This window comes from Dama dama, chromosome 1, assembly GCF_033118175.1.
Source record: "Dama dama isolate Ldn47 chromosome 1, ASM3311817v1, whole genome shotgun sequence".
Lineage (NCBI taxonomy): Eukaryota > Metazoa > Chordata > Mammalia > Artiodactyla > Cervidae > Dama > Dama dama.
This window is the reverse complement of record NC_083681.1, coordinates 79,286,691-79,358,779: the sequence shown is the minus strand read 5'-3', so window position 1 is coordinate 79,358,779 and position 72,089 is coordinate 79,286,691. Positions and strand designations below refer to the sequence as shown.

The 72,089-nt window shown below is 40.0% G+C and overlaps 2 protein-coding genes and 3 pseudogenes across 2 annotated transcripts; 3 read left to right on the top strand and 2 right to left on the bottom strand.

The window, feature by feature from the left end:
• Nucleotides 1-8,972: 8,972 nt before the first annotated feature.
• LOC133056314 (olfactory receptor 4C12-like) lies at nt 8,973-9,901 on the bottom strand (annotated as a pseudogene).
• Nucleotides 9,902-22,740: 12,839 nt separating this feature from the next.
• Nucleotides 22,741-23,734, top strand: LOC133070164 (olfactory receptor 4C5-like; annotated as a pseudogene).
• An 8,759-nt stretch (nt 23,735-32,493) lies between these two features.
• Nucleotides 32,494-33,411, top strand: LOC133056312 (olfactory receptor 4C45-like; annotated as a pseudogene).
• A 6,118-nt stretch (nt 33,412-39,529) lies between these two features.
• On the top strand, nt 39,530-40,390 carry LOC133056303 (olfactory receptor 4C3-like). Its single transcript, XM_061141467.1, has one exon. It carries the CDS (start codon nt 39,530-39,532, stop codon nt 40,388-40,390), a length of 861 nt encoding a protein of 286 aa, XP_060997450.1.
• Nucleotides 40,391-44,854: 4,464 nt separating this feature from the next.
• Nucleotides 44,855-64,699, bottom strand: LOC133070113 (fatty acid desaturase 2-like protein FADS2B). The gene is made up of 10 exons (XM_061161882.1): nt 64,487-64,699; nt 62,670-62,771; nt 59,177-59,302; nt 55,242-55,302; nt 52,466-52,542; nt 52,207-52,304; nt 50,404-50,500; nt 48,079-48,158; nt 46,522-46,647; nt 44,855-45,137 (listed from the first exon to the last, which is right to left on the bottom strand). The coding sequence occupies exons 1-10, from the start codon at nt 64,697-64,699 to the stop codon at nt 45,077-45,079; spliced, it is 1,041 nt and encodes a 346-aa protein (XP_061017865.1). The 3' UTR covers nt 44,855-45,076.
• Between the last annotated feature and the right edge of the window lie 7,390 nt (nt 64,700-72,089).

The window sequence follows — 72,089 nt, the reverse complement described above, 5'->3', positions numbered from 1 at the left end:
TATACTAACGAATGACATTATCTTATGTAGAAAAAAATCTAAATAATCCACACACACAAGAAAACTTAGAATCAATGCAAAACTAGCTATATTTTAATATACTAGGAATTAACAATTAAAAAAAAAATTTAAATAGTTATGTAGGCAGAACTATCAGAAAGAATAAAATGCTTATGAAGAAATTTTACCAAAGTGGTGGATAAACTGTACACTAAAAACTGAAAACATCACTAAAAGAAGTTAAAGAAGACCTAGGTAAATAGAAGGGCTTTCCGCATGGCTCAGTGGTAAAGAATCTGAGTGGGTTCCATCCTTGGGTTGGGAAGATTCCCCAGGAGGAGGGCATGGCAACCCACTCCAGTATTCTTGCCTGGGAAATCCCATGGACAGAGGAGACTGGAGGGCTGCAGTCCACGGGGTCACAGAAGAGTCAGACGGGAATTAGGGAGGAAACAACCACGCAACAGCATATTACTGAGCCATGAAAACTCAGAGTTAAAAATTTAAATAACAAAGAGGCTTAAATCCGTTCTATTATACCACCTCCAAGTGATTGTTCATCTCTGCCTGTGTTCTTCAGTGAAGAGCATGAGGTACCAGAGCATAACCAATAGTGAAATTATATGAAATTATAAAAATGTAGTTATACACAATCTTCCAACAAATTAGATGCTTGCTTATTTTTAAGTTTTACAATAACAAAAATTATTACCAACAAAAAATGGAAGTCTTACTTAAAGCTGTATAATAAGCAAAAAGTATGTAGGATAAAGAGTCATATCCCAGTATATATCTCAGTTCTGACTTTAACTTAAGGCTTGGTCATATTACACCATATATTTGAGCGTCAATGTATAGAAAATGGGTTCAAAGAATTAAGGATAAAATTCTTATGCCAGTTATCAATTAATTGACTCTGAGCTACACATAAACCCATTATTGCCCACTCCATATTAATGAAAATGGATCCTGTAAGCATTTCTTGCTGGCCTTGACCTGACATGATGTTAAGCTTGATCAGGAGAAGTGTTCAAAGAGACATCTCTTTCTGGATTAAGTATGTTTCTTTTTCATCTTGTTCTGGCTCTGTAGCTTTCAACACTGTGTGTGTTATAATCGTGGGAGGCAGGAGGGATGGCACCCACTGGTGCTTCCTCCCGCTTTTACTGACACTTCCACGGACACTTTCCCATTGGGTCACAGTGGCCCGTCTACAAGGAGATTCCAATAAATTGCACAGGCAACCCAGTAATCAATCTTCCAACTCAGTCTAGATGTACCGTGTGTGTGTGTGTTAGTCACTCAGTCGTGTCCAACTCTTTGTGACCTCCTGGACTGTAGCCCGCCAGGCTCCTCTGTCCATACAATTCTCCAGGCAAGAATACTGGAGTGGGTTACTATTTCCTTCTCCAGGGGATCTTCCCCACCCAGGGATCAAACCTGGGTCTCCTGCATTGTAGACAGATTCTTTACCATCTGTGCTATCAGAGGGGTGTTTTCTACCAGCCTTTCTCCACCTGCACCCAAAATGGGTTTTTCCTGCTTGCCCCTCAAGGCCTGAATTCCTTGTTCATGACCTTCGGTCAACCACCGCTGCAGTGGAAGGCTCCTGTCTTGCCAGTTCCAGAGACATTTCATGCCTGCCAACCTCTTCAGCGATCAAGAAATAGTTCTGGACCAAGGCAACCCAGTCAAACTTTTCCACCATTCAATGGACAGCAGCTACACCTTCTCCATGAGACTGGAATCACAAGTTTGGGGAGGATGCTCACATTCTAAATGTGTTCCTTCTTTGGATGCTCATCTCTCAGTGGAAGTCCTTCTTTGTAGAACTCATTACCTCCCTCCCTTTAAAAATAGATTTATTTAATTATTTTGGCTGTGCTGGGCCTCTGGTGCTGCACATGGGCTTTCTCCACTTGCAGCCAGCTGGGGCTGCTCTCTGCTGCGGTACATGGGCTTCTCATTGCAGTGGCTTCTCTTGTTGTGGAGCACGGGCTCTAGGGCACACAGGCTTCAGTAGCTGCAGTGGGCTCAGTAGTTGTGATTGCCAGGTTCAAGAGCACAGGCTCAGTAGGTGTGGCACGTGGGCTGAGGTGCTCCATGGCATGTGGGATCTTCCTGCACCAGGGATCAATCAATGTCCCCTGCATCACATGGCAGATTTTTAACCATTAAACCACCAGAGAAGACCTTATTACCCTTTTACAGATAATACCCTGCTATAATTAATCATTGCATGTGAACTTTTTCTGCCCAAATTGCACTGTGGACTGTCTCCAGGCTGGACCCTGACTGATACAATATGGAAAATACCAAAAAGAGTGCCAGCCATGAGAAACAATATTTCTTTTCACTGTACAACCAAGATGCAATAATCAGGAAAATTCCATAAAAGAATCTATATTGAGTCCAAAATAAATAAATATTAAACATGCTATTTTCAATAATAAGCAGTAACCAAGATCTCAGTGTTACATAATAAGACAATTTAATAGCAATTTTATATTCTAGATTCTTACCTTTTTGCTTCTGATGACATTTGAGATAAACAGATTATGCAGTTACAGTTCGATCACTCAGTCATGTCCGACTCTTTGTGACCCCATGGACTGCAGCAGGCCAGGCTTCCCTGTCCATCACCAGCTCCCAGAGTTTACTCAAGCTCGTGTCCATCGAGTCGGTGATGCTATCCAACAATCTCATCCTCTGTTGTCCCCTTCTCCTCCCACCTTCAATCTTTCCCAGCATTATGGTCTTTTCAAATGAGTCAACTCTATGCATCAGGTGGCCAAAGTATTGGAGTTTCAGCTTCAACATCAGTCCTTCCAATGAACACCCAGGACTGATCTCCTTTAGGATGGACTGGTTGGATCTCCTTGCAGTCCAAGGGACTCTCAAGAGTCTTCTCCAACACCACAGTTCAAAAGCATCAATTCTTCGGCACTCAGCTTTCTTCACAGTCCAACTCTCACACCCACACATGACCACTGGAAAAACCATAGCCTTGACTAGATGGACCTTTGTTGGCAAAGTAATGTCTATGCTTCTTAATATGCTGTCTAGGTTGGTCATAACTTTTCTTCCAAGGAGTAAACATCTTTCAACTTCATGGCTGCAATCACCATCTGTAGTGATGTATTTTTCTGGAGCCCAGAAAAAATTTCTGGAGCCCACTATTTCCACTGTTTCCCCATCTATTTGCCATGAAGTGATGGGACCGGATGCCATGATCTTCGTTTTCTGAATGTTGAGCTTTAAGCCAACTTTTTCACTCTCCTCTTTCACATTCATCAAGAGGCTTTTTAGTTCTTCTTCACTTTCTGCCATAAGGGTGGTGTCATCTTCCTATCTGAGGTTATTGATATTTCTCCCAGCAATCTTGATTCCAGCTTGTGCTTCCTCCAACCCAGCATTTCTCAAGATGTACTCTGCATATAAGTTAAATAAGCAGAGCGACAATACACAGCCTTGACGTACTCCTTTTCCTATTTGGAACCAGTCTGTTGTTTCATGTCCAGTTCTAACTGTTGCTTCCTGACCTGCATACAGATTTCTCAGGAAACTGGTCAGGTGGTCTGGTGTTCCTATCTTTTTAAGAATTTTCCACAGTTTGTTGTGATTCACACAGTCAAAGGCTTTGGCATAGTTGACAAAGCAGAAGTAGATGTTTTTCTGGAACTCTCGTGTTTTTTCAATGATCCAACAGATGTTGGCATTTTCATCTCTGGTTTCTGTGCCTTTTCTAAATCCAGCTTTAACATCTGGAAGTTCAATGTTCATGTACAGTTGAAGCCTGGCTTGGAGAATTTTGAGCATTACTTTGCTAGCATATGAGATGAGTGCAACTATACGGTAGTCTGAGCATTCTTTGACATTGTCTTTCTTTGGGATTGCCATGAAAACTGACCTTTTCCAGTCCTGGACATATCTGGAAGGTTTGACCCATAACTAAGACTCATACTTAATGGTGAAAAGCTGAAAGCTTACCTCATAAAATCAGAACATTCTCCCTTTCATCACTTCTATTTAATATTTTCCTAAAGATTAGTGTCAGAAAAATTAGACTAGAAATAGAAATAAAAGGCATACAAATTGGAAAGGAAGAAGTAAAACTATACTAACAAATGACATGATCTAATGTAGAAAAAAAAATCTGAGGGATCCTCACACACACGAAGAAACTATTAGCTTTAATACAAAATAAGCTATATTTTGATATACTAGGAATTAATAGTCTAAAAACAAAATTAAGAAAATAAGTATGTTGACAGTACCATCAGAAACAATAAAAGTCTTAGGAATAAATTTGCCAAAGTGGGGGAAGAATTGTACACTAAAAACTAAAAAAATCACTAAAAGAAATTAAAGAAGACATAGGGTGACTCAGTGGGTAAAGAATCTGCCTGCAATGCAGGAGACGCAGGAGACACAGGTTTGATCCCTGGGTCAGGAAAATTCCTTGGAGGAGGAAATGGCCACCCAATCCAGTATTCTTGTCTGGAGAATCCCTTGGACAAAGGAGCCTGGTGGGCTACAGTCTACGGGGCTGCATAGAGTCAGACAAGAATGAAGTGACTAAGCACAGGTAAATATAAACGTACCCTGTACTCATAGCCTTGTAGACTTAATATAATTAAGGTAACAATATCCCCTAGAGTGCATATTTAATGCAATCTTTATCAAAAGCCATTTTATGCAAAAATGGAAATGCAAATACTAAAATTTGTGTGAAATTGTAGAGAAGTTTCATATGGAATTGCAAGAAATCCCAAATAATCAAAAAAAAAATTTGAAAAGTGAAGAATAAAGTTGGAGGATTCATACTTTCAATCTCAAAACTTAATGCAAAGGCATAGTTCTTGTGAGAACTATAAGGATTTGTAGAAACATGTGCCTCCAAGTTAGGTTAATGAAAAAATAAATATTATACATGTACCTTCACATACAAAAATTTATTTTCATTTTAAAATGTTAGAAGAAAATTATGATTAAATTGTTATATAATATAATGTCTATACTTAGAATACCAGTGTTTGTGACTTTTATCTTCATAAATCCAAACCGTTCATAAAAATCATGAACATGAATGACATTATCTCTGACTGTTGATGGCAATGATTAGCAATATGACAAAGTACAAAAAACATGCAGAAATGAGTTGATGATGGAAACAGGATGGCCTGAGGAACATGGATGCTTAGATGCAAAGGGAGATGAGATGTATCTGATAAAGTAACAGCTTTCTATATTTTTCATGAGAATTAAAATTTCCCTGTGAAATAAGAAATGGAATTACGAAGAAAAGACGTTCAACATAGGCAATGAAGTGTTTTAAACAGAAGCAACGAAGCGCAGCGTGGCTGTCGTTACCGTTGCTCAGCCGCTAAGCTGGGTCCAGCTCTTCGCATCCCATGGACGCAGCACACCGGTCTCCTCCGCCCTCCACCGCCTCCCGGAGTCTGCTCACACTCGCGTGCATTGACACCGTTTATTAAGGCTGCTTAACTAACCCCCGGGCCCATGTGATCATGCTCAGTGGGGATCTACATGAAGGTTTATAACCAGTAACACCAGTTTCACTGACCTTGTCCCTGTACCAACTGGGATTATTATTAATTTCCTTACAATTATAGAATGAGTAGGAAAACACCACAGAGTTCTGCCCCATAAAATTCTCCAAGTTCTAGTTTTTTCCCACTGCTGTGAAGTATCTTGTGTGGCTTGGTGTCTGGTGTCTATCTTGTTGACTTATGTATGATTTTGCCTTTCTGCCATGTTGAAATTTCATTCACTTTGGATATCATTTCCGGTTTTGTCCCTGGATACTATCTACTTCAAATCTTTCCAAAGCTTCGCCTTCTCTACATATCCTTGCCCCTATCCTGGTGCCAAACTCTGACTCTATAAGCTTTTTGACGATGAAGACTAGACCCTTCATTTATATTTTGAAGAGTGTTACACTTCTTCCCAGGTGGCATTACTGGTAAAGAATCCACCCACAACGCAGGAGATGTAAGAGACATGGGTTTGATCCCTGGGTCAGGAAAATCCCCTGGAGAAGGAAATGGCAACTCACTTCAGCATTCTTGCCTGGACAATTTGATGGACAGAAGAGCCTCGTGGGCTACCGCCCATAGGGTAGCAAAGAGTCATACACGACTGAAACAACTTAGCACGCACACATACTTACTGATCCATGACAATTCAGAGTTAAAAGATTTCTGTGCCTGTATCAATTTTCATTTTATGTATACATTAAAGCAATGTATAAAAGTTCAGTTAATTCACATCCTCAACAACATTTGGTAGAGTTAGTCTTTATCTTTTTTTAATTATGAAAGTGTGATAGCACATTTACAAGAGACTTAGAAAATACAGAGCAAAATTACATATAGTTCCACTATATATTACAATTATTTTTAAACAGATAAATTTAGATTTTTATTTGGAGTTTCAACATCAAACTCTCAAAGAATAATAAAATTAATAGGCAGAAAAGTAGGACAAAGTAGACCTGAAAGCACTATTAACCAATTCAATATAATAAAGATTTATACAATTTTCACACAACAGTGAAATACAAATTCTATTCAAGTTCCCATAGACTATAAACCAGAAGACACTGGAACGTATCCAGGGGCATAAAACAAGGAGCAAGAATTTCATGGTATAAAAGAATTGAAATCATACTGAGTCTGTTCTCTTATCAGTGTTGAATTATGCTAGAAATCAATATTAAAAGATATTTGACAATAACCCACATAACTGCAAGTGCAATGTGACATTCACCAAGAGATCTTTGACTTAACCATTGAAAGCCTCAGGAAACTTAAAAGACTGGGAAAGCACAGGGAGTGATTGCAGAGAAGAAAGCATTTACACGAGAAATTAATATCAAAGTTTCTTTTAAAACCCCATGTTTCTGGAAATTGAATGTTCACCTTTAAATGACGGGGGGATCTAAGGAGTTGTTGTTGTTGTTGTTGTATAGTCTGTAAGTCGTATCCGAGTCTTTTGTGACTCCATGGACTATACCCCACCAGGCTTCTCTGTTCATGGGATTTCCTAGGCAAGAATGCTGAAATGAGTTGCCATTTACTTCTCCAGGACATCTTCCTGACCCAGGGATCGAACCTGGGTCTCCTGCATTGCAGGTGGATAATTTACTGATGAGCCATCTAGGAAGCCCATCTAAGAATCCATAAGAAGGAAAATTAGAAAATATTTCTAACAGAATAATTCACTAAAAGATTAAAAAAAAATTAATGAAGCTTGAAACTATGGATCCAATTCTGAGAAATACTATGCTGTAAAAAAAAAAAAAAAAACAGGAAATTAACATGTGATACAGTATTATTAATTAAAGTACAGATTTTGTTCAAATTCCCAAAATTTTATGCTAGTTCCCATTAGTTGTTTTCATACCTTTAATACTTTCACATTCTATTTAGTTGCATTGAGCAGCTTCAGCTGCATGCAACAGATTCTGATAAATTCTCTTTTCATTTTTTTTTTTATTCTGTAACAGAGCTAAAAGTTTAAATAACAAAGATGCTTAAATCTGTTCTAAAATAACCGCCTGCAAGTGATTGCTCATCTCTGTCTGTGCATCTTTACTGAAAGGATTAATGAGATCAGTGATCACTCGGCTAGTTGGTCAGTTTTATCTGACTTTTCTGCAATCCCGTGGGCTGTAGCCCACAAACTCCTATGTCCATGGAATTATCCAGGCAAGAATACTGGAGTGGGTTGTGTTTTCTGCCAACCTGGCTCCACCTACACCCAAAATGGGTTTTTCTGCTCGCCACTCAAGGTCATAGTTCCTTGTTCATGAGCCCCAGCCAACCAGCACTGCAGTGAAAAGCTCCATCTCGCCAGCCCCAGAAACATTTCATGCCTGCCAGCCTCTCTTCAGCCATCGTGAATTATTTCTTGCCCAAGGCAATCCAGTTAAATTTTTCCACCCTTCAATGGGCAACAACTACACCTTCTCCATAAGACTAGAATCCCAACATTCTAAATATGTTACTTCCTTGCAAATTCATCTCTCAGCCCCAGGTCCTTCTTTAGAGAGCTCATTACACCCTGTTATAATTAATAGCTGTTTTCATTTAGTCACTAAGTCGTATCTGACTCTATTGCAACTCCATGGATTGTAGTCCACCAGGCCACTCTGTCAATGGGATTTCCAAGCAAGTGTACTGGAGCGGGTTTTCATTTCCTTCTCCCGGGGATCTTCCCAACCCAGGGGTAGAATCCATGTCTCCTGCACTGGGAAGAGAATTTTTACCACCCAGCCACCGAGGAAGCCCCTTGTAGTTAATACCCTGATACAATCATTTATTGTATGTGAAGTCTTTCTATTCAAACTGCACTGTGGTCTGTCTCCTGGCTGGACTTCAACTGATACCATATGTAAAATAACAAACACAATGCCAGCCTTATAAGCATTTAAGAAATACTATTTCTTTTTGCTGCACAACAAAGATTCAATGAACAAGAAAATTCCACAAAATAATTTATATTGAGTTCAAAACAAAGGAATATTTTTAACATTTTATTTTCAATAATTGGTGGTAACCAACATCTCCGTGTTACGTAATAAGACAATTTGAATACCAATCCAATATTCTGGGTTCTTAGCTTGTAACTTCTGAAGACATTTGAGATAATCAGATAAAAGATAAATATTGATTAAAAAGCATTAAGTTGTGATGAGGAGAGTCTGGGATGGGAGAAAGTAAACCTGGATTCCAGCCTAAACAAGGTCTGTGCTTAAGTTGTTGTTCAGTCCCTAAGTCCAATACTTTGCAACCTCATGGACTGCAGCATGCCAGGCTATTCCGTCATTCAGGTCTATCTGCAGTTATTATTCAGTCCCTTTCAGAGTCAATGTATTCATCTATAGATCAAGAGGATTGGATGAGATTATCTGTTTTACTTCTATCTATAAAGCTCAGTGAATCTCTTTAATCACTATTTGCAGTCACTTTCTTTCTTCAGAGTTTCTTCATAGCACGTTTAACCTCAGCATTTCTGAGGGTATAGATTAAAGGATTTAACATAGGGGCCACCATAGTGTAAAAGACAGCAACAGCTTTATCAATGGGCAGAGTGGTGACTGGGCGAAGATACACAAACACGCAGGGCACAAAAGACAAAACAACCACCGTGATGTGAGAGACACATGTAGAAAGGGCTCTGCGTCTCCCCTCCAAACTGTGAGCCCTTAGGGAGCGCAAGATGACCACATAGGAGACCAACAGGAGGAGGAGGTTTAACAGGCAGATGAACCCACTGTTGGCAGCAACAAAGAGACCAAGGATGTGGGTGTCCACGCAGACAAGTGTCAACAAAGGGTACAAGTCACACATGAAGTGATCTATGACATTGGGGCCACAGAAGGGCAGCTGGACTGTAAAGAGGATCCGAACGCCTCGTGGAGAAATCCTCCGGGCCAGGCCACCCCCGGCAGGAGGAGGCACAGCCTGCGGCTCACGATGGCCGTGTGGTGCAGAGGTCTGCAGATGGCCACGTAGCGCTCATAGGCCGTCTCTGTCAGCAGGATGATCTCAGCAGCACCAAAAATGTGTTCTGCATAGACTTGAGCCATACACCCATTAACGGAGATTGTCTTGATCTCATGAAGGGAGTCCACAATCAATTTAGGAGCCGAAGAAGAAGAGTAAATTGTGTCTATCAAGGAGAGGTGGGTCAGGAAGAAGTACATGGGGGAGTTCAGAGCCTGGCTCGTGGTGATGGTGACCACAATGAGCAGGTTGCCTCAGAGGGTTACCATGTACAAGACCAAAAACACCACAAACACTACTTTTTGCATTTGGGGGTCCTGTGTAAGACCTACTAGAAAGAACACAGTCACATTCCTTTCATTCTCCATCTATGTGGTGTGGGTAATAAAAATTTGGGGAAAGAATGCTTTGCCTTAAAAAGAAAAGAACAAAGAACCATGAAAAAAGTGAAATACACCGAAACTCTGCCTTTTAATAGTACTCTGATGATGTCACAGATGAGTCTTGCTTTTCCCAAAAGGCTATAGGAATAGTATCTTAAAAGTTATTTTAGTTGACCTAGTCCTTTTTCATTCTGATCTCAAATTATTTCTATAAGACATAGAGTAACTGGAAGAAAGAAATTCAATTTCCTTGGCCATAGTGTCTGAAATACTTTAATGGAACATCAATTTATTGGAATAATTTGGACATTAGTAGTAACAATTTTGGGGGATAATCTAAAAGTTTATGCACAAAATAACATGAATTTAAAAATCGCAAAATAGTCTATTTTTACAAATTATGTAAAAATAGAAAATTTGGTGAATATATTTATTGAATTAGCATTTAAAGATTATAGATTGTATATGCACCTTTTAAAAATAAAGTTCAAATTCAAAAATTTCACTTAGAAAATATTATAAACTTTTCTAATCTATGTTAAAACATATGTATAGAAGATTGGTAAGAAAAATAATTTAATACATTGAGGACATTTGCTCCTGAATGTGAGATTATGGTTTATATTTTATTTCCCATGTTTTTCAGTATTTTCCAAATTTCTACAGCTTACATAACTAATTATATGATTAGAAATTAAATATAACCTTCATGTTTTGTCTTAGAGTTATAAAGTTGAAACTATGTGGTTTTAAATTGACTGGAATATGCATGAGAAAACAGACACAGGAAATTGTATTTTAACATATCATGGGACCCCAAGAAATATCTGAATATAATTAAAGTAACTGCTCTAATATACTCAAAATTGTTATCAATTCACCAGCTAGACATAGAGTAGAGGCAGGACTGGGTGTTCACTGCTTTGAGAAAATTACTGTGAGGGGTGAGGCTGCCCTGACTGCCCCATGGGTCTCATAAGTACCCTAAATTCCATCTTTATTCTACCATGCAAAGATTATTGTCCTCTGCATTTAACTTATACCATTTATACTTGTAGCCAGTAAGTCCTCTGAATAACCAAACCGATCAGTTTACTACAAAGTCTATTTCAGCTTACTTGATGAGAAATACACATATTATTCAATTAAACTTTAAGGTAGCATATAAAACTAAGTTTTATAGGACATCAATAATGACATTATTAATGTTCACTTTTTCCTGTATCTCAGACTCCATTATTCTCTTTATATATTCTTAAAGCAAAAAAAAGCAGTGAAGAGTAAAATGAGTTCTCCCACTTACACATGGTCAAGTTGAATATTGAGGTATGTGGAAAGGAAACCTCTTACAAATGATCCCATCAACTCTTCATTGAGAAGCTAGCTTTAGAGTTCCAAGCCCCAGGATAGGGGTCTCCCTTCTGGATAGGTCAGGGCATCAGAGAATCCTTCCATGGAAAAGAACACCTGAGGAACAAGTTGCATGTACTTCTAATTGCCAGTTCTTCCCTGGAGAAGGCGGCCCTTGGGAGAACCAAGAACCTAATAATACATTTTTATAATTTCCTGAAGGCCTGTACCAAAGATTGGATTTCATGATCAAAATCACATAGAAAATCTCAAATGTAACTCTTTCATTTTTATTATTTCACTTATTGTTTCAGCTTCTTGCAAACCTTCAAGTAATCAGGACATAAGTTGAAAATAGTTCTATCTTATCAATGTCTTCGATATCCTCTGTTAACAGACAGATTTAAACACATGATCATTTTCTTCCTCTGTACCTTAGCTGTGTACCTGTAGTTCTGTACCTTAGCTGTGCCTATCAACATTCAAATCCTCTATAATACATATTTTTGGAGAAATGAGAAATAAAGTGTTCATCTCACAGAATAATTCTTTTCTCTCATAAGGGCATTCATACTGCAGTTGATAGGCAAGAACTTAGACAAACTTCCTTCCAAGAGGAGAAACCTTTATTACTTGTTTAAATTCCATATACTCACACATTATGAAATACAAACTCTTACTATAAATCTGCTGTTTTCTCATTCTTAATAGAATGCAGAGATTAATTTTCACCATATGATTCTTATAATAATCATTAAATGTTGTTGGGTTTTTGCTGTGTTCACACTATACTAAGTTTTACATTCACTATTCCATTTACAACACCTTCACAACAATCCTATGAGATTGGTAAACTATTATCTACTTTAAAGATAAGGAAATGTGGTTAGAAGGTAAACAACTTGCCCGAGTCATGATACAAAAATAAAATAGAGCAGTCTGTATTAAAAAATCAGGATGTCTGCCTCTAGCTCTTTGGAATTTAGGTCTTCAGTATAGGTCTAGTTTACTTCTTGGAATCAGCAATGTCAGAGTTTGGACAAAACCACTACCTATGACCACGTGTAATCTATGGCAGTTATTTTGGCAAACTGTGTGATGTATAGCCAGATGTTAACGAGTTCAGGATCTATTTAACAAGTTCAGAAATTTTGTGCCCTAAAATTCTTCCAGTACCAAAGGATAGTTAGAGCGTTTGGGGTGGACGTGTACACACTGCTGGATTTAAAATGGATCAATACATGGAAGTGTATAGCACATGGAACTCTGCTCAATGTTACGTGGCACCCGGGAGGGGAGGGGAGTTGGGGGAGAATGGACATGTGTATATGTACGGCTGGGTCACCTGAAGCTATCACAGCATTGTTAATTGGCTATACTCCAATACAAATAAAAAGTTTAAAAGAAAATTCTTCCAGGTCCTTGCATTTCATCAACTCGTATGCTCTTTTAAAATAAGGAAGCTGAGGCCCAGAGAGGAAACATGGCTGATTAGTGGTAAATAAGAATCCAAGTCTTTTAATGCCCAACACAGTGATTATTTTTATCCCACCACACCTTACCTCCCATAAGATGACTTAAGTCTAGTGTATACAAAGGGAAAAGAAAAATCACCTTAAGCTGACCAAGAAAATTAACTTTCATCTCTTATCTTCAGCAATATGTGCCTTGACTCTCTAAGAGAAAGGTCTAAGTCTTAGGTCAGGGATGCAAAAGTTCAGTTATATTGCAGGGACCATATCCACTTCAGCAGAAATAAGATCTTGCTTAGTTAGAAGATCCAAGAAAGTTTGAAAATAATTAGAATAAAAAGTGCCTCAGAACTTGGGGTTTAATGTGTATTCCCAACCACAGCAAAGGGTATGTTTTCCCTTGTAAATGCTATAAATTTATACATTCTCAATTTGGAATTCAATATGAGCTGACAAATTCCTTCAACAAACATGATGTAAATGCTGACCTCCCCCTCAGTCCCATGCAGACTTAAAAATTGCCTTCAGAATCCACAGATTGTAATCCTATTCTGGATAAATCATAGATAAATCCATATACAGGAAGGAGAACAAATATTTCTGCTAAAGATCCCAGGATATCTAAAAGTAACCCCCCATAAAATATCAGAGAATAAATCTTTAATGATTTTCACTGTAAACATCCCTTGGAAAAAAACAGAACTATTAAAAACTCAATAAAAAAACAGCAATTCTAGTTCACTTACCGTGGCTTCCCTGTAATTAAGAAGAATGACCAAGGTATTTAGAAATATGAAATAACCATTACTTGTAATATCAAATCATGTATGTTTCTCAAGTCCCCACTGCCTGGACAATTATACAGGAAGCATTTCTGTCAAGATGACACAAATTTATTTAAATGGATTCAGCATGCTCCAATGCCTTGGAAAATCAAGTCAAAAGAAAAGAAAATGCTATGTTGAATTTGAAACCCAAAGTCTTAGGTACTAAGAGGAATCTTCTGATCTTCAGAACCTAGTCTATGGATATAGAAGAAGAGACACAAATATTTCTGTTACCTAATAAGCCCTTCTTAGTCTTCTCTTAAAATGAGGAAACATCTTCTCCATGAATCTTAGTGTTTAGAGAGGATACTGAGAACATCAAAGAACCAACCTTTCTATCTAAGGTGTTATCCTCCCAGGAATTAATTATCTTTTTTTTTTTTTTTTTAAGGTTTTCCCTAGAAGCAGGTATCTGGGAGAATTCATCCATGAACAACACATGTTCACCTGATTGGTTCTTTCTCTGCACTTTAACAGCCCGCATTCTTGGTCTGGAAAACTATGTGATAAAGTACTCTTCATGCAAGCCCTTAGGTATCAAGAGCTGAGGCATGAAGGACTCTAAATGATGGAACCATGGGGTTTCATCCAGCTGGAATATCCCTAAGAAAATTTACTCACTGACTGAGATCACCAGAGGAGGTTGAGATACATATAGGTTCATGATTATTATATCTTGAGTAACTGACTATTCAATCATTATGAAATGTCTTTCTTGGTCTATAGCAACAATTTATGGCCTAAAGTTTATTTTGTCCTATATTTGCATTGTCTGTTCTTTCACCTCTCTTTTTGTTACTATTTCCATAATATATATTTCTTGCCATTTTCACTTTCTACTTATCTGTGTCTTGGAATTATAAACCCTGTAGATAGACTATATATGAATCATGATTTTGTCCATTCTGCCAATCTCTGCCTATTAACTGGAGTGCCAAACCATTTCTATTTTATAAAATTACTTGTAATTCAGGGCTCCCTCAACAATGAGATGACTCCCATGTCTGTGCCAGATGGACTTTTTTGGCAAAATAATGTCTCTGCTTTTTAATATGCTATCTAGGTTGGTCATAACTTTCAATTACAAGCCAGCAAATCATCTATCAGTGTGTTCTTTTTAGTGTTTCAGGTAACTGCTCAGTCCAAAATCCCACTGATTATGGACAAGTGGCAATTCTGGCATTCCCTTGTGAAAAAACATTTTTCAGAAAAGAAAATAAATTGCTTCCATGACTCTTATTAGGAACAGAGAAGCATCACTCTGAAGTGCACCCACATGCGGAGAAAAGGGAACCCTCCTACAAAGTTGGTGGGAATGCATATTGGTGCAGCCACTATGGAAAACAGGATGGAGGTTCCTCCAAGAAACAAAACTAGCGTTGCCACGTGACACACCAATTGCACGTCTGAGCATTTACTCAGAAAACTAATGCAAAACGATACAGGCACTCCTGCGTTCACAGCAACACTGCTTACAACAGCCAATACAAGGAAACAGCCTAAATGTCCATAACAGAGGAACGGATAAAGAAAGACGTGGTACATATATGTGGCGGAATATTATCCAACCCTCAAAAAGAATGAAACAATGCCATCTGCATCAACGTGGGTGTACCTAGAGATTATAATACTAAGAAAAGAAAGTCAGGAAGAGAAATATAAACACCATATGACATCACTTATATGGGGAATCTAAAATATGACACCAAAAAATGAGTGGGTGTATATACATGTATAATTGCTTCACTTTGCTATACACCTGAAACTAACACAACATTGCAAATCAACCATACTCCAATAAAAATTTTAATAAATAAACAAAATATGACATAAATGAACATATCTACAAAACAGAAACAGATTCACAGACAGAGAGAAAAGAGTTGTGGTTGCCAAGGGGGAAGGTGGATAGGGGAGGGAAGGAGTGGAATGGGAGTTTAGGATTAGCAGAAGCAAAGTGTTATATACAGGATGGATAAACAAGGTCTTACTATTTAGCACGAGGAACCATATTCAATATCTTGTGACAAATCATAATGGAAAAGAATACAGACTTATATATATACATACATACATATATATACACACATACATACATACATATATATATATATATATGTATATATATATATTCTGAGTCACTTTGCTGTACAGAAGAAATTAACACAGTATTGTGAATCAACTGTATTTCAATAAAATGTTTTTGAAAAGAACACCCAAAGTTTTTTCCTTAGTGAGAATTGTGTCGCATGCCTATCCCTAAGTTTATCACTAGAAAGGAGAAAAACATAGTCATAGCTACTTAAACTAATTCAGATTCACACTATGGACTGGGGATGGACCAGTTTCTCCCAAACACATGGCACCTGGTGCCAGAACAAATGGAGATTTGGTTGAGAGAAAGAAGCTGAGAACTAGCTCCTCTGTGGACAACTAACACTATCTGCCGTACCTGACAAGCCTCTACTGACTGCTGCCTCCTCACTCCTATAGCTTTACCTCCCCTTCCCTGTCCCCTCCCATCTCCCTTCCCCTACGTCTTCCTCTTCCCTTCCTCTCTCCCAATTTCTCACCCTCCCTCAACTCCTCTTTTAGCTCTTCCCATCGGTATTTAGACATGACCAACGTTCTCCCATTTTGAAAAACAATCATCTTCAATCCCATATCCCAAGACAGTACCTAAATACCTAATTTGATTCTGTAAGGTACTATTATTATCTTTCTTATAAGATAAAGGAAACTGAGGCTCATAGAAGTTGAATAACTTACCCAAGATTGCACAGCTTAGCCAGGATTCAATAAATAATGATCAATAGTATTATAGTAGTGAAGAAATGCAAAATTTTCTCTCAACTTATTTCAGGAAAGATTATTTATGCATAAAGCACTAATGGATAATTTTATGTGCTATTTTTTGGTGTTACTCCTAATAACCCCTATTTATTTAAGCTGTACTTAAGCTGTTTTTACAGGTTCTGGTAAGTTCAGTAATAGGCATAAAATCTTACAGTAAATGGAATTGATCATCAATACCCAGGTTTGTGTCTTTGGTATATTATTTCTCTAGGACTCCACCATGTCCCATTCATATAGAGGATACTCCTGGTCCTAGGTCTGAACATCTGGTCAGTCTTCCCTTCTATTCTGAAAGCATCTGGAAATTTCCAGAATGAAAACTCCCAACAGAGTGCTTAGGAAGATATCCCAGATGAGGGCCAAATGTGGAAATGAAGATGAGAAATGTTCTCTTTTCTCAATGGTCCTTTCTGGTCAATGCTACACAGGGGGTCTGTCTGCGGGATATGTCCTCCCTGCCACTGGTGGTAAGAGCAAGGCCTCTAGACAACGCACAGCTGGTCTGAATCAGCACCTCCTCCCCCACCTATCCCAGTGCACGAATCACATCACGGAATCAATGTCCAGTGCCCTAAAATAACATAATTGTTAGAGCTCAAGCTTAGAAATTAGACCAGCTTGTATTTCAATCCAAGGTCTACTTATTATTACCTTTTAGATCTTGGTCAAAAGATGCTCACAGTAAGCATCAATTTTCATTTATATAAAGTAGGATTAATATATCCCACATGGAGATTATGTGAGAATTAGATGAAATACCACATGTAGGTAGCACAGTGATGTAAATACAGAGTGCTCATTATCTGTTAGTTCTCATTGCATCCACATTTCCTGTATTTCCTACAACCTTTCTAAGACTCAACTACACTGTCAGATTTTTTAGTGAGAGATGGCTGAACATCCATAGATTTCTGAACTATAATGACTTATGAATCAGTATTCAATACTTTAAAACTTAGCCTTCCTTCTCTCTTAGTTTCTGTATTTGCCCAGATTCTACCAACCTTAAGAATAAAGAAGCCATGTATGTGAGTTGAGACAATTCTTTCCAGAAACTTGAATCAGTCGAGCCATGTGCTCTGGTTTCCTCTACAGAAAGCGACAACAGACACCGGTGAGCTTTTGCTTTCTGCCAAGCACCACTGTAAGCACTTCACATGTGCTAACTCATAGAAACCCCACAATATCCCATGACAGGTACTCCTATCGCCCTCGTCTTACAAGTGAGAGAACTCAGGTATAAAGAAAGAGGCTGAGGAGCTTGCCCAAGATCACATAGTTAGCAAACAGAAGAGGCAGCAAAACTCTTACAGTTAATCACGATTCACTATTCTGTTACTAAAAGCAGTTTCTCTAGCCTGGCAGTTGCTCAGTCATGTCTTACTCATTGCAATCCCAAGGACTGTAGCCCCCTAGGCTCCTCTGTCCCTGGAATTCTCCAGGCGAGAACACTGGAATGAGTTGCCATTCCTTTCTCCAGGGCACCTTCTTGACCCAAGGACTAAACCCAGATCCCCTGCATTGCAGGCAAATTCTTTACAGTCTGAGCCAATCTAGCCTACATGCCTTTATCTACAGGGCATTAGCAACAGAATAGCAGTTTTGCAGGGACTTAGATATTTCCACATGTTATCTTTCTCAATCCCCCCTGTAACTCTGTGAAACAGGTATGAACAAGGCTGTTTTATGAACACTAGGGAGCTCATGCATCCATTATCCCATGACTAGGACCTTCTGTGCCTTGGGTCCCAGAGTCCAAGATCATTTTCTAAACACAGTCATAGAGCAGCTGCAAACCCAGCCCAGATGCCCCTCCTTAATCTCCTTGATCAAGATGCCATGGCCACAAGAGAGAATGGATAAACTGGTTTGGCTGCCATCCTGGTTGAAGTTGCTAGTTCTAACCCTCTGGGAGCTGAGAGAACAGAGACTCCCTAATTCCTTGCACTTGAGTAATACTTATTTAAATATTTCCCTGTAACCACACTTGAAAGTGTTGGTAAAGATGAACCCAGGAAGACCATATAAGCATAATCATCCCCGAATCACAGAAGCTGTGTGGTTTTGAGTCTTCAACACATTTGGATCCAGACTCCTAGGAACCAAATAAGATATCTATAGGCTGAGCAGTCTCAGTAAGAAAAAGATTTGAAAGAGATAACTTCAGGGAATTGCTACCTCAAATCAACTTTTATTTGTTGCTGATTTTATGGTGCTTACAATTCTTAATTTTTCTACTTTAACAGTTTGCTATTTCCAGGGCTTTATGTTAGGATAGATCTCAAGTCAAGTGGCTCTTTTTAATATACTTCATCTGAGCACAAGATAGACTGACAAATGTATAGTAAGATGGCATAAATGGAAATTTCCTCCAATGGTTAGGTTTCTTCCCATCACTTTCTTTCAAAGCCTAACACTTCGGAAGGTGTCAGACTAAAGAAATTTGTTATCTGAGCTGAGATGTGTGTACCTCAGTCACATAATGATATGAGTGAATAAAGTAAACCTAAAACACAGTCCATGAACTCAGCATTATTTAGGAATTCTCTTTCAGCAATCATTTTCAAATCATTAAGTAAGGAAAAGGAAATTTACAATTAAGATAAAAAGTGAATAAACCTTTAAAGCAGCAGTTGTTGATAGGTCAATGATCGCTACCCCCAAGCAAATTATGCTCTACAAGTAACACCTTGTTATGAAATCAGCACGTCACTTATTTCCCAAATGCACCCGGAGAGGTAAGCACAATCTGTGGCTTCTTTATCACGTTTTCCCAAGGGGATGCTTTGCTGTTGTTGTTCAATCGCCATGTCCAACTCTTTGCGACCCCATGGACTGCAGCATGCCAGTCTTCTCTGTGCTTCATCATCTCCCAGAGACTGCCCAAGTTCATGTCCATTGAATCAGCGATGCCAACCATCTCATACGAGAGTATTCAAATTACAGGTGAGTTAGGTTTAGACATCTATTTCTGCTGTCACAGATTTTTATGAATAATAAGAAAAGGAGTCATACAGAATATTATCTCTTTTATTAAATTATTTTTCTTATTATAAAGGTAATATATTCTCTTTGTAGGAAATTCAGATCAGAAAATTTTAAAAAGAATAAAAAATTTATCTTAAATCCATAATCCAAATAAGCATTACTAGACTTTAGAGCATTTCTTTCAGGTGCTTTTCTATGTTTATATGTCATTTTGGACCATTTAGATCATAATAAAGAAGCTGTTTAATATCTTGTGTTTTCCACTCAATATTATGTTGGACGAATTTTTTCACACCACATTAGTTTTTCCTGTAAATAGCCCCAATGGTCACTTGATATTTTATAACTATAATTTGCTTAATTGTTCCTCTTTATGTAGACATTTGAATTGTTTTCACTTTTTCATTATCATACAAAATATAAAATATAGCTTGTGTGCAGTTTTTGTCCATAATCTTTATACAGAATAGATTCTGAAGGATAAGGAGTACTGGATCAAGGGGCAAGACCAATTATAAAGCCCTTACTATATAAAGTCAAACTTCTTTCCAGAATATTTTATATTAACACAATACTAATAAAACTATCATAATTTTTTGCTCATTTTCTAATTTAAAGCATTTCACTGTTTTTAAATTGTATTTCCTTGATGGCTTATGAAATAGGGATTTTTTTTAAGGCATGTAACATTTTTTCTAAGAATTTGCTTTTTATTAAAAAGTTTTGTTAATTTTTATAATTGTGTAGGTAGAACATTTTTTTTGTAAAAACTATGTCTATGATAATAGTTATCTATCAGACTTGTTGCAAATAGTTTCCCAATGTGTTCTATACCTTTATGTAGTTAAATCTGTTAGCTTTGTCCTAGTTTTTATACCACTGAATTTTGCTTAAAATGCTCTTCCCCACCTAGAGATTAGATATATATTTGTTCATTTGATTTTCTGTTTTTGAAGATATCTGTTTTATTAAAAGTCTTTAATACATGCTACCCTTTTTTCTCTCTTTTCCTTTTTATTTTATTTGGTGATGGCATAAAAGATAGGCTTTATTTGAAAAATGTCTATTCAGTTGTTAAAAAATCTTTTATGAACTACACATAATATTTCTTCAAATTTTCTTTAAAAATAATGGCCTTTTAGAGTTTGACCATACTTGCCTCTTATTGAGCTTATCTGCTCATTTATTTCATTCATATTTTTAAAACTCTAAAAAACATTTGAATTCCTTTATAGTCTACTATAGTTTTCTATTATTTAATATGTTGATTTCTGCATTCAACTTTTTCTGAATATATTTAGTTGCTTTTCTAACCTCTTGAGTTGATTAATTAATTCACTTATTTTCTCTCTTTGTATTCTTTCTAGATACCAACTATAATAATCAAGCATTTCAAAGATAAGAAAAATGATAGGTCTGTTTTTTCACCTTTATACTCATCAAAAATTTGGAGTATGTGGCAAGTTATGCATTTTACTTTTAGTACAGCATTTTGATCTATATAATAATAATATTCTTCAATTCCTCCATACCATCTGTTATTTTTCTTTATTTGTACATGAGAAAGTTTAGGTGCAGTAAGACTAAGGTCATCACATAGCTTCTAATCAGTGAAAACAGAATTTAGAAATACCTGACTGCACAGAACACATGCTGCTAAACAAATTATAATGCTTGAGTTTCCTTACCTTAAAAGTACCTGTTTTCTAAAGAGATCTAGAGTATTTTTCATAGTCTTCCGTAAAGCGAGCTTGATTTACAAAATTCCTCTGAAACCTAAACATGATAAAAATTCTCCAAGTAGTGAATCATAATGTTTCAAATAAATCTGGGGGATATTGCATTCAGTTCAGTTCAGTTCAGTCGCTCAGTCGTGTCTGACCCCATGAATTGCAGCACGCCAGGCCTCCCTGTCCATCACCAACTCCCGGAGTTTACTCAAACTCAGGTCCATCGAGTCGGTTACACCATCCAGCCATCTCATCCTCTGTCGTCCCCTTCTCCTCCTGCCCCCAATCCCTCCCAGCATCAGGGTCTTTTCCAATGAGTCAACTCTTCACGTGATCTGGCCAAAGTATTGGAGTTTCAGCTTCAGCATCAGTCCTTCCAATGAACACCCAGGACTGATCTCCTTTAGGATGGACTGGTTGCATCTCCTTGCAGTCCAAGGGACTCTCAAGAGTCTTCTCCAACACCACAGTTCAAAAGCATCAATTCTTCGGCACTCAGCTTTCTTCACAGTCCAACTCTCACACCCACACATGACCACTGGAAAAACCATAGCCTTGACTAGATGGACCTTTGTTGGCAAAGTAATGTCTCTGCTTTTTAATATGATATTTAGGTTCCTTCCAAGGAGTAAGCGTCTTTTAATTTCATGGCTGCAATCACCATCTGCAGTGATTTTGGAGATATTGCATTACTTCCTGCTATTTTATCCTCCTCAAAATATTCTTTTTTCTTCTTGTGTGGTGGTATTCTTAGAAAGTTTTATTTGAATGTAATATAAATTCACAAATATAACTGCCAGTTATACCTCAAAAGTGAAAGTGCAAAAAGTGAAGTTGCTCAGTCATGTCCGACTCTTTGTGACCCCCATGGACTGTAGCCCACCAGGTTCCTCTATCCATGGGATTCTCCAGGCCAGAATACTGGAGTGTGTTGCCATTTCTTTCTCCAGGGGATCTTCCCTAGCAAGGGATTGGGCCAGGGTCTCCTGCATTGCAGGTGAATTCTTTACCACCTGAGCCACCAGTGACGCCCTCAGTGATACCTCGTTAAGAAGTATACCTTAAGTAAAGAAGTTATACCTTACTGGGGCCTTAGGCATTCATTCCATTCAGTTTTTTCTGAGGTGTAACTACATTATCCCTAATTTTGAGTTGAGTTTACCTGATGTTTTATATTCACCCTGAAACAAGGTAAAAGTGATAATAATAAATTCTGCAGCACCTCATCAGCCAAGTGACTAGAGAAGGGACACGGGGAGTAGATTCTCAGGAACTCAAGCCCCTGCTCCTTCGTAAGGGTCCTCTTTTTATTCCTCTTTTCCTACAGGAGAAAATACATGAGCATTTGGCGGGGAATACCCATCAATGTACACTTGTAGGAAGATGACTGGAATGTCAACAGTGATAAAACTGCATTTGTGTACATGCATGTGTATGTGCATGTGTGGGTGAGTGGGGGTGTGTGAGAGAGAGAGAGAAGACAGTTATGTGTTCATTTTGTGGCTAATAATAATGTGGCCCAACTTTAAGTCTTGGGTTTATCTGCCTCATGTTTTTCTTACAAAAAATAATTCTGAGAAAACATACTGGGATTGGTCTAAATTGATCCTCACAATTGTGATCCCTGTGCTATTCTCAGGGAAATCAGTTATCTGAAAGCCAGACTGGACTCCGGGAGCAAATGAACAATGTGACGGAATTCCTCCTGCTTGGCCTGACACAGAGCCCAGAGGTACAGAAGCTCCTGTTCGCTCTGTTTACCCTCCTCTGCTTTCTCACTGTGGCAGGCGACCTACTCATCACTGTGACAGTCGCCACTAGCAGAGCCTTAGGTTCCCCCATGCATTTTTTCCTGTCTTTCTTGTCCTTCATAGACTGCTGCTGCTCTTCTACCATGGCCCCCAAAATGATATTTGACTTACTTGCTCAAAAGAAAGCCATCTCCCTCAGTGGGTGTATGACTCAGCTCTTTGCAGAGCGTTTCTTTGGAGGAGTTGAGATCCCCTTGCTCGTGGTGAGGGCCTGTGACCGCTACGTGGCCTCTGCAAGCCCCTGCAGTGCGCCATCACAGTGAACAGGCACGTGTGTGGCCTCCTGGTGGCCACGGCCCGGGCCGGAGGATTTCCTCACGCTCTGATTCAAATTATTTTTAGAGTCTGGTTGTCCTTCTGTGGCCCCAGTGTCATTGACCATTTCATCTGTGACCTTTTCCCTCTGCTGAACTCTCCTGCACTGCCACTCACGTCTTTGGTCTTTTTGTTGCTGCCAACAGTGGGCTGATGAGTATGCTCATCTTTTCTATTCTTATCACCTCCTATGTTCTCATCCTTTGCTCTCTAAGAGCACACAGCACTGCAGAACAGCAGAAAGCTCCCTCCACTTGCGCTTCCCATGTTGCTGTAGCGGTCCTGTTCTTTGTAGCCTGTATGTTTGTGTACCTTCGGCCCATGATCACCTTCCCTATTGATAAAGCGCTGGCTGTGCTTTATACCACGGTAACACCCATGTTAAACCCTTTAATCTACACCCTCAGAAAATGCCATGAAGACGCTCTGGAGCCAAAGAGTAACCTTGGGTAATAATTTTTGTGAGTAGAGAAGATAAAATCTATTCATACTTAAGGACAAGAGTGACTAATAGAAAGGAAAATGATTCTGAAGTTAAAATATGTGACTTTAAGTATATTATTCACCCCCTTGCTTTCTGGAATCTTTAATGGTTCATCTTTCATAAAATATCAAGATTTGATTAAATGATGACTAAAGCTCTTCAATTAGAAACTTATTTGCTTCTATAAATTACTACTAATCAAGAGATGTTGTTTTTTTAAAAAAATTACTTTTTAATCTTACTTTTTCAGGTTTTTTTTTGTTTTTTGTTTTTTTTTTTGCTACACTGAGTCTTCGTTGCAGCGTGCGGGCTTTCTCTTGTAGCAGTGAGCGAGGGCGTCTCTCTAGTTGACATGCTCAGGCTTCTCATCACAGCTGCTTCTTAATTTCAGAGCACGGGCTCTAGGTGTCAGGGCTTCAGCAGTCGTGGTGCGTGGGCTTCTGCAGTTGTGGCTCACAGGTTTAGTTGCGTCTCAGCATGTGGGATCTTCCCGGATCAGAGACTGAACCGTATCCCCTGCAATGGCAGGTGGATTCTTCACTGGACCACCAGGGAAGCCCTCAAAGGGGCATTGTTAATCAACTTAAAGAATCACAGAGGCTGGAAAAACTTTGAGTTACTGTTTTCAGTAGAACGATTCTCTGTAAAGCTTCAGATATACAGTATATAACCAATAGGCCAAATAATTAAAATAAGTCCTAACAACCACAATATTTAAATAAACAATAAGTCCTAACAACCACATATATTTTTTTAAATGAGTAGTTTTAGTACTGTAGGCAAGGTAGAGTTATTATTGTGAGAGATGATGACCAGTGAGAAATGAATGAGTTTTGAGAAATGAGAGTGACATAAAGGCAGGACTCATTCCAAAATTAGTACCAAGTGCTGCACAATTCCAGGGGCACCCTTTACAGTGTAATCTGGGCTCTTATCAAAATGAATTATTATCTATGTCTAAAGCCAAGAAGGGATATCAAATTCTTCCAGGCACAACTGTAGAGCTATCTTGCACACAATTTCCCAGGCAGAGTTTTGTGGAGCGCTGTTTTTGTAAAAGATATCCAAATAGTTTTGGGGGGACTGATTTGTGCTTTAGCTAATGGATAGAAAAGTATCCTGTACAAACAAAAATTAAGTTGGTGAGAGGTAAATAATCAAGTCAGAAAGCATGCACATTCAAATTTGAATGGAAAATTTTAGACCAATTGTAAACCAATGAGATGGAAAATAATTTGAGATATAAACACAGTGCAAGTTTAAAGGAAATAATCCCAATAAAAGAAAGGGATCCAAATTGGGGCCAGGACTCAAGTTTTGCAAATCCATCAAAGTTACGTCTACCTTCAGAAGGACTTGAATTAATCCAAATGACTCCATAGGCATACCTAAGGTGTTCATTGCATATACATTAATCTTCAATGGTTTAGTAAGTAATTTATTCTAAATGGGAGACACTCAGTCATGTCTGACTCTGACTCCATGGACTGCAGTCCGCCAGACTCCTCTGTCCATGGGATTTTCCAGTCTAGAATACTGGAGTGGGTTGCCATTCCCTTCCCCAGGGGATATTCCTGACCTAGTGATTGAACCCACGTCTCTATGTCTCCTGCATTGGCAGGTGGACTCTTTACCACGGCACCATCTGGGAAACCCCTGAAATGGGAGTTTTTTTTTTTTTTTTTTCAAGTGTTACCAATCCATTTGCTGATCACTAAGAATCCATATGTTACTACCATATTTTCCAGCCCCTTTGTTTTTAAACAGGAAGTAATATGTGTCACAGTTAGGCTTAAACATTGAGAAGTCAGTATGTTCCTCGCCAGGACTATTTCCGTTTCTTTTTTTCCTGCTGCAGCAAGCCTGGAAGACACACACTGAGATGGCAGGGCCACCCAGTGAAGCAAGCTGTGTCAACCCGTAGCTATCTGGAAGAGGGCTGTCCTAGAGGAGCAACTGTCTCTCAGTGAATTAGGCCTGAACACAACATGAAAGTTGAAGTGTTAAGCCACTGAGAATTCAGGATTCATTTCTTGCCACAGCAAAATGATCCTTCCTGACCAGTTACCTTGACTCCTTTCATCTTTTAAAAGACTTATAAATATCAAGGAGAGAAAAGGTTTCCATCACTTCTGCAGTTATCTTCGTTCTCAAAACACAGAATGAATAAATGGCAATCTTTACAAAAACAAGTCCAAATAGAGCATTTTTGCTTCATGGGTCATCTGTGGATGTGAGAGTTGGACTATCAAGAAAGCTGAGCACAGAAGAATTGATGCTTTTGAACTGTGGTGTTGGAGAAGACTCTTGAGAGTCCCTTGGACTGCAAAGAGATCCAACCAGTCCATCCTAAAGGAGATCAGTCCTGGGTGTTCTTTGGAAGGACTGATGTTGAAGCTGAAACTCCAATATTTTGGCCACCTCATGAGAAGAGCTGACTCATTTGAAAAGACCCTGATGTTGGGAAAGATTGAGGGCAGGAGAAGAAGGGGACGACTGACAGAGGATGAGATGGTTGGATGGCATCACCGACTCAATGGACATGAGTTTGGTTGGACTCCGGGAGCTGGTGATGGACAGGGAGGCCTGGCGTGCTGCAGTTCATGGGGTCGCAAAGAGTCGGACACGACTGAGCGACTGAACTGAACTGAACTAAATGCACTACAGTAACTGAAGTATCTAAACCACATGTTCATACATGTCTTTCCCTCCACCTGAGATATAAGGCAATCTTGAAGAAAATTATTAACTAGGTATTGCTTCTCAGTCGGTCAGTCATGTCTGACTATATGTGACCCCATGGGCTGACTGTAGCCCTCCAGGCTCCTCTGTCAGTGGGATTTTCTGGGCAAAAATACTCAAGTAGATGGCCATTTCTTCCTCCAAGGGATCTTCCCTACCCAGGGATCTAACCTGAGTCTCCTGCAGCTCCTGCATTGGCAGGGAGATTCTCTACCACTGAGCCACCTGGGGAACCCATTATTAACTAGGAGGGACAACAAAAGTTTCAACATCTTGAAATTACATCTTCAAAACTTCTTGAGCAAATGTTCTGGCTGTTCCAAACAGTTCCTTCTTCCCACACATTCTTTTTAGTATATGTTCTAAATTTTCACTGATCTCCTATAAACTTTATCCCCACAAAATTTCCATGTATCTCAGGAGGATGCTATGCTCCCTACTTCTCAGGAAAAACTGGGACCAAAACAGAATCTTTCTCTTAATCTCAAGCCTCCTCATCAATTATTGTATCCATATCACCTTTTTGCCCTCTATTGCGAGCTATTAATAGATATGCAAGGGTTCCTATTTAGTTTTAATGTAGCTATGTGTGTTCTGCATGCAACTGCCTTCTCTCTTCTTAGAAATCTTAGTTTGCTAACTATCAAAATTTTAACCTTTGGTCATTAATCTTTATGCTCTAACTGAACCCCCATTCACACGCAATCTGGCATCAAAACAAGGAAACAGTACCTTTGGCTCCAATCTATGCGATCACTTAAGTCCCTCCTCAGTTATTCCTAACCTCATCCCTACTCTCCCTCTCCCACTAAATTCTAATTGTTAGCTTATTTCCCTTTCCAATACATCCTTCCTTCTATAAATTAGGAGACCAGCTCTTCCTATTGAATTCGCAATCCCTTTGCATGATTTCACCATTCTATCAACTATCAGATCAAACTCAAGTATCCGTGCTGTTGTTCAGTCATGAAGTCACGCCCCCCCCCCCCTCTTTGAGACCCCATGGACTGACTTGAAGTACCCCTGGCCTCCCTGTCCCTCACTATCTCTCAGAGTGTCTGGGTCTTGATAAATCTAAGGGATTGTGTTCCAGAAGAAAAAAAAAAAAAATAGGGATAATTACAAAAGCAGTTTCCTTCTTGTCTTCTCGAAATCAATGATCAATCAGAATTGTAATTATTCTGTGTCATTGTTAGGAAGGTCCCACTATGGGTCAGTCATCCTGTGTCTGCTGGCATCCTCCCCCCAGGACAAAACCCCCACCAACCAGTCAGGCTGATGGAATCCATGTTCTACTTATGTGAATAAGTGTTTCTCTAAATTCCCAAGGACTCTGACATTTTCCTCAAAGACAGCCTCTCAATAGGGCATGGTTCTGTGGGTAGGGAGCATAACCATTCCTACTCCTGATCCATTCCTTAGGTAGAGAAACATCCTGAACTCAAAATGCCCAGTGAATTACATCACTCCAGATGATTGGTGGCAAGGTTGCAATTAACTCCACATCAGAGTCTGAAAAAGAGGAAACATAAGCAAAGCTCTCCTACTTACAGGGTTTTTCTTCATTTTCGTACAGGGGTATTCTACAAAGAAGTTTGGCTGAGTGTGATTTTCTTAGTCACTTCTGCACATAAGCATAATCCTTTATGTCCTCAAGACTCCCCATCATAGAAACAAACCTCTATTTTCCCAAACAGATTATGATATATTGACACCTAGACCCTCATAGGAGAAGGCAATGGCACCCCACTCCAGTACTCTTGCCTGGAAAATCCCATGGATGGAGAAGCCTGGTAGGCTGCAGTCCATGGGGTTGCTAAGAGTCGTTCGCGACTGAGCGACTTCACTTTCACTTTTCACTTTCATGCATTGGAGAAGGTAATGGCAACCCACTCCAGTGTTCTTGCCTGGAGAATCCCAGGAATAGGGGAACCTGGTGGGCTGCCGTCTATGGGCTCCCACAGAGTCGGACACGACTGAAGTGACTTAGCAGCAGTAGCAGACCCTCATGAAAAAATTATATAATGATGTCTAGGACGTGAGGGGAGGGAGGGATGATAAATAATTATTTAATGAATATGGAGTTTCAGTCTGAGAAGGTGAAATATTATGAAGATGGTTGGTGAGGTGTTTGCACAACAATGTGGAGGTATTTAATGCCACTCAAGTGTGTATTTAAAATGGTAAATTTCATTTTATATGTGTTTTATGACAATTAAAAAAAATCAGGGGAGTGGGACAGACTGAGAGTGAGGGTGGCTGCTAACAGAAGCAGCATCATTAACTGTTGAGAACAGAACTGAAAGCATTGCTTCTCTCTCTGTTCTGAACTCCAGGAATGCATCAGTTGGTTTATAGTTAAAGGTAGGTGAGACATGTAAATCCATGGCTGACTCATGTCAATGTATGGCAAAAGCCACTACAATATTGTAAAGTAATTAGCCTCCAACTAATAAAAATAAATGGGAAAAAAATAAAAATTAAAAAAATTAAAAATAAAACGGAATCCTTTCTGTAGTGTTTGTATTCTTTCCCTTTGGATATCTTTACACACACGTGCTTGTCTGAGCGTGACTTTTTTCAAAGGCTACTCCGAGAAAGCATAGAGTGCAGTAAAATCACTATACATTCCTGTGGTTCTCTCTGTGCGTGGCAGAGCTACAAGCTCTATAACACACCATGAGACTCTGTCACCTAGGTACTCATCCCAGAGATAGTTTAAATGTTCATGACTTTTACATTACTCGAAAGGAAGCTCCACTGCAGTCTTCTCTCCCTCAGCTTCGAGGTGATGAAGAGCTCGCTGGAACTCTGCACAGAATCATGTTTCTTTCTCACCTGCCTTTAACTTTAAACCAAACTGATGCATTCCTGGAGTTCAGAACAGAGAGAGAAGCAATGCTTTCAGTTCTGTTCTCAACAGTTAACGATGCTATTTCTGTTAGCGGTCACCCTCACTCTCAGTCTGTCCCACTCCCCTGATTTTTTTTTTAACTGGGAGCTGGGAACCTGCTATTTAAGTCTCCTTGGTCAGTCACTAATAAACATGTCACAATGTCTAAAGGTAATCTGGCCCAGACTGGCATTTCTACTCTGAGGTTAACCATATTGTACCAAACACTCATGTTTTCAGAGAGAAATCCATCCTCTGAACTCTGACCTATGCCTAAAATCACCCCATATATCCTTTGGCAAGGTCACCAACGTCAAAATGAGCAACAAAATCCTAATACCAAGCTTTGCACTTACCTTACCTAAGTTTCATCCTAAACTACAGCCAGAAGTGTGTGTGAGTCAGTCATGTCTGACTCTGTAACCTCCTAGACTTTTGCCCACACGTCTCCTCTGTCCATGGGATTCTCCAGGCAAGAACACTGAAGTGGATAGCCATTCCCTTCTCCAGGGGACCTTCTCAACCCAGGGATCAACAACGTCTCCTGCATTGCAGGCAGATTCTTCACCATCCGAGCCAGCAGGGAAGCCCACGGCCAGAAGTATATTTTTAACCAAAGCTCAACAGCATTTCTAAAGCTCGTCTCTAATGTTGTTTGTGGGAGTCAAACAGGAGCAAAAAAAAAAGTCCTTGCCTGATGCTTTAGCAAAGATTCCAACAGAGCCAATTACTAATCCTCTGAGGACTTGGGATGTCAATGTATTACCAAGCCCTGAGCTGTTTTGAAATTCTATTTAAACATTTCTCTAGAATCAGTGAAGAAAGAATTACAAACAAGGACCTTGAAGTAAATAACAGTCACAGAGCCATGCATCAACAAGGTGAAGGTCTGTTTGGGAGACCCTGCTCCCAAGGTCAGTATGAGTTAGAAGAAGGGCTTAAATCAGGAATAAAGGAGCTCGATCCATGGGGTCAGGAAGACCCCCTGGAGGAGGAAACGGCAACCCACTCCAGTATTCTTGTCTGGAGAATTCCACAGATAGAGGAGCCTGGTGGGCTACAATCCATGGGGTCACAAAGAGTTGAACACAACTAAGTGACTAATACTTTCACTTTCACATACATTCTACAATTTCATATACAAGTTTTTTCTTACTTTGAAGAATCAAATTTGAATAATTTGATGTATACATTTGAATAACATATGTTTTGAAGATGCATTTATAATCTCATAATAAGCCCAGAAAGTGAGTTAAAATTAAATCTGGAAGCTATCAAAGTTTCCTAACTAAAGCAGCTTGTTTTCTGAGTAAATCCAGAAAATGGGAGAGTTGTCTAGAGACAGAAGAATTCCACTGTCCTCCTCCTTAGTTTACAGTCTATCTACAGCTGTGGGGCAAATGCCTGGTGGGAAGAAAGTGATGTCTGGGTTTAATCTAGAAACTGAGGAATCCACAACCAAATGATCCAAGTTAGTGATAACTAATTCTTTTCCCCAAAATTTAAGAAGGTTAACTTAGCCAATTTCATTCCACTGAAATAATATTTGTAGTTAGATTCTGTAAATTGAAACTTAGCCTTTCTCTCTAAAAATGAATTTGGACACAATGACTTGAAAATGTCAATAGGAAATACTGTCTGGAATGTTCCCAGGCAAGATGATGTTGAGAACCACTAAAGCCACTTGTACAAGATTGGGATTAACATTTATGTCTCACTAAGTAGATTGATCCTGAAGATCTCTGTAATTATTAAAAATTCTTTCCTCTTTTCATGGCTTCCATGCTACCACATTGAAGTCAGGATTTGTGAGTTAAATCTTTGAAGAATGATTGGCCATAGTCACCATCATTGGAGTCATGGAGAGAGAAAAACAGCTCAGGCATAAACTTTCCTGAAAACTCTAAACTATCTTACCTCATCTTTATTGAAACCTGAGAGATCATGATGCTGACTTCTGTGCCCAGAAATTTTTGAGGAAAAAATATGTGGTTATGGTTTTGGCAAGGATTGGGGAAAGAAGAGAAAAAGAAAGATAATGAATAAAATAACTTATGATCTTGGTTTCAACAATGTGTAGTCTATCTTGAAAACCTATATACAGGCTCACTCCCCAAGAAAAAGAATGCATTCATATATATATTCAATATTTTTACATTAGTAATGAAAATTTCAAGTTCATCTTAATTGATAAAACTTATTCCAAAAGGGGAAATTGTATTATTTCAGGTGGTCCTAACATTTTTGTCTGGTCAATAGGAAACTCAGGAAAACTTCTTGACTTATATCACTTCATAACAAGATGTGAGTAGGGTAATATAACTAACCCAGAGCATTATTCTATGTGCGATGAAAGAACAATTGCACAGAAAGTTCATTTCAGAAATATTGAGAACTTTTCAGGGAACTTTGCATCACTTACATGTTCACATTCAAAGATGTGGAAAGAGTGAGCATAACTGTCTTATTGAGCCAGACACAACATCCGGGGCTGCTGAGTGAATTTGCATTTTGAGGGACAAAAACTCCATCTGCAGCTCTGCCTCTGTGTGTGCGTGTGCATTAATGTGAAAAAAAAGGAATAACGGGTCACAGAATACAGCTGATATAGAGTAAGGTTTGATTGGTACTTTTCATGTCTGATACAAAGTTAATTTTTAAAATATTGTGTCCATATACCTATGAAGATTCATTCTAATAGACAAGCATTAGTATAATTTTACAAAGAATTGTCAATGAAATTTGTCCCCCAGAGCAAAAGAAAGCTATCTGTGAGACATTCAGAGCTAAAAAGAAAATTTAGAAGTTAACTGCATGTGAATATTCATTAAAAAAAATCTTGCTTTTATTGTGGTATTTGTAAGGTATTGTCACAATGTATTTAAATTATATGAATCAGGAGAGATTCAAACCCCTCCCAGTCTTCTTTCCGGCTAGTTGTAACATATCAGAGGTAAGTGAGAGGAGGAGCTCCACTGTCCCAGGGACCTGGGCTAAAGAGACGATGAAATATTTTCTATCAAATTTAAAATACCGTCACTCAGAAATGCTGTGATCTTTCCAGATCAACCATGTGCTAATAACAACTCAAGATGAATTGATGCAGAGGATGAGCAATGTAACAGAATTCATCCTCCTGGGCCTGACCCAGAATCCAGGACTGCAGACACTCTTATTTGCTGTGTTTTTAATCATCTACTTGATCACATTGGCAGGTAACCTGCTCATCTCAGTCACCATCTTCACCAGCCCAGCCCTCGGTTCTCCCATGTACATTTTTCTGTCCTATTTGTCCATGATAGACGGCTTCTACTCTTCCTCCATAGCACCCAAGTTGGTCTTTGACTTGATCTCTGGAAAGAACACCATATCCTTCAGTGGCTGCATGACTCAGGTCTTTGCTGAGCACTTCTTTGCTGGAGCCGATTGTCTTGTTGATTGTCATGGCCTACGACTGCTGTGTAGCCATCGGTAAGCCCCTGCACCACATGACCGTCACGAGTCGGCCTGTGTGTGCTTCCCTGGCTGGAATGGCTGGGGCTTCAGGCTTTCTCCATGGAGGGATCCAGATTTGGTTCCTGGTTCAGTTACCATTCTGTGGCCCCAATGTCATTGACCATTTCATGTGTGATTTAATACCTCTCCTGGAGCTAGCCTGCACGGACACGCACACTCTGGGGTCCCTGCTTTCTGCCAACAGTGGGTCACTGTGTTTGCTGACTTTCTCAGTGCTGGTGGCTTCCTACGCTGTCATCCTGCGCTCCCTGAGGACCCACAGCTCTGAAGGGGTCGCGAAGCCCTGTCCCCCGGTGCCTCTCACGTCACAGTTGTTGTCTTACTCTTTGTTCCTTGTTCATTCCTCTTCCTCAGACCCACGACTGCCTTCCCCACTGACAAAGCTGTGACTGTGTTTTGCACCATAGTAACTCCTATGCTGAACCCTTTAATCTACACCCTGAGAAATGCAGAAGTGAAAAATGTCATGAAGAAGCTCTGGGGACAAATAATGAAAACTGGTGATGAATAAACCTTGTGTGAAGTATTTAGGCAAAAAAAGAAAAATCTAGTGATGTTTTACAGAAATTTTCTCCCCTTCTTAATTGATTGAACTGGGAAGATTCTCCTGTCTGGATCAGTCATCTCTAGGGGCTCATACATTGTAAGCCAGGGTTGGTATTCAGAGGCCATAGTAGAGACAGTGCCAAGAGCCCACGATAGTCTTACGAGGCCATGAAGTGTTTTCATTTCTTTTACAACAGAAAGAAAGAAATTAATATAATCCAAGTGCAGCTTAGATTATAGTCATCTATATAGCAATGCAGTCAGAAAAGATAATTTTTCACATTTTGATGGAGGAGAAGACCCAAGAGGATAAAAGTACCAAGGGTCCACAAAAGTCATAGTGTTGCCCTGACTGTGGATATGAGACAGATCAACAGCAATATTCTTGAACACTCGTTATACCCAGCACCATAGCTAGAGTGAAGTTTTATTTTAAAAGAGGGAAAACAACTACGCATGAAAAAGGGACAGAACAGTAGGAAATAAATTTTCAAAAAGTACATTTATATGCTTTTTCTGATCTTTCTAAGTTTGAGAGGTTTATAAATAAAATAAACACAGCAATAAAGAGAAATTTTTACTTATCACAATCCCACAAAGATAACATTTGCACACAAAAGTACTTTTTGAAAATTACATTTCTTCATTCCCTGTAGTATACAAGAGTTTACAAAAAGAATTAGAAACAGAATTGGATGGCATAAAATAAACATAATTGATAAAGTCCATAGAGCTAAGGCAGAAAATATCTATACTTTAAAGTCTGGTTTTAGACACAGACAAAGGAAAAGAAGATTCTGAAGACAAAACAGTGGTTATAGGAAATTTCCAGTGATTTAAGAACAAGTCATGGAGCTGTCATGGAACAGCACAAAATCACAAATCTGAGCTTGAGTAAAGAATCCATACCATGTACATGATGAAATTCTAAGAGATTCAAAAATAGTCAGAGATTAAGTGCTTTGGACCAAATAGGCTTAACTTCTCTTATTGTCTCTAGCATTAATTATTTCAGTAAATGTTAGCAAATTGTTTCACTTCTCTATTTTTTTCATCTTTAATAAGAAAAAAATAGAATTTCCCAGGTGGCTCAGTAGTAAAGAATGCCTGCCAAGCAGGAGACACAGGTTCGATCCCTGGGTTGGGAAGATCCCCTGGGGAAGGAGGACTTGGCAACTCACTCCAGTGTTCTTGCCTGAGAAATCCCACGGACGGTTGGTGGGCTACAGTCCGTGGGGCTGCACAGAGTCAGGCACAACATCTCAGCTAAGCAACAACAACAAATAGGAAAATAACATTACATGCTTCCTTAAATTGTGCAGGTTAAATGACTTCAAGTGGAAAACTGAGTCAGCTAAAAATTAACAAAAATTGCTTGGATCACCAGCACAGGTTGGATGCATGAGACAAGTGCTCAGGGCTGGTGCACTGGGATGACCCAGAGGGATGATGGGGAGGCAGGTGGGAGGGGGATTCAGGATGGGGAACGCATGTAAATCCATGGCTGATTCATGTCAATGGATGGCAAAAACCACTACAATATTGTAAAGTAATTAGCCCCCAACTAATAAAAATAAATGAGAAAAAAAAAAAATTGCTCAGACTCCATTTCAACTTTCAGAGATTCCACAAGAGCATAAACTATGCGGGGAACAGTGATTCCTAACAGAGGAGCCCAAGAGCACCGCTACTGTTATTCACTAACCAGGATGGCAGGGAGACCAAACGTCCATCCCAGCCTCACTTCACTCCAAAATGTGTCATCTCAGCCAATAAAAAGTTCTCTGAATGTTGAGAGCGAGTGCCTCACCAACTCCCTATTCTGGGATTAAACTGCACTTAAATATCTCTGTAGTGACAAATGGGAGAGTCGGTGGGATCAACTATGAGATGTTTGAAAGTGAAAGTCACTCAGTCGTGTCTGACTCTTTGCGACCCCATGGACTATACAGTTCATGGAATTCTCCAGGCCAGAATACTGGAATGGGTAGCCAGTACCCTCCTCCAGGGGATCTTCCCAACCCAGCGATCAAACCCATGTGTTCCACATTTCAGGTGGCTTCTTTATTGGCTGAACCACCAGGGAAGCCCAAGAATACCAGAGTGGGGAGCCTATCCATTCTCCAGTGGGTCTTTCCAACCCAGGAATCAAACCAGGGTCTCCTGCATTGCAGGCAGATTCTTTACCAGCTGAGCTACCAGGGAAGCATGAGCAGCACTTATTTCAGAAGCTCTCACTGGTAATGAATCCTTTTATCCTGTTTCCATTCTCCGGAAGAAAGAGAAAAAGGGAGAGCTCAGTTGGAGAGACCAAGAGATCAATCTCTGCACAGAGTTTGTGATTTATGGAGAAGACTTCAGAAACTTGTTTTCAGGAGAGTTCCCAACCAGGAATTTGAACATAAGGTGATGCCAGCATTGCATTTCTAATGTTCTTAAGCTTTTATTATCAGGTTAGCTCTTGCTGTATTTATAAAGGCTTTAAACAATAGATATTTTGCCATAATGAGCAATTATTTTGAAAACAATATATATATAAGCAACTGTGTATTTAAAAACTCAAAATTATCTTTTAAACATCTAGTTGTAGTTCCCAAGAAACATGGAATGTCACAGGATGATGTAGGAAAAAAGGTGATGAGGGTGACGACGATACTGGTAACGCTGACGACAACAGCTGTTTACTGAGCCCTTTCTGTGAATAAAGTCTTGACCTGAGCACTCATTCTATGGGTTTGGGAGGCAACAGGTTTCTGACCTTAATTTATGACTTTCTTTAAGCCTCAAGCTGAGAAAACCTCTGTCTGAATTATTTCTTTATTTGAACATGATGGTGAACCTACCCTTAGGATGGGGGTAAACATCAAAAAAATCAATGCTAGTGTAAAAAAAATAATTAAGACAGTTTTTCTTATTTGTGTGTTTACTCTGTGCAAAGAGCTTTTCTTTTGCTATTTAATTCTTATTAAAGCCCAGTAAGTACAGTAATGTTGATATTTATTTAGCATTGTTTTGTGTAATATATGGCCTCCCCGGTGGCTCAGCGGTAAGGAGTCACATGCAATGCAGGAGACCTGGGTTCGGTCCCTGGGTTGGGAAAATCCCCTAGAGAAGGAATTGGCAAACCACTCCAGTATTCCTGCCTGGAGAATTCCATGGACAGAGGAGCCTGTGGATTACAGTCCGTGGGGTCGCAAAGAGTCAGACACAACTTAGGGAGGAAACGACAAAGGATACTATATGTGAAAGCGCCTAGGACCTGCACTTAGAACTCGAAGATGATCAGTAAATGCTATTTATTTTTGTCCTTGCTGTCCAGTCAGCAATTTTTCTAAAGACACTAACCCTCCAATATCTGTTCCTGAAATATCCTAACTCCCTTTTCCTCTTAACAACTTGTGGACTCTCTCTAGACACTAGAAGGACACTGGGCACTTTTAGGAAGTAAGGTGAAAGTCTCTTCCTTGTGAGACCAAAACTGCATTCAAAGGGACTAATTAACGATGGCACCACATTGCGTTCTAACCTGTGAATAAGGCAAAACCAAGCCCCAGAACTGTTTCAGCAAGTGATGCTGCGGGGAGAGCATTAGTCTTCAGAGAAACCTAGCAGTGATAATCACCGTGTTATCACGCCCACCTTATAAGTCACCTTTTTCAGTGGCAAGAGAAAGAGTTTCTGAGACCATGTTGAGAGCATTGTTAGTAGAAAGCAGAGACGACAAGCCAGCTATTTCGTTTCGAGGCTTTTCTCCCTAACGTGAGCCACAGCATGGCTTGTCAATGATAGAGAAAGTAGATATTGGAAGCGGGTGGTGACGTTGGAAAGCACAGAGCCTGGAGTGTCGAGTGACCTGGATTCCAGCTGCACCTCCACCACGAACCATCAGTTCAACTTCGGACAGTCTGCAGTGCATCTTTCTGAGTCTTAAATCACTACCTTTAAAACAGAGCCAACTGGAAAGGATGGTTTTAAATGCCGTAGGGTTTTTCAGGAAATAAGAGGGAAATGGACAATGGAACAAATTCTCAGCTGCTTATGAATGCATGATGCCCGTTGGGGTTTTCTCCTAATACTAGTCTAAGAAACTTTCAGCTCAGATGCATTCCTGCAATCAACAGTAAGTACTTCCCCAGTCTGAGATCTGCCTAAATGAGAAAAGCAACTTTAATCTCATGCAGGAGTTTAAGCACATGAAACAGTGATATTTGCGTTGATATGCTTGGAGCTGGTCTAGGTGACCCTTTAATAACTCGCCCAGGCCCACCATTTCACGATCTTAGGATGTAAAAAACAAAAACGAAGACAAAACAGCTGATGACATACTTGTGCCCTCAGATCCAGTAAATGTAAGTTGTTGTCCATGGCATTGATGACGGTGACCTCAGCGATACCATTGCTGGAGTGGTTATCATATCCAGGCTCTGTACAAACACTTACATGCACTGTTTTCATTGACCGCTCTTTGCAGACTCAGGGCGTAGCTACTCTTATTTTCATTTTATAGATAAGAACATTGAGGCTTTGAGAAACTGTCCATGATTACACGGAAAATAAATGGTACTGGAAATATTCAAACTTAAGTGAGTTTATGTGTCAGGATACTACGGTGAAGCCCACAGTTCTATAGCAGAACTGCCTGGGTGCAAGTCTTAACTCTGCAACTTGTTAGCTGAGTATGCTTCTGTAAGTTTCTAAATGTGCCTCTCACTTTCTTCCTCTGAAGAAATGAGGAGAAAAATAATAATCTATCTTATGGGGATGTTATGAGCTTATATAATATATAAATGAGCTTATATATTTAAAGCACTTAGGACAGTGCTTGCAAAGACTGTTACACAGGTGGCCATACACTCTTGGCCATAATGTTGTCCTCTGAAAAGGTCGCAGTCAGATGTGTTTCCTGCAGAAACTGTATTTGCCTTTGTAACCAGGCTTAGAAAGATAGTGTGCAGCTTCCTGATCAACACAAGAATCTTCTCTCCAGCATTTCTTAGATTTGTGCGTCTCTTCCTCTGACACTCAGTGATTTTCCTTTCATTCATATCATACTGAGCATCAAATCCTCAGCAAGTTGGGAGATTTAGTTACTTTAAGAAGATTTATGTTTCCAGGAAAATAATAGATGGTTGGTGGGTAGGATGAGTGACAGTTTTTGTTTAATCAAAACTTAGACTAGCACAGACATTTCCTTAATATAATTAGGAGAATAAACATGAGTAGGAATATTTTGTCAGATGAGATTATAATTTACAAAGACATTGGTTAAGACAGAGTATCTCTTCTCCCTCCTCCTGTAGCTTCCTTTATGTAGTGAATAGGTGGATTATCATAGAATCTTTCACTGCTGGTCGCTTTTTTTTTAACTTTGACTCATCCCTGTAGACTGTAGGAGGACTGGAAGGCTTTAACTAGAAGGATTTCGCCAGGTCCAGAGAAAGTAAAGCCCAGACACGCATATAATGTGTGGAGCAAGGGGGAAGAGTAATTTAACTTACACATGATACTGCCCACAGCAGAGGCAGAAGTGGGAGTAAATGAACAAGCGGAGAAACAGAGAACTGGGGCGTCTCCCTACTCTACTTCAGTTTGCTTTGCATCAATTTCTGTTACTATTGGAAGCACAACAGAAAATGTAGCAAACCTCACTGCAAAGAAGAAAGAGTTACTTCAGAGGGTATGAACTATGCATGCAGAGATTTCAGAAGATCCTAAGTATTCATGGGTTTCTTGAGAGCCGTTGTATCTATGTGGAACCCTGCTGAAAACTGTCAGAGATGTTCTCTGGTCAAGTTGGAAAATCGATGTCCACCAAATGTTCCACTTAATAAAATAAATTCTAGATAATTAAATAATTATTTTCATATAATAACTTAGGTATCTATTACCCAGTGATGCTAAAGTTAACAGACATGCTTACATTTTGTAGTTAACAGGATGAACTGGTACACAAATTTTGGAACAGAAAGGGTTAAGATGGGTAAAGAGAAGTGGGTTTGGTCAAAGGAAATCTTGTAACATTTTGTTTCTCTCTTGACTTTATAGGCAATACTGGACTTGCATCCTCAATGTCCTTGGACTCTATGGAAATACCATACAATGTCACAGAATTTTTCAAGCTGGGACTCTCACAGAACCCAGAAGCACAAAGAGTTCTCTTTGTGGCCTTTTTGACCACATATGGGATCACAGCTTGTGGCAATATTCTCATCGTGATCACCATCACCTTTAGGCCCACCCTGGTTTCCCCTGTGTATTTTTTCCTGGCCAACCTGTCCTTTACTGATACCTGTTATTCTTCTTCTACGGCCCCTAGACTCATAGCTGACTCCTTGCAGGAGGGGAGAGCCATCTCCTATGAGGGCTGCATGGCTCAGCTCTCTGGAGCTCATGTTTTTGAAGGTGCTGAGATCATCCTGCTCACAGTGATGGCCTATGACCACTACGTGGCCATCTGTAAGCCCCTGCACTACACGGCCGTCATGACCCGGCATCTCTGTGCCCTGCTGGTGGGGCTGGCTTGGCTGGGGGGCTTCCTGCATTCCCTGGCTCAGCTCCTGCTGGCCCTGCAGTTGCCCTTCTGCAGGCCTCACGTGATCAATCACTTTGTCTGTGACTTGTACCCCTTGCTGGAACTTGCCTGCACCGACACCTCTGTCATCGGCCTGCTGGTGGTGGCCAACAGCGGTGTGATCTGCCTGCTGAACTTCCTCCTGCTGGCTGCCTCCTACCTCATCATCCTGCACTCCTTGAGGTCCCACAGTGCAGAGGGGAGGCGCAGAGCCCTCTCCACCTGCCCGGCCCACTTCACAGCTGTTGCCTTGTTCTTCGTGCCCTGTATGTTTACCTACATGCGTCCATCATCTACTTTGTCTATAGACAAAAACATGGCAGTGTTTCAGGGTATCCTGACTCCTATGTTGAATCCGCTCATTACGCTCTGAGAAATGAAGAGGTAAAGAATGCCTTGACAAAGTTCTTCACGCAGTAAGATCTTAAATGTAGCCAATAAGTTGGAAAGTAGGAAATAAAGTGACTTTACTTTGGAAAGAGGAACAAACCAAAACCTGTTCCTTATTGCCATATACATCTTAATCCATCTTATCCATTCTTTCATCTTCACAGACTTTATGATTTACTTAGACCTTCATATGAATTGCCTAATTTGATAATAAAACAACTATATGAAATGCATATGGCATGAATGATTATTATTCCTGTTTTAGAAATGAAGAAACCATATCTATTGATGTGGTTAATTGATTCATTAAAATAATCTAGCTTTGAACTGCCTGAAACAAAACTCAGAATCAGTTATTTTTGATCCGTCTTACCAATCTTTAAATGGCAATCTATGCTGACATCATTGGAGTTTGTGTGATAATCAATTGAGTTATAGAAATGAGAGGCAAAACCCTTAAAGCAAATAACTTCACTCACAGCCATATGTAGTAGTCTGTGTGCATGCAAGTCTGGCTTCTCTTCCTTCTCATCACCATTTACAGCATCAGCAGTACAGTTACTACAGTACAGCAGAGGGTGAGATCTCAGTTCTGGAGACAGACCCACCTGAGTTTGAGTCTCATTTCCCATACTTCTTCACGGCACAAACTAGAGCAAGTGACATAATCTTTATAAGCCTCTGGTGCTTGTCTTGAAAACAGACATAAAATTAACATGCCCGAAGAATTATCATAAGAATTAAATTAAACAATCTATGTAAAGTTTTTAATCCAATTTATGGCACATATGGCCCCCTAAATTTATTGCTATTTCTACTTCAACCTTCTGTAACCTTCCATAAAGAGGCTGCTTTCTTTCACTTTTCTGTATCTATTTAAAGTTTGAAATGCATACTTCATTTAGAACAGAAGGGCTTATTTTTCAACAAATGATGGAAAGTGACATTTCCTTATATATTTACTGACTCTTTCTCTTTCAAACTCTAAGGGATCCTAGTGTTCTGAAGTTTAAAACATGCACCCATGTTCATTTCATTCCTTTCCTGGAATGAGAGGAATGAAACGCTGACCATATCCATCCCAAGCTGCACCCTTTAGAAGTGTGGACTCCTATTGTTCTGCCCGTAGTCCGGATCCCCGATCAGGAAAGAAGACTCCTTGAGACAATGCAACTTGCAATAGGGGAATTTATTATTGACTCGAGCCAGGGCCTCCAGCCCTCACCAAGGGTGTGAGGGTGAAAAGGCCCCGAGCCCCAGATCTCTCGGGCATTTATTGGGTACAATCGGGTAGTTGGCGCAAGCGGATTGGTTACACAGTTGCAAGGCAATTTTTATTGGCCCAATCCTTGTGGGCTTTCAGCTTTCCCCTGATAGGTTCCCTTTTTCTTGCTAGGCACATGTTGATTGGCTGGCTCCAGGTGGCCTGATAATTATGTTACCCCGGAAAACCAGGCCTACTCCTAATCTAGGCTGCCTGTCATGGTGTTAGCCGTGTCAGCCTCACAATAGTCAAGAAAATCCTTTACAATATATTGTGTAAGCAACAAGTGATAGATTTGGCATGGTTTCCACTAAAGAGTTGTGCACTCACATGGTTAATTGGAAGTTGGGAAACTGGAGCCCATGGCTCACTATTCCTCTGGCTTGAGATCTGGCTGCTGGTTCCAGGGGACTGAGTAAAGTCAGAAGTGGAAGGTGGCTCCCAGGTGTTACCTGTTGTGATAGGAGAAATCATGGTCTCACTTGTGATTCATAATCCTCTCATCGAAGGAAGTGTGCCCTCTTCACCATTAAGATGGTTCAGTGTCTTTCTATCCTGTGAATCTGTTTGACCTTGAAATTGCTCTTCATTTTGATGGTCCAGGATGGGAGGAACCCTCATTACATTAATAATAACAACCAGCATTTGAATGAGTGTTCCTGGCTTATGAAAGCATTCTATTTACCTTACTTTATTTGTCTGTCCAAAAATGCATTGATGCAAATAGGCCAGATAATATTATACACTCACCTATTTTAAGGATCGAGGCAATGTGTGAGAGCCATGGCTAATTTCATGGTAGGGTACTGAGGAGCTGAAATTTGGACTGAGGTTCCTGACTTCTAATCCAATCATTCACCCTTATCTAATGCCGGACTGAATATGTAAGCAATTTTTTTACTACCTGATTTTATCGAAAGGAGGGAGGCTTTCTAGGAAATAGAGTGTCAGAGAAAAGCCATAGGGAAAGTGAACTTTTCCCAGGTTGAATTCATGCTATGTTATCCCCAAATCTCAAATCCATTTCTCGATTCTGCTGAACAACAGCAACACTTACACACAGCTTTTTCTTCCTGCCTCCTCCCTCCCTCCCTCCCTTCCTCCTGTAGACTGAAAGAAAGGTGCAACATGAGAGCTGTGAGTTAAGTTTTGTTGGGGTAAAATGAGGACTTCAGCCAGGGAGACAGCATTTCTGATAGCTCTGAGAAACTGCTCCAAAGAGCAACTGCTGCCTGACTTTCAGTTTTCTTTTATCTCTGAAAACATTTCAGTGTCTTGTTAGGGGATGAGGTAAGTGTCATATATGATTTTAGTGAAGAGGGGACCTGCAGCCATGCACACATTGTGGCAGAGGTTTGCTGCTAGTCATGAGGAGCAAATTCACCATTAATGAGTTTAGTGCTTTTCTGGATATGAACAGATGTAATAACTGGGCTCATAAAATCTCCTCCTGAAAATATCTAACTATCTGAAGACTTTTCCTGCCAGTTTTTCCAAGAGCACAGAGTACCTCATTCCTGTTCTCCACTCTTAATTCCTTTCAGAGGGTATTGAATGTCAGCAGCACTTGATTTATTCCTTGCAGAGTAGCTGTCAAGTGCCAATTTGTAGTTGACAAATTCCTTCTTTCCTTCTTTCCTTTCTCCCCTCCAGCTCCCTCCCTCCCTCCCTTCCTTTTTCATGTCTTCATTGAGTGTCTCTATAATGTCAGGCAGTCTCTACTCTTACGGATATTGCAAGTTACAGTGGAAGACTAAGGAATCACACAGATAGATGTAAAAATATACCTCTAGTAATTACTACAGAGTATATCACAAGGACACCCCACTCCAGTACTCTTGCCTGGAAAATCCCATGGACGGAGGAGTCTGGTAGGCTACAGTCCATGGGGTCGCTAAGAGTCGGACACGAATGAGCGACTTCACTTTCACTTTTCACTGGAAATGGCAACCCACTCCAGTGTTCTTGCCTGGAGAATCCCATGGATGGCGGAGCCTGGTGGGCTGCTGTGTATGGGGTCGCACAGAGTCGGACATGACAGAAGCGACTTAGCAGCAGCAGTAGCAGCATATCACAAGGAGGCCTTGAATTAACAGAGAGGCTTTCTTGAAATCTTTACCAAGCAAAGGGCTCGCTGCTTGAAGCATGTAGAAACCAATACTATGGCAGCAGCTTTTGAGAAGAGTGTTTTGAGGCCAACTGGCAAGGAGACATGGGAAGGGCTCAAATCTGTGTCTTTGATCTGGGGTTCGGTCAGACATTATGAGTTGTGGAGGATGTATTAGTTGGCAGAAATGTTGGTGGAGCAGGTTTCAATTAGTGGGCTTTGGAACCTGTCCTTTTAGGATAAGATATGGTTGAAGCTTCAACATGGGATCTTCTAGGACGGAGAACCCTTCGCTTCTAAAAGGATTCTGGCATTCAAGTTCCAGTCATGTCCTGATGCTTTGGTTCCCTGGGGGAGGTATGGAGACTTAGTTTTGGGTGTTATTTGAGGTCAGACATTCTTCCCTTGTGCCTGCTTTGGCTGCCTGGGCCTGAAGCTAAGGGAGGGAGTGGCACAAGGTGGGAGAGGGTTCTGGGAGGAAGGCCGGTGCTGGTAGTCTGCTGGCAATCACCAGGTTGCAGATTGCAACTTTATTCCAAGGGCAATGGGAATCCATTGAAGAATTTCAGGTGGGACTGTAACATAACTCTCATGAGTCATTTAGCTTAAATGGAAGTCTGCCCAATTAAGCCATCTTTATTCATGTGGCCAGTGAGCAGAGGGCAGACATGATCCACAGGATTGATCATCTGAATTCTAACGCCATGCTCAGTGATCTGGGAAGTTGTGAAAGTAATAGACCTTGAGTGTCCTCCTCTGGGAAGTTTATTGAACAAGCTATTAAACAAAAATTCAACTGAGTAAATTTAAAGATTTCATTGGCTTTATTCAATGACTTCTGAATCAAGCAATATCCCAGTTAGTAAGCAGAAGGGAATTCTGAGGGGTTGTGCAAATGGAAGGTTTTTATAGGAAGAAAGGAGGGGCAAGGAAGCCATCAGCAAAGTATATTGAGGGCAGACACCTTCTTTTTTTTTGGAGGGGGAGGAATTACAAGGGTTTTATCATGCAGATATATATATATATATATATATATATATATATATATATATATATATATATATATATATCTTCTTTCTATGGGCCAGGGGCAGGAATGGAGAAGGAGTAAAACACAACAGATTACCACCACATTGCCTACCCAAAAATTCCAGACTAGATGATTAAATTACATTTCTGGGGAAGGCTGTAACTGCAAGAAATTATGTCAGGTATTGTAGAGGTTTGGTACCATGGGCTTTAGCACAAGTGACACTTTTGGGGCCTGTGGTTTTCTCTTTAGCACCTGCACATCTGCATTATGTTTCTGGATGCATGCAGTATGCCTCCTTCCAGAGGGCTCCGTACTTCTTCAGGGCCCTGCAAGAGGAGCAGACAAAATCATGAGCGGGTGAGACTCAGGTCAAAGGAGCTACTTCATGGAACATTTGCTCTTTTACTTAATACTTTACAACATTGTCATTTTCAGCTATATCTGAAAGACCTCTTTCTATCTTGTCCGGCGGAGGGAGTCAAATACACTGATTTATGTTTTAGAAGGCAAGCTGACATTTTCTATATGGAGGAGAGTGATATTTTGTTTTATGCTTTTCTGTACTCCAAAGCATCACTTTCCTTTTCTCCAGTATTAAAAGAAAAAGCTCTGCTGAATCTCTGAAAGATAAACCATATGACTATAAACCAACTTGTCCTGTATCCACCTACCTCTCCTACTTTATAAAGTGAAACATTTTTCTAGGCTCTGGTGATACAGCACTGAATGGGAGTGATGAGAGTCTTGTCCACCTGGAGTTCCTGGTCTGCACTGGGAGACACATATTACCCAATATGCTATTTAATCATGATTGTGATAAAAGTCAGACATGAAGAGAAGCAAGCATGTGACAGGTTTAGTCTTGGGGGCAAGGGAGGACTGAGATGAAGAAAAGACCTTTCAGGTGAGCTTTGGAGAGTGAATGGAACTTGAGAAGGTGACAGGAGGGGGAAGGCAGGTTGGCAGATTATTCTAGGTAGAAGAAAAAGTGACCAAGGATGTGTCATGGGCAAGGGATAGGGAGTTATGTAGCAAGTGAAGTGAGGTCAGATATCTGGAGGGCAGGAAAGGAGGAGGGCAGTGGTAGAAAGTGAAGATGGATCACTGTTCAGGGGTCAGATCTGACCAGGTCTAGCCTTGATGGCTTATTTATTCATATTAATAAGGTACTGTTTTTCTTTTTCCTAATCTGAAAAAAAAAAAAAAATCAGCCAAGGTTTTGGCTGTTAATTTGATGGGCAAAGGATTCTCTAGGGAGCTGTGCAAACTTTAGGATGAGTATGGATTCTCAGTACCTACAGGAAGAGTCACCCCTGCCTGTCCCATCAGACCCTGCAAGCATCTTGGTTTTCAACCCTGATCCAGATGAATGGAGAGTCCCTCCTACTGGTTAAGTTCTAAAGCATGTCAAGGCTCTTTGGGTGATACAAAGACAAATAATACAGAACCCTGGTTTATAAGAAGCTTGTAATTAAGTTTGGCACCAAGGTATTTTCACTAAGAAGTACTTAGAAGGCAGCAGGTAAATGGTAGGAATGACTGTTATCATTTCTCTGTTAGTGTTGTTCCTTATAGAGCCTCCTGTCCATGCTGGGCACATGAATGTTTCTTAATAAATAGCTATTGACTGAATGATTTATAAAGCAGTGAAGAGTCTGGGGACCAGCAGTGAAGGGAAATGAGAGCTGTGGGTTGGGGGACTGTTATTACCTAAGAGTATCTCCAAATGCCTTCAACATGGGCTTATTCACATACGGCAGTCCATGCTTGGCACACAGTGACTTTACCAGAGGTGCCACCTTGTGGTAATTATGGCGTGGCATTGTGGGAAACAGACTAGGGAAACTGAGGAGATATAAAACTTTTCAGACCTAAAGAGAAACCCAAAGCTCCCTTTCCCCTTTAACAAAATAAAATGGGATCAGCCACGCAGACCCAACCTTGACCTTGCACAATACTTTTGTTCTGGGAAGTTAAAAGACTTGCTGGCAGACTCATCGTATCCCTTCAGTTCAGTTCAGTTCAGTCGCTCAGTCATGTCTGAGTCTTTCTGACCCCATGAACAGCAGCACGCTCGGCCTCCCTGTCCATCACCAACTCCCGGAGTTTACCCAAACTCATGTTATTGAATCGGTGACGCCATCTAACCATCTCATCCTCTACCGTCCCCTTCTCCTCTTGCCTTCAATCTTTCCCAACATCAGGGTCTTTTCAAATGAGTCAGCTCTTAACCCTCTACAAGCCTTGTGGGTGGCAGGTGTTTAGGAAGAATTAAGAGAATGTGTTTTAGCTCAATCAACTGTTGATTTTTGGCCTGATCAAATGAAAGTGTACCATTCAGAACTTTCTACCATTTAGAACTACCCAGAGATCTGGAGATACTCAATCTCCCACCTTGCCCCTACTAATCTCTGTCTTAGTTTCTGTCTTTCTAACTTCCTTAGCAAGAATAGATGAGTGTATATTAAGTCATGGTAAATAGCTAACAGTCCCAAGAAAGGAATAAGAAGTGAGGAGAGATGGATTTTTAATCCCAAGTTTTCATTAGTCAGCCAGATGACAGTCTTGGATGTAAACCTTTCCTTTAACAAAACTATCAGGAGTAATTTTTTGCTGAAATTTTCAAGCCCTAATATGACAAATAGAATGAAAACAATTCCTTGGACAAATAAGGTCTTGTTCCTTCTTTGACTATCATAGACTCACATGGCTTAGACAAAGAGAATGTGCAAAGCCTCTCCCCTGATACTCTGGAGAAACTGACTCTCAATGTTTTAACTTGCATCAAGGCGTGAACTACCCATTTCCTCTGTGTAACTGGCCCATGGGTAAAGGATTTCCAGATACCATTTAGAAATTGCAGCAGGGACTCCACTTCATTTATTTTGTAACCTTGGCTCTAAAGACACAGATAAGTAAATATTTGAATTATAGCATAGTTAAGTTTGAACACAAGTTGGTTACCCAAGTGTCCTGATTTTTCTTAGGTTTTGCCAACAAAGCAAATGCAAAGAGATTCCTAAGCCCATAGGATTCTGGAAACTGAGTCACTGATACTTTTCCAAGATTTCACTCCATGTACTCGCAATTGTGACACTTCCTTCATTTCTTTCTTCCTTTCCTTAACATTGTTGTTAATCCTTTAGAGAATCCTGGTTCATTTTTTTCCCTTAAGATTGCGAGTCTACTGCTCCGCTCTGGACTATATGGAGGGCAGTTACAAGTAACAGCCCTTGCCCTTTATCGTGAACTATTTCTCTTACTCACTGGTGCTCAATTTGGAAGTTCAAGTGCCCAGTGAACCAGTCATTGAAAAAGGGCTGTTCAACATTACAGGTGGCCAAGACCTGCAAAGAAAAAGTTTACATTAGGTGTAAATGAACTCATGACAAACAAGAGATTTAGTTACTCTGTTATTCATCCATCATTCAGCAAGTGCTGATGGAGTAAGCATTTTGTGTAACAAACCATGAGGGATAGAAATAAGTCCCAGGTCTCAGGGATCTGACAATTATAAAGGAAATAAGGCATTTTGCTAAGAAGTATAGATAAGGCAATAGATATGAAGAAGTAAATAGGATTTGAGAGGGCTAAATCAGTATTTGCCCTCAAAATCAGAAGACTAAGGTGTCATGAGTAAGGAGTTTGGCAGATGGAAGTGGGATTGTAAGACTCTGGTAGAAATTATAGGACTTTGAATGCTATTACCACAGAATAGACTTAAAGGACTTCTAAATGAGGAATAAAGCATACAAGGGCTTTAATCAAGGGTTTTGTGCATAGAAATACATTTATTAATATATACAAGTAGCTTCCTTTTTAATCTCATGTATTTTATTTTATTCAAAGACAGACTGAGAAGAAGTTCATAGGATTCTCCAGACTACTTAGAATGCTTATGAATGTGATTTTATTCAGTGCCTTTCTAAGATTTAATCCTTGTTAGGGTTGTTGCCATTTTGAATGTTATTTTTGCAGTTATTCTAAGTCACGGTTCCTCGAAGTGTACTTTAGAGCACCTTGGGGTTCCCTAGGACACTTTCGGGGGATCTTCAAGGTCAAAATGATCCCCATAATACTTCTGAGACAGTATTTGCCTTTTTCATTCTCATTCATACATGCTTATAGCATGGGTTTTACCAGAGGCTATTAAACATGGGACGATGTCATCACTCTGATGTTAACCTTTATTGGCTTTATCTTGTTATTTTAAAATTAATAGCTATTTTAAAACTCTCAGATTCAGTTTCAAATACAGTAAGTATCAGTGGATATAACTTCCACAAATGAAAGCTCTTTGATGTTCTCAATAAGTTTTAAGAGTAGTTTCTTGACCAAAAAGATTGAGAAGCACTACTGTGTGGAATGTCCACTGAATATGGAAATGGGCATGGAGGAGGAGGCAGTATGATGCCTGGATTCTCCACTTAATCATGGCACAGCCAGTATTAGGCTTAGGAGGCAGTTGTATTCGCATGGGTCACCAATCTTCTAATCGTTAACAGCATGCTTGCAGAGAAGGCAGTCTCCTCTCTGGGCCCCACCACCTATACAATGAAATGAGGGGGATTCCAGGGTTCTTCCTTCTGTTATTCTAGGAGTGTGAGATTCATTGAAAGATTGAAAGATTCATTGAAAGATTCATGTTGAGGCAGGTTTAGTAAACCTTGCCTGTAAAGTGCTACCCAGTAAATGTTTTAATTGTGCATCACAGCTATGCAGTTCTACTGTTTAAGAATGAAAGCTATCATAGAGAATAGGTAATGTATTAGTGTGACTGTGCTCTAATAAGACTACAAAGACACACACTGGGCTAGACTGGCCCTTTGGGTGTAGTTCATTAAGACTTGGTTAAGAGCAAAAACTCTTGAGAGTCCCTTGGACTGCAAGGAGATCCAACCAGTTCATCCTAAAGGACATCAGTCGTGGGTGTTCATTGGAAGGACTGATGTTGAAGTTGAAACTCCAATACTTTGGCCATCTGATGTGAAGAGTTGACTCATTGGAAAAGACCCTGATGCTGGGAAAGATTGAGGGCAGGAGGAGAAGGGGACGACAGAGGATGAGATGGTTGGATGGCATCACCGACTAAATGGACATGGGTTTGGGTAAACTCCGGGAGTTGGTGATGGACAGGGAGGCCTGGCGTGCTGTGGTTCATGGGGTCGCAGAGAGTTGGACACGACTGAGTGACTGAACTGAACTGAACTGAAGAGCAAAGGTTCTGAAATCAAACTGCCGAGGTTTAAAACCTGCTTCTAGGGAACTCCCGCTGGTCCACAGGTTAAGACTGTGTACTAAACACAGGTTTGATCCCTGGTAGGAGAACTAACACCCTGCATGCCACACAGTGTGGCCAAATAAATAACTAAAACCTGCTTCTACTAGTTAGCTGTGTGATCTTACACAAGTTATATAACTTATTCTACCTCAATTTCATCATTTTTACAGTGGGAATACTCCGAGCACATAGCTACATGTAGCTACATGCAAAACAGTTGACAGTGCCTGGCCCCTGGCAAGCCTCTAATAAATATTATTTGAGGTAAGCAGATGGTAATCAGGATGCTTTCCCAAGAACAGCATTATTACCTGAGTGCTGAACCAGTCCTGGTTCTCCTCTTTGCTCATTTTCATTGGTATGTGGCTCATCTGGGTAACATATGCAATCCATGGACTCTCAAGAAACCTTTAAGAGAATAAATGGAAGATGTGATCACTCCTTGGGGAGTTTCAGTTCCAGTCACTGGGCTTGCATACCCACTTGCAGATCTGGCTGAGCATTGGAGGAAATGGCAGTAACTCAAAAGGTCCAATAAAGTGGTGGTTATTTGTTTTTCATCTTTGTAGACTTTTTATATCTAAAGATGGCACACTAGGGAATCAGTCACAGTCCCTGTCTTGCAGCCTACTGTACCAGAGCAGTGTCCCCAGTATTTTCTGAAGGCGTTGGTGCAAGGCTCAGAAAATACCTAGATAACTGAAGGTCAGGCTTCCCTGCTGGTTCAGTGGTCAAGATTCCATCTGCCAATACAGGAGATCTGGGTTTGATTCTTGGGTCAGGAAGATGTCCTGGACAAAGAACTGGTAAACCACTCCAGTATTCTTGCCTGTGAAACCCCCAGAGCAGAGGAGCCTGGCAGGCTACAGTCCATGGGGTCGCAAAAGAGTCAGACATGACTTGGCGACTAAAGCAACAACAACTTAAGCATATATGCAATGTGATTAAGAGCTTGGCTGTTGTCATCAGACAGAACTGGGTACAAGTTTTGATTTGGCACTGCTACTGGCCCTTATTTGCTCTTGAGTAAGTGATTTCATTTCTCTGAACTTTAGTTCTCTTACCAGAAAAATGAAATTGATACTATCTACATTGCCTGGTTGTGCATTTTTTGATTACATGAAATAAGGTAATGCATGTAGAGTGAGTGAAGTTGCTCAGTCGTGCCTGACTCTGCGACCCCGTGGACTGTAGCCCACCAGCTCCTGCATCCATGGAATTTTCCAGGCAAGAATACTGGAGCAGGTTGCCGTTTCCTTCTCCGGGGGATCTTCCCGACCCAGGGATGGAACCCGGGTCTCCCACAGTGCAGGCGGGCGCGTTGCCGTCTCCTTCTCCAGGGGATCTTCCCGACCCAGGGATGGAGCCCGGGTCTCCCACAATGCAGGCGGGCGCGTTGCCGTCTGAGCCAGCAGGGAGGCCCACTGTGAGCCGTCAGCAGACCGCCTGACGTGGAGGAGCCCCCGCCGCTGCTATGAGCAGGGACGAGAGTGATGAGGGAGGGATGCATCGCGAGGTGAACGGGGTGATTCAGTTTAAAGTGCTTTTGATGTGGGGAAAATCTCTAGTCATAAAATAACTTTTTAAAAAACTGGGCTCCTACTATCTTTGGTAAGAATTATGATGTCCAGCTGGATTACAGTTTGAAGGACTTGGTGATCAGGCAGAATGCAATTGTCCTTTGAGAAATATGCAGGTCCACTTAAATGTGGATATTTTTAAGTAAACACACAATACTACAAGATTAGTGCTTGCCTGAATCCACAGTTGAGGAACCACATACTGGCTAGATGACTATGGAGCCTGAATATCTTTGAATTTCGGTAACTGAGGTGGGTCTAGGGACTAATCCTCCTCAGATGCTGAGGGATTACTATACTGCAATTGGGAATTAATCACGTGGGGAAAAAAAAGGCATTATTGGGAAATTCAGTTTCCAAGAAACTCAACTACTTCAGCTGCTTTACCCCACATTTTCTTGGAAACGTTTGAGTTACAAGAATGTGGTCTGGTGTCATAGTCTGCTAATCATTGCTAATCATAAATAGCTCAGTTAAGGAAGGTAAGAGGACCATCCAGGTAATAAGAGTAGGAGAATATTAACGTTTCCTTACTTGACTAAATATATGAGCACCATGGTTCCGAAGATTCCATAGAAAGGGCCAAATGTGATGAAATAGCAGATATAAAAGCTGCTGACCCAGGCAATGTCCTGCGGAAAGAAGTGCTTGAAAGTTAAGCTAGTGGAAATAAAACTGGCTAAATCTTATATCCTGATACTCAAGGAAGCTACATCTGGAAAGGACCAAGCATTTACATTTTCCCTTTTCTACCAGCCTGATCTAGCTTTAGAGAAGGAATCGAGTTACTCACCTTCCAGGCCCTTCTGCGGTACATTGCTAGAATCGATTTCAGGTTGATATACACCGGCATGAGAAGGGGGGCCCCAACTGAAAACAAACAAACAAAAAGTTCATAAACAAATGAGCTGATATGATTCCTGTGAAAGTTAGTGGGAGTCGATCTCCTTAACATGTGAACAAATGAGCGGATATGATTCCTATGCAAGCTAGTGGGAGTTGATCTCCTTAACATTCTACCCCTGGAATGTTGCTCCTGAGAAGGGATGCAAGGTGGAGATCCACAACCACATTCTGGATGCTGCTGGGCTTTTAGAGTCTCTGAGGCTGACCAGGACTTTGGTTCAAGCTCCCTTAAGGAGACTAGGGAAGCTTTGAAGATCTGAGTCAATCCTGATGAAGGTATCCTGGAAGGGCTTCTGCTCTGAGCTTTCAACTTTTCTCAAGGTCTCTGGAATCCTTCAGTCCTTCACACTCCTTCGTGTTGGGCCCTGTCACAATATGTCAAGGTGGCAGATATAGAGCTGGCATACTGAGTCTGGCCAGATAGTTATTTACCTGCCCTTCCCCCAGGACCAGTGAAGTTGCCTGGAGCACATAGGAGTCATATGGAGACCCTTCAGACTTTCACAACTCTCTCCTTGATCAAACTTGAGTCAGATGCTCTGGACCCCCTTCCTGACTAGGCTTCACACTTGACCTGTAAACTTTCAAAGTCTGTGAATTGTCAGCCCAGATGATTTTGTCCACCCTACACACTAAGAGACTCGCACAAATGCTAGAAATAGTTTCTAAGAACAGTTCAGGGCCATGCTCCTGGGATGACTCCAGCCCCCTTAAAATTCTTGCATGAGAAAGTTCAAGACTGTCCAAAGAACTTACTGCTTGTTCAGTAGGCTTCTGACCTCCTTTTTCTTCGATCACTTGCTAGAAAACTTACAATTATAAAATTCTTACTCTCTCCCTCTGGAATGGATTGTCCCTGATTCAGAAATGTTTTTCTCAAGGACTTGGGAGTCATCCCTTTGAAGTACAATCTTGGAGGATCGGGCTCTGTGCTGCAGCCTCTGGGAGGGTAAGGAGTTTGACTTTGATAAGCACCAGTGAGAAGATACACATGGCTTAACCACATGACCAGCTTCCCCTCCCTTTATCCTCTTTCCCTAATTTCTTTTAGCATGTCTCAGTGTTTTAAAAGTCTCCCAACTTTCTTTTCTGAGAGTTGAGCTCAGCTTGTACTGAAGTACCTTTCCCTACTACAGGAATCTGCATGAAAGCTGTCTCCCCATCTTTATGAAATGTCAAGCTTCATCTCTCTTTGATGGGTTGAGTACGACTCATATGTACCTGTCATACTAAGTTGAAGACATTTGAAAGAAAATGACAAAATGAAACAGCTCCTGAGGACGATGTGGTTTGTAAGCTGGGCATTCTGCAGTGAAGCTACAATATTCACCCATTCCTCATAAGCTAAGGCTGTATTGTTTTACTACACACAGGAGGAGAGTTCAGACAAGAGACCCCAACAATTTTTTCTTATGTGAATACACATCTGTCTGGGCTGGAATAGTTCCCTTTCAAACAGGGGCACCAATGTCCTCCACACCCTTTTTGGTCATGAAAGAGAATAACCGCATTAGGAGAAGTCCTCAGAATTCTAGCACTGGAAGAGGCTGCAGTGGTGGTTGAGCCTCATGTCTCAGAAAATGGACTCACAGGCCATCCCGGTCAGGCAGGAGACAGATGACCACTGGTGGCCAGTGTTTGGGCGAGCCAGATCATCTGCAACTGCTTCTCAATCTTAACACTGTTGGCATCTTAGGGTCAGATAATTCTTTACTGTTCAGGGCTGTTCTGTGTCCTGTAAGGCATTTCATGACATCCCTGGCTGCTGCCCCATGGATGTCAGTACCGTTCCCCCGCTTTCTTGTGATAATCAAAAAAGTATCTATACGGTGTCAAATGTCCCACTGGGGGCAACTATGCTCTTAGGTGAGAACCACTGATCTACAGGAAATGTTTGGAATCTTCCTTCATTTGGGTTTCTTTTCCAAATGAGTAAGCATGTTTCAGATGAGCATATTTTGGGGTCCTAAATTTTCTTTGTGAGCTCTCATAAATTTGACTTGGTTTAGAGCAAAACATTTTTGCTTCTAATATTTTCATTGGTATTAGCATTATTCAGCTACCCTATTTTCTCTCAAGCCTAGAATATATCCAGATCTATCTTTCTATCTTATATGTGTGTGTGTATGTGTGTGTGTGTGTGTGTGTGTGTATGTGTCCACTAAAATACCTTCTCCAGCTGTATGTAAGCTGTGGGAACAGTCAACTTTCTTCCACACAGAAGCTCTGCAGGTGACTTTATTCATGAGACTCTGCTTTTTCTGGCACCTATTGTCAGTGCTTGAGCATTCTTTTCCTGTTTTTCCTCCCTATCCATATACCACTATCCTTTTCTTCTTCATAAGTATTGTATTTTTCCAGGTCGACAGTCACAGTTTCCATACCCCTTGATTGGCATCCTGCCTCCCATCCTTCTTGGAACATCTCCTTCCTTGTACAGTAGCCAGAGTGATGAGATGCCCAGTAAGAATGCCTAATTGCTCTTCTATTTTCCTTTTCAGATTTCACCCAGGTAAGTCTGAAATAAAGCATGCTGCTTTTTTGAGGCACAACTAGACATGGGATCGTCTCTCTGTGGGAGGATTTCAGTCATGCCCTCTGGTTTGACAACAGTTTGCTTCAAGGAAATGGGATGATAAGGATTGTGGCCCCCTGGGACTCACCCATGCAGAAGTACAGGTGCTGCTTCTCGTAGTTGATGAATTTGATTTTGTTCTTGCCATACTGAATGAAGAGAGAATAAAACTAAAGTAAGAACGATATAGACTTCTGTTATTATACTCAAGGTTGTGTGTGTGTGTGTGTGTGTGTGTGTGTAGAATCTCTATAGAACAAGCCATCTGGTCAGGGTTCATTTACTGTCAAACTGAAGCCACTAATGAACCAGAACTGAAGGGGGAGGAAATATTGTGGTGCCTTTTTCTATATTTCAGTTCACTTGTGTTCAGTTGGTCAGTCATGTCCAACTCTTTGCAACCCCAAGAATCACACCATACCGGGCCTCCCTGTCTATCACCAGCTCCCGGAGTCTACTCAAACCCATGTCCATCGAGTCGGTGATGCCGTCCAACCATCTCATCCTCTGTCGTCCCCTTCTCCTCCTGCCCCCAATCCCTCCCAGCATCAGGGTCTTTTCCAATAAGTCAAATCTTCACATGAGGTGGCCAAAGTACTGGCGTTTCAGCTTCAGCATCAGTCCTTCCAATGAACACCCAGGACTGATCTCCTTTATGATGGACTGGTTGGATTGCCTTGCAGTCCAAGGGACTCTCAAGAGTCTTCTCCAACACCACAGTTCAAAAGCATCAATTTTTCGGTGCTCAGCTTTAGTCACAGTCCAACTCTCACATCCATACATGACCACTGGAAAAACCATAGCCTTGACTAGGTTGGTCATAACTTTCCTTCCAAGGATTAAGCGTCTTTTAATTTCAGGGCTGCAATCAGCATCTGCAGTGATTTTGGAGCCCAAAAAAATAAAGTCTGACACTGTTTCCACTGTCTCCCCATCTATTTCCCATGAAGTGATGGGACCAGATGCCATGATCTTAGTTTTCTGAATGTTGAGCTTTAAGCCAACTTTTTCACTCTCCTCTTTCACTATCATCAAGAAGCTTTTTAGTTCCTTTTCACTTTCTGCCATAAGGGTGGTGTCATCTGCATGTCTGAGGTTATTGATATTTCTCCCAGCAATCTTAATTCCAGCTTGTGCTTCTTCCAGCCCAGTGTTTCTCATGATGTCTGTGCATATAAGTTAAATAAACAGGGTGACAATATAGGCCTTGACATACTCCCTTTCCTATTTGGAACCAGTCTGTTTTTCCATGTCCAGTTCTAACTGTTGCATCCTGACCTGCATACAGGTATCTCAAGAGGCAGGTCAAGTGGTCTGGTATCCCATCTCTTTCAGAATTTTCCACAGTTTATTGTTGATCCACACAGTCAAAGGCTTTGGCGTAGTCAATAAAGCAGAAATAGATGCTTTTCTGGAACTCTCTTGCTTTTTTGATGATCCAGTGGATATTGGCAATTTGATCTTTGGTTCCTCTGCCTTTTCTAAAACCAGCTTGAACATCTGGAAGTTCTCAGTTCACGTATTGCTGAAGGCTGGCTTGGAGAATTTTAAGCATTACTTTACTAGCATGTGAGATGAGTGCAATTGTGCAGTAGTTTCTTTATTTAAATGTGGGCAATTCTTGCAGGGATTGTTCATTCCATTTGAATTCAGGGATTGTTATCATTTATTATTATACCCATGGGAGCCATTTTGAGATTTGTCCTGGTGTGGAATGGAGTGATAATGGAGGAGAAATATTTCTGATAAGTTTTTAAGGTCTTCTTCAACCTATGTGCTTAGAATTCTGCTTGAAGCACAGTCTGCTTGTATCCATTCATCCATTTAACAGATATATGTTGAATGGTTGTGTTATAAAACACATAGTCATAACCTCTAGTATCTACTTCATCTTTCCTCCTTTAATTCCATCGTGGATCTCATGCTGTGATTTACTCATTTTAAGGCTTGATAATATATAATCTTACCACCGGGAATTTGAGTCATTTCCTAGGGGTCTTCTTAGTTAATTTAGTCTGTGCCCAAATGCAGAAAGGCAGCAAATATCTTGAGAGGAGGCATAGACATAATGGTTTATCTGTATTACCTAAGAGACAGTTAATAAATGTTTGGCTGAAGAGATTAATGAATGAATGATAATTCAGATCTCCTCTATAATTTTACCATATGTTCAGTCAGTTAAAACACTGTGAGCACTGTTTAATTTTTTGCATTTCCCATTCTTTTGATACCTTCCCTTCTACATATTTCTTCTGTTCTTTGAATATTAGACTTGACCCTTCTATCTCTCACTATCATAAATCAAAATAAGTGTCACGGTGATAAAGTAATGATAGTTATTTGCAGTTACTCCCAAGCTTCTGGATATTTAAGTGGTAGGAAACTTGAAAGAGGGAGGCGGTGGGAAATTTTGGAGAGTTGGCAAATGTAGGTGAAGGATTGACTTTTGAGTATGGCTCCAAAGGAGAAGTCTAACTTTTCCAGAGTATGAGAACAGGACCTGGCCCTAGAGGATTTAATTAATACTTGTTAAAGGAATGAATGTTTGAAGAAAGTGGTAGAAAGACTGACAGTAAAATAGGAAGAACAGAAACAGTTAAGGCTTATCAGAATTAGTTTTGTTGCAAAACAATGAATTTTAGAGATTTAATGATTTTAAGTAATGTGCAGTTGCCTTGAAATTATAGTATACAGAACCTAAGGCTCGAGGGATATGTCTCTAGAATGAAGGAGAAGTGATGATGTCTCCATCCTCTGTGAAGAGGCAGCATGTGAACTGGATACAATTCTACAGAAAGCATTTCTGGAGGGGGTCAGGCTGCCTCATGAACTCCAGTGAGACAAATCTCCATTGCTGTGAGGGAATGAGGAGAGAAGTCAAAATGTCACAAGTTTAATGATCAGCTGAGTTCACAGGGATTCCCTGGTGGCTCAGACTGTAGAGAGTCTGCCTGAAATGTGAGAGACCCTGGTTGGATCCCTGGAGAAGGAAATGACAACCCACTCCAGTATTCTTGCCTGGAAAATCCCATGGGTGGAGGAGCCTGGTGGGCTATAGTCCATAGCGCCTCAAAGAGTCAGACATGACTGAGCGACTTCACTTCAGGAGTTTGCAAACTTTAGAGAGCTCTGACTTGTTTGTGGAGTCATTGTGAAGAACAACTGACTGAAGACCACAAGGTTTCTTTCTTTTTTTCTTTATATCTCGGCAGGAGACTTTTTCTCCTAATTGGAAGAAGGTTGTCTTCCCAAACTGGGAAAACATATTTTGAGAAAGTTGAACAATTCTGGTCACCACAAAGTCCACACAGCAACTGACCAAGCTACACTCCTTTGTTTTTAGAAAGCTCCTAAATTCTTCCAGAAGCAGATAGAGCCTCTTCCTAAGCACTTAATTCTCAGGATCCATCATTTCCTCTCAAGGAAAGACACCTTTCTGTGGTTATCCTTATACCTTCTATGTTGAAAGCAGACTCAGAAAATCTTGGTAATAATCCTTACATGCTGGTTTTTAAGCTGAGGTTTAAGAAAGTCAACAGCTGGGACATCCTGGAGTTTGTCATCCTTTTTCTGTTGCTTAAGAAGTCTGAGTTAGAGGCAAGGTCCTAAGTGTATTATGAGGCATTTGAGCTGAGTTTCATGTGTAAACGAACCAAAATGAACCTAAACTAAAAATAGCAGCTTAGTTTCTTCCAACAGCTAGAATTAGTTGACATAACTAGATAGGTAGGTGTTTCATGATTTAGCACTTGTTGAATGTTCTGCCATGCCTTCTATGAGTGATTTAGCCTGAATGACTTTTAAGATCATTTAGTCATTCGTTCCACATTTTTTTTTTTTTTTCTTACAACACCAGATTCACTTATTTCAAATCTATATCCTGGACTTAAAAGAAGAAGAGATGCTCTGAAAACATGCTTGAAGCCAGTATCTCCAGCCTGACGTCCTCAAGACAAAGGTGTAGACCTTTCCAAGAACAACTTCCTGAAACCTTTCTCTAGTGCTTAGGATTTCTGAACATACCTTGACAGGTTGTAAATCTCCAATAACAAGAAATGGGTCTAGATTAATATCTGGGTCTTTGAGGTAGATGTTTGTTTTGACATGGTGTTGGAAGTGCTGGTTATTCCACCATTTGGCAGATAGGCCCTGAGGAGAAGAGAACATTCATTAGCTGCAAGGTTTCTCTCCTGAAATATCTTTCATTATCAGAGTTTTCCAAAACTAAAGAAAATCAACTGAAAATCATCTGAATATTGACTGGAAGGACTGAGGCTGAAGCTGAAGCTCCAGTACTGACCACCTGATGTGAAGAGCCAACTCACTGGAAAAGACCCTGAAGCTGGGAAAGATTGAGGGCAGGAGGAAAAGGGGATGACGGAGGATGAGATAGTTGGATGGCATCACCCACTCAATGGACATGAGTCTGAGCAAACTTTATGAACTGGTGAAGGACAGGGAAGCCTGGTGTGCTGTGTTCATGGGGTCGCAGTGAGTCGGACATGACTAGCGCCTGCATAGTAACAATCAGCGTTTTCTGCCTACATCTCCAAAGCTTAATTAGCATATGGATTCCTGGAACATGCCATCCCCCATTCCTGGGTCACAGAATGATTTATTGGCTAGAGGCTCTAAAAGCCTACCAGCAAATAATTATCTTATCTAGGAGCACAAATTCCAGGCTAAAACAACTCCTGATAATGAAGAAGATTAAAAACTGTTTAAATGAAATGTTTTTCCTTTTTTTTTTTTTTTTTTTGTCCTCCTTTTAAAAAGAAACATGAAATAGGTAGAGCAGAGAGTATACTTATTTTATAAATAAAGAAACTTCAGTTCTAAAACTAGATATTTCTGGGGGAAAATGGCCCCAAGGTTCCTACTTCAATGAATATTTTAAAGAGTCATGGATCTGAAGTCATCTCCTATGGGGGCTTGCCTCTGATCATCACATTTTCAGGTTTCAATGATCTTATTAAGTATAAACAAGAATAAATGTATTTTAGTTGATGCTGAGCTCATATAATCTCTGATTAAGTTGTTTGGGATTTTTTTTCTCTTTCAGTGAGAATCTGAAAGTTTTAAGAGAAAAAGATTTGGAAGTGCATCAGCTTAGTTGCATCCACTGGATGTATAAATGCTTCTGTGTGGTTTAGGAAAATTATCTACCCTTTGATGTTTAATTTCATCTTCAGTAAATATAGTATAATATGATGACATTTACCTGCATGGGTTATTTGAGGAGACATGAGATGTTGTATGTAGAATGCTGGCATATTGAGATATTCAATTTATCTTCCCTTCCCATATTACATTAATCATTATTAGAAGAATAAGCAATAGTCATAGCTTTTACTGCATTTTTGATATCTCTCAAATTGATTAATATGTACTTTAGATCTGCAGTGTTCAATAGAGTATACATTATCTATGTGTGGCCACTGAGCACTTAATATGTGACCAGTCAAATTGAGGCAGGCTGTGTAAGTATATAATACATACTAGATTCAAAGCCTCAGAATGAAAAAAGAAATGTAAAATATATTAATAATTTTTATATTTCTTTCATGTAAAAATGAAAGTATTTGGAATATATACAGGAGTGATAAAGTTGGAAGAGGGTGTTTGCTGTGACCAGTGTGTTCTCTGGGCAAAATTCTGTTGGCCTTTGCCCTGCTTCATCTTGTTCTCCAAGGCTAAATTTGCCTGTTACTCCAGGTGTCTCTTGATTTCCTACTTTTGCATTCCAGTCCCCTATGGTGAAAAGGACATCTTTTTTTGGCATTAGTTCTAGAAGTTCTCGTAGGTCTTCATAGAACCATTCAACGTCAGCTTCTTCAGCATTACTGTTTGGGGCATAGCCTTTGATTACTGTGATATTGAATGGTTTGCCTTGGAAATGAACAGAGATCATGCTTTCATTTTTGAGATTGCATCCAAGTACTGTATTTTGGACTCTTTTGTTGATTATGAGGGCTACTCCATTTCTTCTAATGGATTTTTGCCCACAGTAGCAGATATAATGTTCACCTGAATTAAATTTGCCTATTCTGGTCCATTTTACTTCACTGATTCCTAAAATGTCAATGTTCACTCTTGCCATGTTCTGTTTGACCACTTCCAATTCTCCTTGATTCATGGACCTAACATTCCAGGTTCCTATGCAATATCGCTCTTAACAGCATCGGACTTTACTTTCACCACCAGTCACATCCATAGCTCAGCGCTGTTTTCACTTTGGCTCCATCTCTTCATTCTTGCTGGAGTTATTTCTCCACTCTTCTCCAGTAGCATATTGGATACATACTGACTTGGGAGTTCATCTTTCACTGTCATATCTTTTTGCCTTTCATACTGTTCATGGGGTTATTGCTGGAGTTATTTCTCCACTCTTCTCCAGTAGCATATTGGATACATACTGACTTGGGAGTTCATCTTTCACTGTCATATCTTTTTGCCTTTCATACTGTTCATGGGGTTATTAAGGCAAGAATACCAAAATGGAGTACAAAATGAAGCAGGGCAAAGGCTAGCAGAGTTAGCTAGACTTGGATTACTGTGATACTGAATGATTTGCCTTGGAAATGAACAGAGATCATTCTGTCATTTGGTTTCTCACCAAATCCTATAACAACATAGAAAAGCTGAGATCCAGCTGAAGTCCTAATTTTAGAGATGAGAACTCTGAGAGCCAGAGATGGAATCTGACTTGTTCGGGGTTGCACAGTGAGCGTTATCAGAGCCAGGGCTGAAACCGACTGTCATCAATCCTTATACTGTTATCAGGTTTCCACCCATCATTCCATTCCTCCATCCATCCCTTCATGCATTCCACACATGCTTATGGAAGGCCTACTGCGTGTTAGGCACTCTGCTAGGCACTGCATTTCAGGGGTGCATAGGGCAGTGTGCCTGTCCTCCTGGAGCATATGTGAGGGGGATAAGACCAACTGCCCCTGCTTTTTCCAGCAGTCTGGGTTTTGCAACCCTCAACTCTTAAACAGAGCCATCTAACTTTCTGTGGTTTCTCTCTTTTGTTAAACTTTTCTCTAGTCTGCATCTTTTCTTTTATTTATACATAGTCCTCCCAGGACTAAAACGTTTGGCTCCAAGAAACATATGTCCAGACCCCTACTCATGACTTTATATCCCTACTCATGACTTTATAGGGTATATCTCCTGAGAGGTAGTTCTTTAACCATATACCAGGGACTGGGCCAAATAGTTTATTGGCTAAAACAAACAAACAAACAAACAAAAAAACCAGAACTTCTTAAATAAAAATAAACCTTTTCTTCTAAACATTTAAAATTCTAATTTTAGCATATATGTTATAATGTTATGTGTGTGTGTGTGTGTGTGTGTGTGTGTGTATACATATATGGTCACTACATTGTTTGTATATTTACATTTACTTGTGGTGTGTGTAGTAACATTTTTTGCTGATAAGTGTATGTAGAAACCACTGTTTAGTGAAATGACTTTCAGAATCCCATCATAGTCCTGGAACATTCTGTACCTGGAGATGACCCGTCACAAATATCTGCATCAGGCGGTTCCACTTGGACTTCTTAAACATGGAAAAGTGTCCCATGTCATGCTGCAGAAATGAACCCTGAGCCTGGAAGAGACAGGGTTGCAGTCAGAGAAGTTGACAAGGAAAGAAGAAAGCAGTAAGTGGGCCCGCTGGTAGGTTCGGGAACCCATGAGAACAGTGGAGATCTCTGTATCTGTCACACTTGCTGAGTGCTTTCCGGTCCCTGTACCTTTGCACAGATGGCTCTCGAAGCCTAGAATGTTCTTCTCTCTACTGTCAGAATCGTCCAGTGTGGAATGGAAGGAGGATGCCTTTGGAATCAGACTGACTAGGGCTCTGAACTGTCCTTCACCACTTTACAAGTTATACAACTCTTGCCAAGCTAGTCGGTGGCTCTGAGCTCAGTTCTTTGTCTGAGAAGCAGGGATTATAACATTATACCTTGCTCATTCAGCTGTCTTGCAGCCAAAATACATGTAAAATTCCTGGTAATGCTAAGCAGTCAAATATTTGTTTCTTTCTTGATTCCAGAAGTTGCTTTTCAAAGAATAAAGCAAGTTGACTTTTCAAGAAAAAAATTAGCATATAAAATTTTGTAATTACCATTGATGTTAATTCTCCATGAAATCATCCCCAACTGCCTCAATTAGAATTAGATGCCTCTTTCTGCTCCAAGAACACATGCTTGCTTCTTTCCCTTCTGCCTTGTATCGTGTCTAGATATTTAAATGACCATCTCCTCCACTGGATGACTGCTGCCCAAGTGCAGGGTCAGGTGTGTTTCCCTTTGTGTCCACAATGCAGTGTTGTGGGCATAGAAGGCCCTCTTCAGAAGTCTGTGCTTCATTCAAAGGATTTATCAATTGCCCTGCTACACACCAGTTGCTGATTGCCATTTCTGGCAGAATCCATGATCCTATTATCATGGGATAATAAATAGACTCTCTTCATAGACTGGTGTATTGATAAGTATTGGTGAAATGAGGCTTTTGGCTAGGGTCTCAGGGAATTTTTAAAAAAAAAAAAATATATATATATATGTATATAACTTCTTTTTAGTAGAATCTTTTATTATGGAATAGCATGTATAAATAGTGATATATATATGTGTGTGTCTTTAAACACACACACACACACACATGTAGGTATAAACTAATGTGGGTCTTTCTTTCTTAATGGTGGCTAGGAGGGTATAGAATCTGCCTGTAATCTGGGAGATTCGGATTTGATCGCTGGGTCAGGAAGATTCCCTGGTAAAAGGAATGGCAACCTACTCCAGTATTCTTGCCTGAAGAAATCCATGGACAGAGGAGCCAGTTACAGTCCATGGGGTCTAAAAAAATTGGAAACAACTGAGCGATTAAAAAGAAAACAAAATAAGTTCACATATGTGCTTATAGTCTTCGTAAAATCATAAAACAACCATTAAAAATGTTGGTTGGATAACGAATGAAAGATACAGGTGAAGGTTACATGGCCCAGAACGGAACTTCAGTTACTGACATTGTGTGGATACTATTGGGCAAAGGGTAGCAACTGTCAAGGATATTTACCACATGCCAGTCTCTGTGCTAGGCATTCTACAGAGTAACTTGTTTAGTTCTCCTGAGAATATTTTCATAAAAAAAATCATTACCCTGTATCAAAACCCACTGGGTTTTGATACCTTGCTGGTGTCAGACACTGATGAGTAGCTTGCCAGGAAGTGCCAGGCAGCCGCTGACACCAGTGTAAAGAGGGAAGAAAAAATTCTGAGGCTTCCCATAGATCTGCTGCCTGTGCTTAGGACACCTAGTTACCTGAGCAACCGTGAGAAGAAAAGAAATGAGCATTGTGACAAGCCAGCCACTGCCAAAATGCCACACTATTACCCAAGCCAGGGCTTCCAAAATCAAGACCTGGGCGAGGTGAAGGAAGAAGAACCCCAGGTTGGCATTGAACAAATTCATGGTCTCTAATGTCCTCCGCAGTTCTTGGAAATCTTCCACCAACTGGGACTGTGAGATAAACATGCAAGAAAGGAATTAGCTCCCTCAGTGGAGTGGGAGCACAGATGAACATAATTATTAATCCATTTTATCAATGTATGATACCTTAATTTTATGAATAGACATTTATTTATTGAATAAATATAATTAGGCATAATTTAAACAAAAAAATGAAACCTTAAAAAATTAACAAAAAGCAAAATGCTAAAAACAAGTTATGATAAAATTTTTTTCCAGGAGAAAAGACAGACGAGTAGTGACTTGTAAACTGTCCTCAAATTGTTATGGGACTTATAATTTAATTCTTTTTTGGGGGGATGGGGGAGGTTCATTGAACAGATACATAACTCTAACAATTCTCTTTTTTAAACTGATTAATTAAATTTTTTCTTTGATGCAGGTCATTTCTTTTGAAGTCTGTATTGAATTTGTGGCAATATTGCTTTTATTTTATGTTTTATTTATTTATTGCTGTGAGGCATGTGAGATCTTGGTTCCCTGACGAGGGATCAAACCTGCGCCCCTGCACTGAAAGGAGAAGTCTTAACGCCGGGCTGCCGGGGAAGCCCCCATAAGAAGTCTCCTCCTTTCAGACAAAGGCCGCGTTGACGTGTGGGCGACGAGCAGCGTCGCACTGCCGTCAGGTGCACAGCACGTGACCCACACGCACTGTTCCCTCAGAGCCCAGTCCCCGGGCGGCCATTGTGAGGTACCGAGTGTAGGTCCCTGCCGAACAGCAGGGCCTTGCTGTTTGTCTGCTTTATGTGTAGACGTGAGTATCTATTCATAACAGTCGCCTTTTTAGATCAATGTGCTGTTTGGTCTCTGATTATACTTTGGGGAACTTTGCTATCTATACGGATCTCTGTTACTTTCTATGTTATCAGCTATTTAGCGTGTGCAAAAGATTCCTTTATGAAAGATAGAGTTCACTTAGATTAGCTCAAAGGATGAATTTCCTGTGAGATGCTCAGAAGCTCTACAGGAATGAGAAATTGAAATAATAATAAAAAAGAGCTATGAACATAATCCTAGAAGCAAGAAAATTAATTTCAAATTCACTGATACAACTTTTAAATGATCCAGTGCCTTGGAAAGGTTTGGATGGGCTCATCTCTAGAGGTCCCATAAACATCAGAATTCTGGTGGCCATAGATAACTTTAGTAGATCACACAGTGTGCTAGTCCACAAAAAAGTCTGAAATAGAGTACTTGGGTACAAAAATCAAAAATGAAAGATGACCTCTGTTCATTTCCAAGGGAAACCATTCAATATCAGAGTAATCCAAGTCTGTGCTCTGCTCACTAATGTTGAAGAAGCTGAAGTTGGATGGTTTTCTGAAGAATTACAAGACCTTCTAGAACTAATACCAAAAAAACATGTCCTTTTCTTCATCAGTTCAGTTCAGTCATTCAGTCGTGTCCGACACTTTGCAACCCAAAGGGAAGCATGCTAGGCTTCACTGTCCATCACCAACTCCTGGAGCTTACTCAAACTCATGTCCATTTAGGTGGTAATGCCATCCAACCATCTCATCCTCTGTGATCCCCTTCTCCCACATTCAATCTAGCCCAGCATCAGGGTCTTTTCAAATGAGTCAGTTCTTCACATCAGGCGGCCAAAGTACTGCAGTTTCAGCTTCAGCATCAGTCCTTCCAATGAATACTCAGGACTGATCTCCTTTAGGATGGACTGGTTGGATGTCCTTGCAGTCCAAGGGACTCTCAAGAGTCTTCTCCAACATCACAGTTCAAAAGCATCAATTCTTCAGCGCTTAGATTTCTTTCATCATAGGGGATTAGAATGCAAAAGTAGGAAGTCAAAAGGTACCTGGAGGAACAGGCAAGCATAGCCTTGGAGTACAAAATGAAGCTGGGCAGATGCTAACAGAGTTTTGTGAAGAGAACACACTGGTCATGACAAACACCCTTTGCCAACACATAATAGATGACTCTCTACACATGGACATCACCAGATGGTCAATACCAAAATCAGATTGATTATATTCTTCACAGCCAAAGATAGAGAAGCTCTATACATCAGCAAAAACAAGGCCAGGAGCTGATTATGGCTCAGATCATGAAATCTTTATTTGAAAATTCAGACTTAAGTTGAAGAAAGTAGGGGAAACCACTAGGCCATTCAGGTATGACCTAAAGTAAATCCCTTGCTGTTATACAGTGGAAGTGAGAAATAGATTCAAGGTATAAGATCTGATAGAGTGCCTAAAGAACTATGGACAGAGGTTCATAACATTGTACTGGAGGTGGTGATCAAAATCATCCCCCCAGAAAATAAATGCAAAATGGCAAAGTGATGCCTGAGGAGGCCTTAGAAATAGCTGAGAAAAGAAGAGATGTGAAAGGCAAAGGAGAAAAAGAAAGATATGCCCCTCTGAATGCAGAGTTCCAAAGAATAGCAAGGAGAGATAAGAAAGCCTTCCTCAGTGATCAATGCAAAGAAATATAGGAAAACAATTGAATGGGAAAGACGGGAGAACTCTTCGAGAAAATTAGAGGTACCAAAGGAAATTTTCATACAAAGATGGGCATAATAAAGGACGGAAACCATATGGACCTAACAGAAGCTGAAGATATCAGGAAGAGATGACAAGAATACACAGAAGAACTACACAAAAAAGATCTTAGTGACCCAGATAACCATGATGGTGTTGTGATCACTCACCTAGAGCCAGACATGCTGGAGTGTGAAGTCAAGTGGGCCTTAGGAAGCATCACTAACAACAAAGCTAGTGGAGGTGATGGAATTCCAGCAGAGTTGTTTCAAATCCTAAAAGATGATGCTGTGAAAATGCTGCACTCAATATGCCAGCAAACTTGGGAAACACAGCAGTGGCCACAGGACTTGAAAAATCAATTTTCATTCCAATCCCAAATAAAGGCAATACCAAAGAATCTTCAAGCTTCTTCACAACTGCAGTCATTCCACACACTAACAAAGTAATGCTTAAAATTCTCCAAGCTAGGCTTCAACAGTACGTGAACCGAAAATGTCCAGATATTCAAGTTGGGTTTAGAAGAGGCACAGGAACCAGCAATCAAATCGCTAACATCTGTTGGATCATAGAGAAAGCAAAGGAATTCCAAAAGACATCTACTTCTGCTTCACTGACTATGCTAAAGCCTTTGACCATGTGGATCACAACAAACTGTGGAAAATTCTTCAATAGCTGGGAATATCAGGCCACCTGACCTGCCTTCTGGGCAACCTGTATGCAGGCCAAGAAGCAACAGTTAGAACTGGACATGGAATAATGGAATGATTCCAAATTGGGAAAGGAGTACATCGAGGCTGTGTGTTGTCACCCTGCTTATTTAACTTCTATGCAGAGTGCATAATGAGAAATGTTGGTTAAGCCATGTGTGTCTTCTCACTGGTGCTTATCAAAGTCAAACTCCTTACCCTTCCAAAGACTGCAGGACAGAGCCTGATCCTCTAAGACTGTACTTCAAAGGGATGACTCCCAAGTCCTTGAGAAAGACATTTCTGGGTCAGGGAAGATCCACCTCAGAGGGACAGAGTAAGAATTTTATAATTGTAAGTTTTCTAACAAATGATCGAAGAAAAAGGAGGTCAGAAGCCTACTGAACAAGCAGTAAGTTCTTTGGACAGTCTTGAACTTTCTCATGCAAGAATTTTAAGGGGGCTGGAGTCATCCCAAGAGCATGGCCTTGAACTGTTCTTAGAAACGATTTCTAGCATTTCTGTGAGTCTCTTTGTGTGTAGGGTGGACAAAATCATCTGTGCTGACAGTTCACAGACTTTGAAAGTTTGCAGGTCAAGTTTGGAGCCTAGTCAGGAAGGGGACTCCAGAGCTTCTGGCTCAAGTTTGATCAAGGAGAGAGTTGTCAAATTCTGAAGGGTCTCCATATGACTCCTATGTGCTCCAGGCAACTTCAGTGGTCCTGGGGGATGAGCGGGTAAATAACTATCAGATCAGACTCAGTATGCCTGCTCTATATCTGCCACCTCGACATATTGTGACAGGGCTCAACACGAAGGATCGTGAAGGATTGAAGGATTCCAGGGACCTTGAGAAAACTTGAAAGCTCAGAGCAGAAGCATTCCAGGATGCCTTCATCAGGAATGACTCAGATCTTCAAAGCTTCCCTAGTCTCCCTAAGGAGAAGGGACAGGCTACTCACTCCAGTACTCTGGCCTGGAGAATTCCATGGACTGTATAGTCTATGGGGTTGCAAAGAGTCAGACATGACTCAGCGACTTTCATTATTAATATTTCTGAGAAGAAAATAAGAAAAATGTTAGAGACCAATGACTGACTAAAATTTAGCTAGAAACTAACCACTTGCAGCTTCTTGATTCTGCCATGATTTTCACTTTTATTCTTAACTCTTTAGTTAGGCTTCTTGTGTTACACTTTTCATTTCTTATCTGCATAATTAAGCATTTATAAAACATAAATATTACATAAACAACATGGCACTGATGTTTCAAAGATGCTCATTTGTGTTTGTGAAAATATCTGTATAATTACTTTGAAGAAAAAGTGTTGAGGTCCTATTCTGCTTATATATTAACAATAACAAGGTGTACACAGAATTAAATCAGAAATCCTTTTATTTTGCTGTGGTTTATCATAGAATAGAAGTATTTTTTGTTAATATCTTCAGAATTATTAATAAAATCTGACACTACATGAGCTATACTCCTTACCTGTCATGAAACCTCATATGGCTTCCTCATGTGCTTCACGACATGCATCGTAAGAACAATTTATGGATTCTTTTCCATCCTCTGAGACTCTCCCTGAGGAGATGCCAAGCAATTTCTTGATTGCCCCTGAAGCATTTGAAAGCTTAATAGAAACAAGGGAGCAGATATTTTTATTAGTGGTTCAGGACAATTTATATGCACCAATGAGTTAGAATATTTACAGGTATTTTTGTGTTCCATTTTACTTTTTACTCTTGATTAAATTTCTTCTTCACATGATGCTAAAGTTTATTTTCTGTGCCTATGTAGCAAGACTATGCTACCCAGTTGTTTAATAAAATATCAGTCAAGGTGTCACTTTTTTAGATGTGATAAACTTTTTGAGCAGCAGATTTTGAGTACAGCTGATTTCCTTTCAGAATATGGTGAGACTCTTTCAATCAAGAGTGAGGAATCCCAAAGAGAAAGGAAGTTTGTTTTCAGATTGCCACAAAAAAGTCTGCCTCAGTTTCCTGCATTTGTCCTCAGCATTAGCTAATGCTGTCTGCCAGCCTGGCCCACAAATTTCTGCCTTGCCAGCTCCCATTATAACATTATACACTTTCTTAAATAAATCTATTTACCTATCTATCATATATCTATATTATGTTTCCTGGAATACCCTAATACAGCCATATAGGAATTTGGATTAATATATTTCATCCATAAGACAAACCTGTCGGTATTCCTCTAGCTCTCCAATAGTCTCTCTAGTTAGATGACAAAAAGCTGTGCTGAATTACTGTTCTATGGGATTTTTTTTTAATGTTTAAATGAAATAAAAATAATAAATTTTGTATATATATGAAGAATTTTGTATATATATTCTTTCCTTTTTTTAACTCTATGGAGGGAAATTAGTTGCTCTCATTTCTCATTCCCATTTCACACTGAGTCATCATCTATCTGTTTTGGACTTCTCTTGCACTGTATTTGTCTTTGTACTTGGTGACTGCAGTCATGTCCGACTCTTTGAAACCCTATGGACTGTAGCCAGACGCCTCTGTCCATGGGATTCTCCAGGCAAGAGTACTGGAGTGGACTTGCCTTTAACACATTTCAATATTTCTTGCTTCTCCATCATGTCCAATACCCTCTCCAGCTCTTCTTGTCTACCTTGACATATGTTCTAATGTGTCTCACATAATCCATATATTCTATAAGATGCAACTTGTTAATAGCTGTAAATATGCATTGTTGAATATAATTCAGTAGTTATTTGTGGTTTATCTATGCTGTAACTTTTCGCTATTTATTAAGCTAAAATTCATGGATCTTTTCTTTACTGATTTTTTCTTTATGGCCAATTAATCTACAACCAAGTGGGAAATAAGTTTGTAATGGAGAAGAGATGGTCTCTTCAATAAATGATGGTGGGGGAAATGGGCAACTATGCATAAAAGAATTAACTTAGAATATTCTCTATGGCTATACACAGTAGATTAAAGGTTGAAATGTAAGACCAGATACTATAAAACCCTTAGAAAAACATATAGGCAGAGCACTCTTTGATTTAAACCACAGCAATATCTTTTTCAATCCATCTCCTAGAGTTATGGAAATATAGACTACTCTTTCTTATCCCACATTGTCCCAGGTAGCCTTAAACTTGATATTTAAAAATTTTTATGTTGAAGTAATTATAGGATCACAAGAAGGTTTCAAAAAAAGAACACAGAGTCTTCTGTCCATTTTAGTTCTAGTGGTAACAACTTGCATAAAACAGTACAATTTCATAACCATGAAATTATCAATGTACAATCCACTGAATTTGTTCAGACTTCACCAGACTTGCACATGCTAATTTGTGTATCTTCATTTATATAATCACATGCCCTCCTCAATGTTGTCATATGTGCATAGTTGTATAACCACACCATAGTCAGCACACAGACTTACTTCATCACATGAATATCGCTCATGTCATTTCTTCACAGCCACACCCATTCTCTCTTCTAATTCTTGTCTTTAACCTAAATGCTAAGCAGTTTTTCATCACTATAATTTTAACCATTGAGAATGTTTTATAAAGGAAATACCATGTGTAATCTTTACCAATAGGTTGTGTTCACTCAGCATAATTTTCTTGAAGTCCATTCAGGCTTTTAGTATATCAATGCCTGTTCCTTTATCAGGGCTGAATATTATTACATGATGATACACCTTATTCATTCATTGAAAGACATGTGGCTTGTTTTCAGTATTAAACTATGTGAAGTGAGTAAGTTTACCAATCATTCAGTTTGTCTTTGGTTTTGTTACTCAACACTTTGTACTCTTCAGTATACTGATCTTGTTTATGTATTTATTTATTTGTTTGTGTCACCAAAACATTTCCTTTTGCTTGGGTAATTTACATGCCTTCTTAGTTTCTACTCAATTATTTCATTATATTAATATTGGGTAGATTTAAATGCCATGTATGTAAATTGATTTTTTAATGTGAAATATATTATTTTCTCATTATGCATTATTGTTTCCATATTTTGCTAGAATCAGTTTGATACAATTTTTTTTAGAATTTTTGAATATATGTTAAGACTGATACTATTATTTTTTTCTTAAAATAACTTCTCTTGCACTTTCATAACAGGAAAGCTTTCCAAGTAGAGTTAGGAAATGTGCCTTCTCTTTAGTTTTCTGAAAGAATTAGAAGCTATTTGTTTACTTCTTTAGTCC

Bases quoted from the DNA above. Each gene is read 5' to 3' on its own strand.
- LOC133070113 (XM_061161882.1), bottom strand. From the start codon at position 64,699: ATGTTTATCTCACAGTCCCAGTTGGTGGAAGATTTCCAAGAACTGCGG. The intron at 55,303-59,176 runs GTATGTTCAGAA...CTCTTCATTCAG, and splicing joins GAGATTTACAACCTGTCAAG to TATGGCAAGAACAAAATCAA. The intron at 45,138-46,521 runs GTAATAACAGTC...CTCCTCTTGCAG, and splicing joins GCATTTGGAGATACTCTTAG to GGCCCTGAAGAAGTACGGAG.
- LOC133056303 (XM_061141467.1), top strand. From the start codon at position 39,530: ATGGAAATACCATACAATGTCACAGAATTTTTCAAGCTGGGACTCTCA.